The 72089-nt window shown below is 36.2% G+C and overlaps 3 protein-coding genes and 1 pseudogene across 3 annotated transcripts; 2 read left to right on the top strand and 2 right to left on the bottom strand.

The window, feature by feature from the left end:
- The first annotated feature begins 33278 nt into the window (after positions 1-33278).
- On the top strand, positions 33279-33352 carry LOC145618739 (small nucleolar RNA R71; annotated as a pseudogene).
- Positions 33353-52098: 18746 nt separating this feature from the next.
- LOC145618188 (uncharacterized) lies at positions 52099-54413 on the top strand. The gene is made up of 2 exons (XM_081672973.1): positions 52099-52334; positions 53982-54413. The coding sequence occupies exons 1-2, from the start codon at positions 52157-52159 to the stop codon at positions 54104-54106; spliced, it is 303 nt and encodes a 100-aa protein (XP_081529099.1). The 5' UTR covers positions 52099-52156; the 3' UTR covers positions 54107-54413.
- A 368-nt stretch (positions 54414-54781) lies between these two features.
- Positions 54782-56478, bottom strand: LOC145618550 (peroxidase 7-like). The gene is made up of 3 exons (XM_081673321.1): positions 56246-56478; positions 55645-55987; positions 54782-55418 (listed from the first exon to the last, which is right to left on the bottom strand). Exons 1-3 carry the CDS (start codon positions 56459-56461, stop codon positions 55012-55014), a joined length of 966 nt encoding a protein of 321 aa, XP_081529447.1. The 5' UTR covers positions 56462-56478; the 3' UTR covers positions 54782-55011.
- A 4102-nt stretch (positions 56479-60580) lies between these two features.
- LOC145617325 (uncharacterized) lies at positions 60581-65734 on the bottom strand. The gene is made up of 3 exons (XM_081672016.1): positions 65568-65734; positions 65353-65490; positions 60581-60898 (listed from the first exon to the last, which is right to left on the bottom strand). The coding sequence occupies exons 1-3, from the start codon at positions 65656-65658 to the stop codon at positions 60885-60887; spliced, it is 243 nt and encodes an 80-aa protein (XP_081528142.1). The 5' UTR covers positions 65659-65734; the 3' UTR covers positions 60581-60884.
- Positions 65735-72089: the final 6355 nt, after the last annotated feature.

Here is a 72089-nt window from a genome sequence, read left to right as displayed (position 1 = left end):
AACAAATGAAATCAACTAAAATCAAACTTATATTGAATCAAAGATGAGTAAACCTTACAAAACTTGATCAAAGATCAATTGGAATGAAGAAATCTTGAATCATCAACAATACACCATGAATTTCTCTCTCTTCAAACAAGAGTTTCTCTCTCTACAAAATATGATCAAAAGTTCTAATTCCCTCCCTAATTACTTCTCTAATTATCCTCTAATGATTCTCTCTCTAAAAATAGAAAGAAACTACTATATATACAAGGGAAAAGTCGGTTAGATTGTCCAAAAATAGACCCACGGGGATGCGGCCGCAAAAAGGGAAGAAGAGGACGCACGGAGCAGGGTACGGGCACAAACCTAGGGGGTGCGCCCGCACGCGCCACTGGTGCGCCCGCACCTAGGAGGGTCTTCCTCCCCCCCTTCTTTGATCTTGATCGTCCTTGTGTGCACGACTTGGTGATGGTGATGAACATCAAAGTATACAGTCTTAAAATGAGCATTTTGGTGGGTTTGTGGCATAGATGATGCCCCCACAGCATGTGTGCACCAGTCTTTGAGACTTGCCCTTCGAGTTCCTCCAAACTTGAAGCTCAAACTCAAAGGAATAGTGTCCTTCGAACAAGTGTATCATTCTGATAGTGGGTTCAGAATTATTAGAAAGCTAATATATTCAGCAAGGTCAAGTGATCGGAATGCCTGGGTGGAGGCCGCTTCCGATCAGTGATATTAATATAATTAATGTTACAGCTTAATCTTGACTGAACCCTTCTGATCACACCCAAGAAAATATACGAACCGACTCGACGAATTAATTCGGAAAAAATTAATTCGTCGCCTGAGTGTTAAATATTTAGACGTCGGTAATTCGAGCTTGGAGCGTCGAAACCAATCGTCGGAAGTCGAGTAAAAAATAATAAAAAGACGAGACGCGCAAAAATAATAATAAATCGACCATATTACCAAAATACCCCTAGCTTCGGAGTGCCCCGAGCATCCGAATGCTAGGGGCAAAAATATCCTAGCATAGGTGGCTAGCAAACACCAAGCCGAGCCTAGCATGGCTAGCTAGGTGCGTGCTAGCAGCCACGCCCAACAGCAGCTAGCAGCCGCAGCACGTGGTGCGTGCAGCAACTAGCTGCCGCAGCAAGGCGTGCTAGCACAGCAGCACTAGTAGCCGCACTGCAGCAGCAAGCTCGCACCAAGTGCGTGGCTTGCGCGCAAAGCAGCAGCCCGCAAATTGGTGCGGGGCTGGGTGCGGGCTGGTCTCGGGCTGGGCTCGTGGCTTGGGCCATAAGGCCGGTCACTATGGGAAGCATGGGGAATATGGGAGCAAGTGGGTGAGGACATGTGGCACAAGGAAAGTATTGAGTGGGGAGCAAGTATGGTCCCTTACTCTCCATGTGGTCCTCACCAACCCATTTCACATGGTAATGCCAATTGTAGATTTATTATTAGTTTGCAATTTTAATTTAATTTAGCCTTATATTAATTTGTGGAATTTCATGATCCCACATTGATGGGATAGAAATTCCCACTCATACTTTCCTCTATAAATACCAACCTTGGGATTTGGAGTAAAGTGCTTGAGTGGGAGTTAGAAAGAGCATTCCATATATTTGGGAAAACTCTTAAACTCCATTAACACTTGGGTTTTGGTCGGACCTTGCTAACTCCAAGGTAGCGCACCTAAAAAAGTCGTGTTCGTCCTTTGTGGGTGTATACCGTTGGAGGCACGACATTTGCGGTGCTCAAGGCTTTCTAGTAAGAGCCCGTTTTGTGAGGGCGAAGCTCGCTTCAAGGGTATGATTCGTTCTTCCTTTTCTTATGATTATTTATTTATGCTTTATGGTTTTATTAATTACGAGTGGTTTCTTGGGTCGGGGTTGTTTCCGCGGTGAGTCGGACTCGCCAAACCCCAACAGCGGTATCGGAGCCCCGCTCGTTTATTTTTATAATCATGTTTTCAAGGTTTATTTTGGCATATTTTTCTGGTTTAAGTTGCTAATTAGATTAGTAGCTTGGTTTTATTTATTTTAATCCCGTTTTTAATGTCGAATTTGGCCCAGATTCCAAATTTTCGCCCAAGACTAGTGAATTTTGGGTGGAAAAGGTGTTTTGGAAAGGTTTTTACCCCATTGGCCCTGTGATTTTAGCCAAATTCGGACCACAAATGCCTTTTTCGAGGGATTTTTCGTTTTTGACGAAAAATTTTATATCTTTTCTAACCTTGAAATTAATGGCATAACTTGTTGATTATGTGATTGATTATTTGCATTATTTTCTGCAATTTTAAGTCCCCTTAAAGCGCACTTACTTGGTAGTACTTGATGCTTAAAGGTTGATTTATTTTCACATAATTGCAAACTAATTGCTTTTTAGTGTGAAAAATTTATTTTGAGGCTTCCAAAGTGTTAAAGATTCAATCTTTATTTGTGATAAGTGATTGAAACTTTAAAAACCACTAAATTCCATGTTATTTTGTGTTAAACTTTGTTGTTTTAATCATTTTGAGTTGATTGGAAACATAAAGTTTCAATTTTGTGATAGAAATTTGGTTATCTTCATGTTGGAAGATATAATTTTCAAGGATTCACAAAATTTAGATGTTGGAATTTTTCATTTGAACATCAAAGTTCATATTTTTCCAACTTCCCCTTACTTTGTCAAACTCTCAAGTTTAATTTAAATTGATTAAATTGAAAGTGAGAAATTGCCTCAATTTTGTTATTTGCACCAAGCTAAACCAACTTAATTAAGAATGGTTCTTGGAATTATTTTGGTTATTTGCACTTTGAAAATTTTATTAAGTTGGACTTGTTTAAAATTTTTATTTTTGCTCATTAAGTTAGTTCTAAAATTAATTTAGAATTAATTATTTATGTCTCGCGAAAAGGGATCAAATCCTGAGGCCATGGCACGCAAAACGAGGCAAAGAACCACCTTGGCTAGCCATGTGGCTGCCTCGCCTTGCGTGCGGCCATACGCGCGGCAGCAGCACACGGGCCGCAACAGCCACGTGCCGCGGGCCGTGTGTGCGGATTTTTAGGTGTGTGCATATGCTTGGTGCGGTGAGGTGACTAGCCGTAATATGCTTAGTTTGCATGAGCCGCGATTATTCGAGTTTCCTTGGCAAAACGCTTAAAGCGAAAGCCACTTGAAATGCGGTTGGCTTAATGTTGCTTATTTTGCTGTTTTTATTTATTTTAATTAATTTTGTTTATTTTAATTAAAATTTTAGGAGGCTAGGCCTCGGTTTTGAGCGGCATTGGCAAAATATTATTTTGACTAGTTTGGGTGCTACCACTTAATTAATTAGATTAATTAAGGGAAATGCGGAATTTAGTGGGAGCTTCAATTATTAATGACGTCAATTACATAATCGGTTAAACAACTTTGACTAGTTTTAATTAGGCGTGTTAATTGGATTAACCACCTAGATTAGTTACTAGTGCGCGCGTTGTTTAAATGCATTTTACTTGTTTGATTTTGTAAATTGCATGGGCCATTCACAAATAGTGAATGGATGAATGGAATGTATATTCTCTCTCACAGGTTTTATGAAATGGCAACTAGTGGGACCCGACTAGGATAGAAAATACGGACTACGTGCCGTTATGTATTTTTGTAAATCTAAATACGGTCTACGCACCGTTAAGTATTTTTGTATGTACCTTAAAATTTAGATTATTCTTAGTCATAGACACTAGTATTTGCATAGTTTGGTTAAGTGTTGAAGACGGTGTATCTTGGAAGACAAAGCCTTGAATTGCAAATGAAGACCTTTTAAAGATTTGAAGAATTCAAGGGGTCATGCTAGTTGCCAATATGCATCTATAATTTCGCTTTATATTTTATGCTTATTTATATGTGAAGTATTCGTTAGATGCATGTTTAGGTTTTCTTTATGTTGCGATGATTAGTTAAGTTCACTTAAATCAACCAACATAGAAATCCTAGGTCCCTAATAATATTGAGTCAAACTTGCCTTTCCAAAACAACACTTACTAACCGGACGAGGGTGATGGTAGGCTACGCCAAAGCGAGGTGCCATCACTTCTCCAAGGCTCATAAGGCACACCGGGTGTGCACGTTGGTTTTGGTTTAACTCATCGGTATGAGCGAGGAGTCCTCACATATCGTGGCAAAAGAGATACATCGTCAAAGATGCATTAGATGCGACGATTGTCTAACCAAGAGTGGCTTAGAGCCATTAGCAAGGCAATGCTTACCCTAGAAGATTGTGTGTTTAAGACAAGCCAAAGCATGCTTAACCACTCTTTCTTCGGATCTTGGAATCGCCTTATTTTCACAAAATAGGGACAATTTTGTGTGTAAATAAGACGTTAAATAAGTATTGAAAATTTGCATGAATAAAATTCAATCTTATTTAAGTAATTTTGAATGGTTTTTCATTAAAATTCTTTCAATTGTAGAATCATGTCTTTAACCTCAAACAACCAGTTTTCATTACGCTCAATTCTCGAAGGAGAAGTTGAGTGGTACCAATTTCCTTGATTGGAAAAGGAATTTGCGCATCGTTCTTATGCAAGAACATAAAGAGTATGTCCTTGATGACGAAATGCCCGAGGCTCCCAATGAGGAGGTAACTCAAGCAGCCCTTAACCGATGGCAAGTAGCCATCGGGATGTCAAGTGCGTAATGCTAGCCAATATGTCTCCTGAACTTCAGAAAACCTTCTCTGAGAAGGAATCGGCCTATGAGATCATTTCTGAGTTACAGAATATGTTTCAAGAACAGGCTCGAACTGAAAGGTTTGAAATCCATAGGCAGATCCTTGAGATTAAGCTCAAGAAAGGAGAGCCAGTCAGCCCACATGTGCTCAAAATGATCGGATTATTTGAGAACATGGGAAGGCTTGATCCGGGGTATTCAACTGAAATGGCTATTGACATCATTCTCCATTCCCTTCACAAAGGCTATGACCAGTTCAAGATGAACTACAACGATATGCATAGCATGGAGAAAACCCTCACCGAGCTTCATGGGATGTTGAAGCAAGCTGAGCAGACGCTCAAGGATGAGGGAAGGCATGATATGCTCATGATTAAGAAGGGCAAGCCATTCAAAAGGGCGGGCAAAAGGAAGAAGGGCTTCAAGGGGAAAGGAAAGAAGTACTTTCCGCCTAAGCCGAAAGCTACCAAAGACAACAAGGAGAAAAAGGTAGCATCTTCTAAGTCTGATTCCGAATGCTTCTATTGTAAGAAGAAGGGACATTGGAAGAGAGACTGCCTCAAATTGAAGGAAGATAAGAAGAACGGAACCGTTGCTTCTACATCAGGTATTTACGTTATAGACTTTAACTTCACTAGCTCGGCTTCATGGGTATTAGATACCGGATGTGGCTCACACCTTTGTTCCGATTCAAAGGCACTAAGGAACACTAGAAGGCTAGCGAAGGGAGAGATCGAGCTCCAGGTAGGAAATGGAGCAAGGATTGGTGCTATATCCGTAGGATCTCTGAGTTTGTCTTTGCCCACGGGGCTAGTTTTGGAACTTGACAATGTTTATTGTGTTCCTAACATTACCAAAAACATCATTTCAATTTTGGCGTTGGACGCCAAAGGTTTTGAATTTCGAGTTAAAGACCAATCATGTTCATTTTATCTCGATGATGTTTTATATGGTACGGCACATTCAGAAAATGGTCTCTATGTGTTATCACTAGACAGAGAAATTTATAACGTTAATAATCCTGCAAAGAAAGCTAATACTACACCGTCTAGTCAAACTTACTTGTGGCATTGTCATCTTTGCCACATTAACATCAAACGCATCAAGAAACTTCTTCAAGAAGGTATTCTTGACTCATTTGATTTAGAATCCTTTGAGAATTGCGAAGGATGTTTATTAGTGCAGACACCCATTTGTGTCTCCCCAAAACCAAACCCAGTGATGAATACCTTTTGCGTCGAACCATAATCGAATGAGGTGAAAGTTTGAAAAGTCAAGTGTTACGGTTAGTTTTTATTAAAATCCTTCTTTCTGTTTTCGAAAACCCACTCTATTTTATAAAAACGTCCAATCTAGTTTATTTTGGTCCATGATAAGGGTCCAATAATGGCGTAGTTGAATGGGGCTTGAAAAGACCTTTCCAATGATATATTATAAGCCCAATTCCGATGAATAATGAGGAAGTTATGGCCAAAATACTAAACTGGGCCCAAACCGGATTTTACCTACGACCCAATGATCATGAGAAGGGTCCCAAGGTTTAATCCTATTCCTAAACTAATTAGGATTGATTAGAATCTTCTATAAGTTTCCAAAATATCTTAATTATCCTTTTTTGAAAAGATAAGATCATGGAATTTGATTTGAATATAAACTTTCCTTTTTTAAAACTTTCCTAATTCTATTCGGATTTAAAGATGTTCAAAGATAGTCAGATATTATTTTCGTGCCTTATATTTTTTATCCAAATTTTATATGGTTGGATAGATCTTGAAATTATCTTTCCAATGATATATTATAATAATAAATCCGAGCTATAACGAAAAAGATATGAAAGATATACGAAACTCTATCCAAAACTGACACCCTTTCACTATTTCGTCTATATCTTTTTATCTACAAAAGATTTTAATTTGATTCTAATTGCATTAGAAAGTAGATTTCAAGAGCTTTCTAACGACATATTATATGACTTATTTGGACTTCTAGATCAAAAGATATGATAAAAACAAAATCCGCAAAATATTGTCTTGTCGCGAAACGACATGTTTTTCGCCTCGCGACAGGCTCTGTCGCTTGGCGACAAGATAAATCTTTGGCGACAAGGTCGGTTTGATTAGCGAAAGAGTGGAGTTTTATTCCTTATCAAATTCTATGATTTTCCGTACTAAAACCTTATAAATAGGGTCCGAACCTCTGTTTTTATTCATCAATTCTCTCAATCAACTCTCATCAATTCTCATCAATTCTTCCTTGATTCTCTCTTTTCTCTCTTAAGCAATATATGCTTTCTTTCCCCCTCTTTTTCTAAACTAGCTTTTTTCAAACACAATTCCGCACACAAGATCTTGAATCTCTTAGCCAAGTACGAAGTTGCCTTCGCCCTAGACGTGTAAGGTTGATAATTTCTGAGGGTTTGGTCCAAATCTAGTCTAAACTTTGTTTAATTTGATTTCAATTTAATTCTTTAATTATTCTTTATTGATTTTCATTGAAGTTTACTAACTTGTGTATTTTGTTATTAGAAATAGGTACGAGGCTTCAAAGTAAGTAGATTAGGTTACTCCCTATTTCTTTCACAATGTAGATTGCATGCGTATTATTGTTTATAATTTCTGGTATCATGTTATGATGTATTTAATTCCTAGTATCATATTAGGATGTTATTTTATGCTTTATAGTATCATGTTTAGGATGCCTTTACTCTTTTCTAATATCATGTTAGTACCATGTTAGGTTTAAAGCTTTGATCTTTATTGTTTAGTGACATGCTAGGATTGGTTATTAATCTTGTTAGTATCATGCCTAGGATCTTGCTATTATTATTAAGCTTTATTATGCCTTATCATGCTATTATCATCGTTATTATTTAATATTGGTTATTATTATGTTGCTTGATATATTTTATTGTTATTTCTTGATCACGCCTTTTATGCAGGTTTAAAGGGAATTTGTACTTGAAATCACGCTTAATAAGATAATTATTAATTTGATTTAGGCTAATGTGATTTTAACTCAAGTGATCGCCAATAATAGTATTATTTGTGCATTAATATTCAACCAACATAGATAAAAAGGTTAGGGTTAATATAATGTTTGTACGTTATTCGAAAAGCGCACATGAATACGAGCAGAACAAAGTAGAGGCCTATTTTAAAGGGCGGGTCCTTTCTTTTGTAGATTGGATTCGTACCCTCATCCCCGGACCCTGTTTGGTTCAAGACCTTATGGAGTAGTTGACGGTCCTTTAGATTGTCTTTTGGGTTTACAAGTTCCTAAAACTTGTTGGCGACTCTTTTTGCTCTTTGTCTTTCCCTTTGGAACGCCACCGTACTTTAGTGTATGATCACAGTGGGGTTCAAGTTTGGGGTTATCATAATGCTTGAAATATTCCCTACAATTAGGCAAGATGATCAAGAAACCATTCTCCAAGTTAGGAGAAAGGGTCGGTGACTTGTTGGGACTAATACACATAGAAATATATGCGGGCCAATGAGTACACCCGCAAGGAGTGGTTATCAGTATTTCATACCTTCATGGACGACTATAGTAGATATGGTTATGTCTATCTAATGTCGCACAAATCTGAATCGTTTGATAAATTCAAATAATTTCAGAGCAAAGTTGAAAACCAACTCGGCAAGAAAATCAAAGCGCTTCGATCGGATCGAGGTGGCGAATATTTGAGCCAAGAATTCGATGACCATCTGAAAGAACATGGAATACTTTTAGAGTTGACACCTCCGGGAACTCCTCAATGGAATGGAGTATCTAAAAGGAGGAATCGAACCCTGTTAGATATGGTCCGATCGACTATGGGTCTTAGTGAACTTCCAATCTCTTTCTGGGGACATGCACTTTTAACTGCGGCATTTACACTGAATCGTGCTCCGTCAAAGGCAGTGGAATAGACTCCATATGAATTATGGACAAATTAACCGCCAAGGTTGTCTTTTCTCAAGATTTGGGGATGCGAAGCATATGTCAAGAAACTCGTTTCTGACAAACTTCATCCGAAATTTGACAAGGTTTACTTTGTGGGTTATCCAAAAGAAACCAAAGGGTATTACTTCTACAACAAATTCGAGAACGAAGTGTTTGTTGCTCGTGATGGTGTCTTTTTGGAGAAGGAGCATCTCTCCAAAATGCCAAGTGGGAGGAAAATCGAACTCGACGAAGTTTGAGACGAGCAACAAGGACAAGTTGACAATCAAAGTGCTTACAAAGCATCTATTGACATTGGTCAAAGTCAAAATATGCAAAGTCAAACCGACAATGCAAATGCTCAGGCCATTACCCTACGTAGGTCAACTCGGCCAAGATCTCAACCTGACAGATATCTCGGTGTTGTATTAACCGAAGATCAGGACATCCTAGAAGTGGATGGAGATGAGCCGGCAACCTACAAGCAAGCTATGACAGCCCCGACTTTGAAAATGGCAAGAGGCTATGAAATCCGAAATGGACTCCATGTTTGAAAATCAAGTATGGGACTTGGTTGATTTACCCGTAGGTTACACACCTATCGGATGTAAATGGATTTTCAAGATGAAAACCGACAAAGATGGAAATGTATTCATTTACAAAGCAAGGCTGGTAGCAAAAGGTTACAAATTCACGGCGTTGATTATGATGAAACCTTTTCTCCAGTTGCTATGCTTAAGTCCGTTCGAATTCTTCTAGCGATTGCTGCATATTACAATTATGAAATATGGCAGATGGACGTCAAAACCGCCTTCCTCAATGGAATTTTGGGAGAAACTGTGTATACGACACAGCCTGAAGGTTTTGTCGACCAGAATAATCCTAAGAAGGTATGCAAGCTTAAGAAGTCCATTTATGGACTAAAGCAAGCAAGCAGAAGTTGGAATCTGCGATTTGATGAAGCCATCAGTAAGTTTGGTTTTATCAAGAATCCAGATGAGTCTTGTGTCTACAAGAAGGTCAGTGGGAGTGACATCGCCTTCCTAGTCTTATATGTCGATGACATTTTGCTCATTGGAAATATCATTCCATTGTTAGAGTCTGTAAATACTTGGCTCGGGAAATGTTTTTCAATGAAAGACTTGGGAGAGGCTTAGTACATATTAGGCATCAAGATCTATAGGGATAGATCAAAAGGGATGATAGGAATGAGTCAAAGTACTTACATAGATACGATACAAGCTCGATTCCAAATGGAAGGAGCCAAGAGAGGGCACCTACCCATGTCACATGGCATAACCTTAAGCAAGAAGCAGTGTCCAAAGACACCTGATGAGCGAGAAAGGATGAGTCGTATTCCATATGCTTCGCTTATTGGATCAATCATGTATGCCATGATATGTACTAGGCCGGATGTATAGTATGTCTTGAGTGCTACGAGCTGATACCAATCATGTAACACCCTAGAAATTCCTTTCTTTTAAAATACACTTTACTCTTTTTAAAATACAATTTAGGAATATCTAAGACATTACCGCCACCGTGAAAACGGCTAAGGCAATTATCAAAGACACACAGCGGAAGACTTAACTCAAAACCATTCAAAAACGAGTCAACTTAAAAGTCAACCAAACGAAAGTAAAGATTAAAAACCAAAGTCAAACGAAGTCAAATAAAACCAACCTACAACTTGGAACCATTGAAGGCCCTTATCAAAACCAATTAAATTATGAAAACCTTTGCGTTAGTCTCATAAGCACAACATAATATAATATTTGAAAGCAATAAAGCACATCTCAACTAATAGAAACTAGCATGATTCGCTCTTCACTCATGCCCCGTCATGAATATGCTTCAACACCTGAAAAGATTATCTCTACTTGCCCCCACTACTCTCCATTAAAATGGATCATCGTAGGGCCAAGATAAAGACATAGCCAGACACAAACAACACACACAATCAGCAAAGCTGAGTACATAAGCGTATTTAAACACACTAACATGCAACTCCTAGCATCACACATACTTACCTCTTTGCACCTGTTTACAAGCACACACAACAAACAACGTGACTCTTTACTGGACACAGATTAATTTATTTAGTGTTGATTACACATCGAACGGGTTTCCAACCAAACCTGCCTCAATACATTGAGGACCACTAACACGGGAGCTAACCGTGCCAGTATCACCTGTGCCACACATTGGTGGCGGAATTCCAGCGCATAATAATAAAAAGGGAATATACAGCGTCCTGTACTCCATTAGAAGTTATGGTTAAATATAAAACCCCATAACTCCCCCCATATGTTCATACTCAAGGTATATAGGTTCCAAGAGTTTTGGTGCGTAATCTCTTTCACTTTACGTTGTTTACATATTATTAGACTTGGTGATGACTCACAAAGCATAACAATTCAATCATCAATAATAATTCAAACAAACAAACATACCAATTTAATTCTTGAATGATTAGTGACCACATATAATTTAATGTTGAACCCTTTTTAAATCTACCTCAGTGTCAAAGACACCTTAAGCGCACAAAGCGCCAACAATCCTATCCCTCGGTGTTAAAACACCTTAAGTGCACAAAGGCACCGACATACAATTTATTCCTTGTGTACATAGACACTTATATAGCTCCTTCCTCATGCTTAAAGCATCAATAAAAATTATATGAACCATAATAAAATTCCTTTTCAATATTCCAAACATAATTAAACAATTAGTTTAATTAAACATGCTCTCTAACATGCCATAAATAAATATGTAGTCCATATAATCATGCCAAAATATAATTTTCCAATCCATAGATCATCACAAATAATTCATGCTTCACAATTCAATCACCAACACCAATAAAACACAATTCTATATATGAACCTTAGCATGATACTACTCGTATTTGATTGAATTTAAGCCTAGCATGATTCAACATCATCAAAATATGCTAAGTACGCGAACGTACCTTAATTAAGCCCATAAAGTGGCCGAAAATACTACAACAATTCCCGAATCAAGTCTCCTACAATAAGGGACAATAATACTAAATTAATTACTCTTGTATACACAATTTCCAGCAACTTAAACTCACTTTAAACTATTTAGAATAATCTGAAAATTATTTAAAAACCCCTAATTAAACTCCTTTTTAATAGGTTATCACACCCTTTTATTAAAATCACAATTATACTACTTTAAATAAAATTCCAGCATTTTAAACTAATCTAAAACCCCTTTAAAACTTCATCAAAATATATTTTCATACTTAAATTATCCATAGAAAAATTAAATTATATCTTACCCTTTAAACTCAAGGATAAAAATTAAAAAAAAAAACTTCGTTAAAAATCAAAAACTGCCCGAAAATCATACTTAGAGGCTGAATTTGGCCACGAGAGGGTGGTGCTCACTACCAAAGGTAGTGAGTCTTTCTTAAAACGTTGTTTCCACATGGAAAACACTACTTTTTTGTCAAAATCGGATGAGTTTAGAACCTGATCGGGATTAAAACGGGATTAATATTAACGAACGGGAAATCTATAATTAAAGCACGAATTTATGAGTTCAAAATAATCTGGAATTAAGTTAAACTAATTAGTAGTTATAATCACCAAAATTTCAAGACATCATTACTATAAAAGCCCTAAATCAATTGTTCATAAAAACCCTAAAAATCCAGTCTTTAATAATTTTAAAACCCTAACTTATAACTTTATGAAATCTGAAAATAAAACACTTTATTATTTAAAATTTACAATCTTTAATCATCAAAACATAATTATGATACTAATCAAACATACTTTGAATAATTAAAACCAAAACCCATAAATAAAATCATCAAAATATTTAGAATGAAAAGAGGAGAGAAAAAGGGAAGAAAATAAGACTGACCTTTTTGTGTGGGAAATTTTGGGGATCTAGTAGATATATATAGTGTAGGGTAAATAGTGTAGGTTTGGGCTTCATAAAAATAATAAACTTAGATGATAAAAGAGTTGGCCCAAATATAAAAATAGGATGGTTGGGTTTATAATGAAGATGGACTACATTTTGATTAAATACTTATTGGCCTAAATATAAATACTTGCTTTATTAATAATCCAATAATTAAAATAGTTTGACCCAAAATATATTTTATAAATAAATAAATAAGTAATTTATAAAATACATTAAAAATACGGGGTATTAGAGTCTACCCCCCTTAAAAGAAGTTTCGTCCCCGAAACTTGGGTACGAAAACAAGGAAAAGTTTGCTTGAAAACGGGTAATTGCTTGTAAATTCTGAAAATTTCCTTAATATTTTTTTTAGTTGCTGTACTTTTGTGACACTTACTTTCTACCTCATCTATTCAATCACACACAACTAGTGTGTAAGGTAACCAACTTACTAACCAACTTACACAAACTAGTGTATAAGATAACAACTTTACTAACAACTTACACAAAATAACGTGTAAACTATTAGACTATCTAACAAACACACACCACTTCACACTACTATTAGTGTAAGATTCAACTTTGGTAATAAACTTGCACATCCATCTGTGTAAGACAAACAAACTAAATAACAAAATCAGTGTAAAACTGACCGAAAAAGCACTTAAAATGCCAAAATTAAGGGAAAAGTGCGCAATTCTATCGCACTCTACCCCCCCTTAAAGAAAATGAGTTACGCCCCCGTAACTCCACTTAATTCAACTTTAGAGTTATGTTGTTCTTTCTCTTTCCATCTTTGGAAAAAAAGCATAATACTATTCCTTGTTGCAAGTACCAAAAGTCTCATCGATTCCGTACTCATTATGCCAAAAATAATCAATACCCTCTATACTCTCTTTTACCAATCCTCTAGTAAAAGTATGAAGCACGATTGCTATTTAAAACCTTGATTTTGTCAAGCTTTCTCTTGATTAAATTGGTTACCCTCAATAGTTTCCTTTGTAATTCATACCTTTAGTCAATGTTCTTTCACAATGACTCATGAAAAATGTCTTATACCTTATCAAGGTCTAATAATATGCCAAGTTATTTGCCAATTTACCAATTCTATGCAAATTCATATATTTCTATATCCCTTGGCTCATTCTCTTTATTCTTCCATACTTTTAACTTTGTTTTATGGGTTACACTTTCAATAACACTTGTCTTTCTTTCCCTGTTAAATTTTGCATTACTTAAGTCCGTACATAGATACTTTTCTTGCTTCTCCATAACTTTACTCGTATGAAGTCCTAAGACGATCTTCTCACTAATGTTCCCCGACATAGTGAACTTTCATGGTTCTTTCTATACCAATCTCGAAATGTTGCTATGCTAATGCGGGCTTGCATAGTTATCTTTCATTGTTTTCTCTCCAATGCTTCATGCTCTCTAATGACTTCCACTACTAAAATTCGGTCAAATTGCGACCGTTTTTTTACGACCGTCATTAAAACGGTCGCAAAATATAATATTTGCGACCGTTTATAAGGCGGTCGCAGATTTGCGACCGTTTTTAAGGCGGTCGCAGATTTGCGACCGTTTTTAGGCTATTTAACGGTCGCAAATGTATTTAAAAATAAAATACATGTTAAAAATAATTCTAAATAAAAACAAATCAATTGCGACCGCAAAAAACAGTCGCAAATTGCGACGATTACGACCGTTTTAGAAACGGTCGCAATTTGCGACCATTTGCGACCGCCTTTTGCGACCGTTTAAGGCGGTCGCAACAGGGTTAATAATTTTTTCTCTAAAAATCCTATACAAGGAGTACTAAACTTAACCTAGCCCAAACCGCCGCTCCATATCTCCTCACTCCGTTCTCTCTCTTCTTTTTCCTTTCTCCCTCTCATTCTCTTTCCTCTCTTCCCTGATCTACTCCTCCTTTCTCCTTTATCTCTCTTCTTTTTCCTTTCTTCCTTTCCATCATTTTTTCTCTATTCTAGTTCTACTATTTCCTTAGGATTTTTACTCTCTGTTTCTTCTTCATTCTATCTTTTTCAACCTAAAAATTGTGGTGTTGTATTTTCGTCAAAGTTTGGTATTAATGGTCAAATTCGACCATAAAAATTCCAGATCTGGAGTTGTTATGGTCAAATTTGACCATATAAACCTAAAGAGGAAGAAGTTTTGTGAAAGGTATGTGTTTCTTCTCTAAATTTTTATTATATTTTTGTTTATTTTCAATTTTTGTTGTTTGATTTTGTTCTCTAATTTCCATGATTGTTCGATTTTTTTTCCGATTTTTGTTTGTGTTTTTGTTTGAGTTTTGGTTCGATTTTTGTTTGTATTTTTGTTTGAGTTTTCGTTCGAATTTTTGTTGATTTTGTTTGAATAGTAGTACGATTTTTGTCGAAATTGTGTGATTGTTCGAATTTTTGTGGGTTTTTTTGTAGGTTTTATTTTTGTAAGTTGAATTTTTGTTCAAATTTTGCTTAGTGTTTGTGGGTTTGATTTGTGTTCGACTTTTTTTGGTTCATTTTTAATTTAATTTTTGTTCCTTTTTTGGTTTAATTTTTGTGCATTTTATTTGTGGGTTAAATTGTTTTGCTTAATTTATGTTGCTTTTTTTCGATTTTTGGTTTGATTTTTGGTTAAATTTCTGGGTTAATTTTGTTTTGATAAATTTATGTTTTCTTGGGTTAAGGGTGGGTGGGTGGTGGTGGGTATTGGTGGTTGCAGGTGGGCGAAGGTGATGGTGGGTAGCGGGCGACGGCTAGTGGTTGTTTAGGGTGGGCAATGGCGGTGGTTTGGATGGGATCTAGTTTCGGTGGATCTGGGTTAAGGGTGGGTGGGTGATGGGTCTTTTTCTTTTTTTTTTTTGTTTTTTTTAAAACTTTTAGCGACCGCTTATGACGGTCGCTAATTTCAAGATTTGCGACCGTTTCATAAAGCGGTCGCAATTATTAATATTTGCGACCGTTTTCAAAGCGGTCGTTGAAAATAGTAAAAACGGTCGCAAAAAATCTGCGACCGTCAAACGGTCGTAATTTTGTTTTTTTGCGACCACGAGAATAACGACCACCATGTTACGACCGTTGACGGTCGCAATTTTTTTTTGCGACCGTTTTTGCTATTTTTGCGACCGTTTGAGGCGGTCGCAATTTGACCGAATTTTAGTAGTGTTCCAACGTCAAATATTCCTTTTGTTTGTCCATTATTATTGATGGTTGTAGCAATCGTCCTCAGTGTATCACCGCAGTTCTCCTATATACCTCCTAGGATCTTGAAAGAAACTAGGAATCTCAAACTAAAATGACATCTTTGGGGACTCCATGAAATCTCACAACAAATTTGATGTAAGCCTTTGCAAGTTGCTCTCTTCTCCAAGTCTCCTTCATCAATTTTACACATTGTGGACTTAGACAATCTATCCACCACAACTCAAATGAAACAATCACTCTTAATCATTAATACACCTTTACCGAATCCTTTTACAACTTGTCCTTTCCTGGGTGTATTTCACCTTCCTTCCATTATATTTCACTTCAACTTCTTACTCTTAAATGTATATTTAAGCTTATTTCCATGACCAATAAATAGCACATCCTCCTACGAATTCGACCCAAATTCACATTCTCTTCTTGATTTTCCTGCATTTCCTCGAATATCGTTGGTCTCAAACTCTAGTTATCCCAACATTTTCTTTACTTTCTTTTCCAACACTTTTAAGGGGGTTAATTTCCTTCTTTCCTACTTTGTATCAATCCACCACATTACCTTCCCTTTCAATAACATTGAATGTCTCACCCGTATTCCTTTATCAACTCCAATCATTCCTTTGCTACATAATTAAATCCTTGTGTGTGAGAGTCTATCTCAAACTTTAAACTTCATTCAAATAATCATGTTTCCATACAAAATTTATTTCACATTATATTCCCCATAAACTTTCTATTACTCTCCATTAATACATTCACTTGTCTATTAGCCTTGAAAATCCATCATAGACCTTTTTCACCCCTATTATCCAACTTAAAGACCTTAAATGACAACTAATGTATTGTCCATAATTCACCACTTCTATCCCTGTTACACCAACAATTTCCTCTATACTTTATCACAAGGTCAAATGCCAATTTCTAAATGTCCTCTTTCGAATGTTCTTACTTAAATCATATTAACACATTCCAATCAAATTCATAAATCTTGTCATAAACTCTTCTCCTTTATGACATTTTCATATTCATAGTTCAATAAATTCAGTACCTTTAAGTATATTATTTCTTCATGGTTTTAACTTTCTTAACCTCCAAGAATTACTTAAGCCACCTTCCGGCTTCTTTTTATTCCAAAAATATCTTTTTAAAACTCCTTTAGCCATCTTGTTGATCTTTCACCCACCTTCTTTATGGTTTTGATCCCTTATCCTCATCCTTAGTCTCACCCCTTTTTATAAATTTCAGTCAAACTCCTAAAAACATTATATGTTAACATTTATCATTGGAACTCATATAAAGATCACCATCCTTCAACTTGTCTCTTGGGTTTCTAAGCAGTATTACTCCCTTGAAAACTTCGAGATCATAACAACTTGGAGTGCTACTCCAAAGCAAACAATCTTTTCATTTCCACCCAAACTTCACTACTTGTTCCTTCCATGTGCATGAAAACTCGGGAAGACTTATTTTGAGTTTGCTAACTCAAATGTCCCTTAGATAAGATTAGGTGTATTCACAATTTGTTCTTTCCCATTGACATGGTAAAATCAACTCTTTCCAGTACTTATCATACAAACTTTCATTGCCTCTCAAATTCTCAAGACACAATTTGCCTTCAAACAACTTGCATAGCTCTTTAACTCAACCCTCAGAAATTTGGGAATTGATCTCTCTTTGGTGTTTAGATGGTCTTCACTCTTTAACACTATTTAGTACACCTTCATCCACTACAGAATTTTTGGTGGTTATATCATCTTTGGCAATCTTTCAAGTATGCCTTACTACCTTGTTCAAATCATTTCCATTACTGGAATTGCTTCTTGTCAACATACTTTCTGATGGTAGAACTGGATGCTATATAGGTTGAGTTGAAATTCCTAACTTTCTCTTGTTCTAATCAAAACACCAACCAATAAACTCAATCAATTGACAATTATTATTTAATTCGAATTAAGGTTTGAGGAAATGAATTTTTGTCCTCATTTCCAATAATTCAAATGCATAAAATTATGATTGATAAACAACCATAGTTCATATAATTAAACAAGCAATCAAAAATATAAATATCCCCATGACTGCTACCCAAAAAGAGAGAAAGAAATTAGTAGCTCTTGGAAAACAATAGAAATCATAAGGTCGTTGAACAACTCTAAAAGAATAGGTGAATAAGTTCAAGAACTTTCTTCAAAGTGATAGCTTTGCTATTACTCCTTAACGTAAGATAATTATCTTCATATCCTAAGGTTAATAAGTAGATACTCATAACTTTTAGATGATATGTGTCAATATTCTCAAGGTTCGACAAAACAAAAGTCCTCAATATTCCAACAAAATCATGATTTCTCAATACTCCCATCATAAATTTATATATATATATATATATATATATATATATATATATATATATTCAATTCTCCATCCCAAACTATATAACTTTAACCATAAAAATGATAAGTCACTAAGCTTACAATGTCAAACTCCGATTGCTTCGGATTGAGTATCCCTCAACTCATATAATAACTTCCATCATCACTCATCTCTAATCAAATCCTATGCTCACCTTTCTTGGGCTTTTGTTCAATTTCGGTTCATACTCAACCTCGTGTTCAAAGACAAAACATATTCCTCAAATGGGTATAGAATCACAATTTCTCCCAATTACGAGCTCTTTAATCGATAGTATTAATTTCTTAATTCTCATACCTTTGTGTCTTAATACACAAATTCACAAAACTCAAAAACTCATTCTAATAACTAGACAAGGTATCTTAACAACATGCTATCCCAAAACACAATACTCACACCTATGTGATGATGTGTACCCCAAAATATCTTCCAAAATACCTTTCAAATAAGAAAATTGAAGCAAACAATCCTAAAATAAGCAATTGAGCTCTCAAAATCCTTAACATTCCTCAAAATTCTCATCATGATAACTCACAAGGTATGGGTTTAGGGATCCTACAAGAAAACGGGTTTGACCATCAAAAGAAAACCCTTCCCATAACAATATAATACAGTTCTTACAGAAAATTAAGTACGGTGTTCAATCATACAATCTTGATAGCTCACATATAATATTTCACATATTGCATGCTTTCATCAATAAACATTTAATCATACAACATGCTTGAACACCTCATATAAAAATATGCACATAGGGAAGAAATTAAATTCTAGCCTATATGCCCTTTCTTCTCCTACCCAAGCTCACCAACATGCTAATAAAAGCTTTAAACACATAATTCTTACCTCAATCCTTGCTTCCCTACAAAATGAACAAACTAAAAATATTTTTGACTCCTCTTTTTAAAATAAAATTTGAAAATAAGGTTCGAAAAAGGGCCAAAATATTCGGCCATTACAAAAAAAAATTCGGACATACCATAAAATTTCGGATGTCCAAAATAAAAATTTTGGACCTCATAAAAAAAGTAAATAAATATTTTGGTCCTCTTATAATCAAAATAAAGTAAAATCACTCGCTTTTAAAACTACTTTATTAAATAAGCACTTGGCCAAGTTTTAAACAAAACACTTTAAAATACGTTTTTGGCTTTAGTGGTAATAAAAATCTCAACCAAAGCGCCCAGATACCACTTTGTAACACCCTAGAAATTCCTTTCCTTTAAAATACACTTTACTCTTTTTAAAATACGATTTAGGAATATCTAAGACATTACCGCCACCGTGAAAACGGCTAAGGCAATTATCAAAGACACACAGCGGAAGACTTAACTCAAAACCATTCAAAAACGAGTCAACTTAAAAGTCAACCAAACGAAAGTAAAGATTAAAAACCAAAGTCAAACGAAGTCAAATAAAACCAACCTACAACTTGGAACCATTGAAGGCCCTTATCAAAACCAATTAAATTATGAAAACCTTTGCGTTAGTCTCATAAGCACAACATAATATAATATTTGAAAGCAATAAAGCACATCTCAACTAATAGAAACTAGCATGATTCGCTCTTCACTCATGCCCCGTCATGAATATGCTTCAACACCTGAAAAGATTATCTCTACTTGCCCCCACTACTCTCCATTAAAATGGATCATCGTAGGGCCAAGATAAAGACATAGCCAGACACAAACAACACACACAATCAGCAAAGCTGAGTACATAAGCGTATTTAAACACACTAACATGCAACTCCTAGCATCACACATACTTACCTCTTTGCACCTGTTTACAAGCACACACAACAAACAACGTGACTCTTTACTGGACACAGATTAATTTATTTAGTGTTGATTACACATCGAACGGGTTTCCAACCAAACCTGCCTCAATACATTGAGGACCACTAACACGGGAGCTAACCGTGCCAGTATCACCTGTGCCACACATTGGTGGCGGAATTCCAGCGCATAATAATAAAAAGGGAATATACAGCGTCCTGTACTCCATTAGAAGTTATGGTTAAATATAAAACCCCATAACTCCCCCCATATGTTCATACTCAAGGTATATAGGTTCCAAGAGTTTTGGTGCGTAATCTCTTTCACTTTACGTTGTTTACATATTATTAGACTTGGTGATGACTCACAAAGCATAACAATTCAATCATCAATAATAATTCAAACAAACAAACATACCAATTTAATTCTTGAATGATTAGTGACCACATATAATTTAATGTTGAACCCTTTTTAAATCTACCTCAGTGTCAAAGACACCTTAAGCGCACAAAGCGCCAACAATCCTATCCCTCGGTGTTAAAACACCTTAAGTGCACAAAGGCACCGACATACAATTTATTCCTTGTGTACATAGACACTTATATAGCTCCTTCCTCATGCTTAAAGCATCAATAAAAATTATATGAACCATAATAAAATTCCTTTTCAATATTCCAAACATAATTAAACAATTAGTTTAATTAAACATGCTCTCTAACATGCCATAAATAAATATGTAGTCCATATAATCATGCCAAAATATAATTTTCCAATCCATAGATCATCACAAATAATTCATGCTTCACAATTCAATCACCAACACCAATAAAACACAATTCTATATATGAACCTTAGCATGATACTACTCGTATTTGATTGAATTTAAGCCTAGCATGATTCAACATCATCAAAATATGCTAAGTACGCGAACGTACCTTAATTAAGCCCATAAAGTGGCCGAAAATACTACAACAATTCCCGAATCAAGTCTCCTACAATAAGGGACAATAATACTAAATTAATTACTCTTGTATACACAATTTCCAGCAACTTAAACTCACTTTAAACTATTTAGAATAATCTGAAAATTATTTAAAAACCCCTAATTAAACTCCTTTTTAATAGGTTATCACACCCTTTTATTAAAATCACAATTATACTACTTTAAATAAAATTCCAGCATTTTAAACTAATCTAAAACCCCTTTAAAACTTCATCAAAATATATTTTCATACTTAAATTATCCATAGAAAAATTAAATTATATCTTACCCTTTAAACTCAAGGATAAAAATTAAAAAAAAAAACTTCGTTAAAAATCAAAAACTGCCCGAAAATCATACTTAGAGGCTGAATTTGGCCACGAGAGGGTGGTGCTCACTACCAAAGGTAGTGAGTCTTTCTTAAAACGTTGTTTCCACATGGAAAACACTACTTTTTTGTCAAAATCGGATGAGTTTAGAACCTGATCGGGATTAAAACGGGATTAATATTAACGAACGGGAAATCTATAATTAAAGCACGAATTTATGAGTTCAAAATAATCTGGAATTAAGTTAAACTAATTAGTAGTTATAATCACCAAAATTTCAAGACATCATTACTATAAAAGCCCTAAATCAATTGTTCATAAAAACCCTAAAAATCCAGTCTTTAATAATTTTAAAACCCTAACTTATAACTTTATGAAATCTGAAAATAAAACACTTTATTATTTAAAATTTACAATCTTTAATCATCAAAACATAATTATGATACTAATCAAACATACTTTGAATAATTAAAACCAAAACCCATAAATAAAATCATCAAAATATTTAGAATGAAAAGAGGAGAGAAAAAGGGAAGAAAATAAGACTGACCTTTTTGTGTGGGAAATTTTGGGGATCTAGTAGATATATATAGTGTAGGGTAAATAGTGTAGGTTTGGGCTTCATAAAAATAATAAACTTAGATGATAAAAGAGTTGGCCCAAATATAAAAATAGGATGGTTGGGTTTATAATGAAGATGGACTACATTTTGATTAAATACTTATTGGCCTAAATATAAATACTTGCTTTATTAATAATCCAATAATTAAAATAGTTTGACCCAAAATATATTTTATAAATAAATAAATAAGTAATTTATAAAATACATTAAAAATACGGGGTATTACAAATCAGACCGAGGAGAGGCGCATTGGACTACGGCCAAGAATATTCTGAAGTACCTGAAAAGGAACAAAGATAAATTCCTGGTCTATGGTGGTAAAGATGAATTGGTTGTTGAGGGATATATTGACACAAGCTTCCAGACAGACAGAGACGACTTCAAGTCACAATCCGGATACATATTCTGTCTCAATGGAGGAGCATTTAGTTGGAAGAGTACAAAGCAAAGCACAACCGCTGATTCTACAACTAAAGCCGAGTACTTGGCAGCATCTGAGGCAGCCAAGGAGGCAGTTTGGATTCGCAAGTTCATTGATGAACTTGGTGTTGTACCCTCCATTAAGGGTCCAATAGACCTCTATTGTGACAACAATGGAGCTATTGCTCAGGCTAGAGAGCTACGACAACACCAGAAGGTCAAACATGTCAAGAGGGGATTTCACATGATTCGAGAATGGAAGTCAGAGGGTGAAATCAGAATTTGCAAAGTTGCAACGGATGACAATGTAGCCGATCCACTTACTAAACCTTTGTCTCAAGTGAAGCACAACAAACACATTGAGGCAATGGGTATCAAGCATGTCGTGAACTGGCTTTAATTTCCATATTATAGTATTTTAACCAAATTTTGGACAATGTTGATGTAAAGCACTATGATGAACCATTCAGTTTTTGGAGTAATTAAAATTTTTCATGCAATTTAAATCACTCCGTCTCTATTTAATTGTGGCTTAGAATTAAATAATTAGTCCATTCAATTTTGATAAATATTCAAAATAGGGTATCAAGTCAATGGCTTGGATAAAGAAACACTTATTAAGTGAACATTGAATATTTTAATCGAAAATTATCCCTAATCAAGGTCATATTTTGTGGACCATTAATGACCATTAGAGATTAGTGTGTAGTATGATTTATAGCACCGTTTCTTGTGCTATGAGGATATAAATCATTTGCACAGGTATTGGTTTAGAACCATACTGGATCGACCTATGAGAATACTTTAAGAGATTTAAAAATTTTCATAATTATTTTCTCATTATTACTATCGGAACTCTTTTCCTTTGACCATGAGTAGTGGGAGATCTCTTGTTTGAGTACCGGTACGCTTTGGTATCCGCCAAACTTCTGCCGTAACTGGGGATTATAAAGACAGATATCAGGCGGGTGAGTCCTCTTAGTAAGAGAAGCTACATTACAAGACATGAAATGTCCCCCTACTAACAATAGGGAACATGTCTTGTTGTTTACAAGGCCTCTCGAAGAGCGAGACTATGAAAATGCATGGCCGTGCTCAAATGGATTTTAGAAATCATCTGCTTATTAACAATCAAACTTGAATTTCGAGAAACACTTCTGGACGTAACAGAGATGACGAGCAATCTTACTCTGTAGTTCATGAAGAGACATGAAGAGACATAGGAAAGGGGCTATACACTAAATGCACATTTGTTCGGAAGGACAAGTGAGAGATTGAAAGGAATAGTGTCCTTCGAACAAGTGTATTATTCTGATAGCGGGTTCAGAATTATTAGAAAGCTAATATATTCAGCAAGGTCAAGTGATCGGAAAGCCTGGTGGAGGCCGCTTCCGATCAATGATATTAATATAATTAATATTACAGCTTAATCTTGACTGAACCCTTCGGGTCACACCCAAGCAAAATATACGAACCGACTCGACGAATTAATTCGGAAGAAATTAATTCGTCGCCCGAGTGTTAAATATTTAGACGTCGGTAATTCGAGCTTGGACGTCGAAACCGATCGTCGGAAGTTGAGTCAAAAATAATAAAAGGACGAGACGCGCAAAAATAATATTAAATCAACCATATTCCCAAAATACCCCTAGCTTCGGACTGCCCCGAGCATCCGAATGCTAGGGGCAAAAATATCCTAGCATAGTGGCTAGCAAGCACTAAGTCGAGCCTAGCATGGCTGGCTAGGTGCGTGCTACTATACCGTGCTAGCAGCCACGTCTAGCAGCAGCTAGCAGCCGCAGCACGTGGTGCGTGCAGCAGCTAGCTGCCGCAGCTAGGCGTGCTAGCACAGCAGCACTAGCATCCGCACAACAGCAGCCCACAACTTGGTGCGAGCTGGGCTCGGGCTGGGCTCGTAGCTTGGGCCATATGGCCGGTCACTATGGGAAGCATGGGGAATATGGGAGCAAGTGGGTGAGGACATGTGGCACAAGGAGAGTATTGAGTGGGGAGCAAGTATGGTCCCCTACTCTCCATGTGGTCCTCACCAACCCATTTCACATGGTAATGCCACTTGTAGATTTATTATTAGTTTGCAATTTTAATTTAATTTAGCTTTAACTTAATTTGTGGAATTTGATGATCCCACATTGATGGGATAGAAATTCCTACTCATACCTTCCTCTATAAATACCAACCTTGGGATTTGGAGTAAAGTGCTTGGGTGGGAGTTAGAAAGAGCATTCAGTATTTTTGGGAAAACTCTTAAACTCCATTAACACCTGGGTTTTGGTCGGACCTTGCTATCTCCAAGGTAGCGGACCTAAAAAGTCGTGTTCGTCCTTTGTGGGTGGAGACCGTCGGAGGCATGGCATTTGCGGTGCTCAAGGCTTTCAAGTAAGAGCCCGTTTTGTGAGGGCGAAGCTCGCTTCAAGGGTATAATTCGTTCTTCCTTTTCTTATGATTATTTTTTTATGCTTTATGGTTTTATTAATTACAAGTGGTTCCTTGGGTCGGGGTTGTTTCCGCGGTGATTCGGACTCACCAAACACCAACACAAAATGCTAGCACAAGGCATCCAATGTGATGATGAATGTAGAAGGGAAGCTCGAAAATCTTTGGAAGCTCGATCATAACCTTAACACAAATGAAAACAAACAAATAATAGAGAAAAACAACGAATAAACAAGGAAATGCACAAAATAATGAAACTAACTACGAAAAGCACAAAGTAATGAAATAAAGAGCAAAACTAAGAAAAATTAAGGAAAAAAGCTACAAAATGAAATGAAAATCATCCTAAAAGAGATCAAATGAGTGCCATTAATGTCACTCATCAAATTCCCCCAAGCTAAACTTTTTCTTGTCCTCGAGAAAAAAAAAGCAAGTAAGAATAAGGATGAAAAATTTATTAAAAAATGAAAAAGAAAGACTCAAGATAAGAATGTACACTAAGACTCACAGTCGTAGGGATCACAGTTGTTTTTAGCTACAACAAGCTCTTTAAACCCAAAGTCGCCTATGAGGACGAGTGAGGTCTCGTAAGGGTGTCCTAAGAGTTTACCCACAACTCTCCACCAACATCAAAGAGGCAAATCCATAAAAAGAAAAGAAAAAAAAAATGAAAACAAAACCTTTGCGAAATGGACTTACATAGAGACAATAATGCAAATGAATGAAAGTCTTTCTCAAGTAATCAAGGTATGCACTTTTCAAGATATCTAAGGTTGATTGAAACATAGGGTATGCTAGGCATAGGAACTAGACATCACAATCCACGTTCATCCCAAACGATCTTACCGCGTTCTCCCTACTAGTCTCAAATCTCCCCTTGGTGAGCATCCCAATGATTCCTCGAATTAGGAACCAAAAAAAGAGACTTATTTAGGCTATTCGACAATCTTGACTATGCAATGACCCATGATTCCCTTTTCCCGAATAGTGACTCAACTTTTTAGGTCGAAAGGTCTTTCCCCAAGGTTGTCACGTAAGCCGTAAAGGGTGAAGGTAGGCTAAAATTTAAAATTTGGTGGTTTTCCTAAGGAGTGAAGCAAAAGGGTGATCAATCCTCAACAACATGATCAAGAAATTACCAAACAAAAACAACACCCCCAAGCTTATTTGAAGCTATACTCACAATATTTATAAAAAGCGTAAACGCTTCTCCCCCAAGCTAAAATGAAGCATTGTCCTCAATGCTTAGAAGGAGAAAAGAATACAACAAAATATTTTTGAATTTTCACTTTTTCAATTTTTTTTCTTTTCTTTGTTTTTTTATACTTAAACTTGCAATGTCCATGCCTTTTGCTAAATTCGGACGGTTTTTTCTATAATGCAATTTATTTGTCCATGCCTTTTATGATTAAGGACGGCTGTTATTCAAACACTTGCCATTACTCACAAAGAAAACATAACACAATCTTGCACTCATAAAAACCAAATTTCCAACTTCTCCACCACAAACTCCATCAAATATGATCAATTTGCTTCACAAAAACCAAGAAAAGAAAGAAAATGAAACAAAAGGCCAAAGAACTAAAGATGTGGCTTGAAAAGGAGGGAATAAGCTCAAATGGTTGCAAGAAGGCAAATGTAAACCCAAAAATAAATATGATACAAACTATCCTAAAAATGAAAAATACCACCCCGAAAAATGTGCCTTTGTCCTCCCTAGATAGCTTGGTCTCGAGTTTAAGAATCATACATCAAGCTTTATAGATTAGGTTTGCATAGTGAAGGATCCACGCCGCTCATACAAAATAGGTTGAAGGCTTGAAAAACTATGAAACTCACATGGATGTAGCAAAAACTCACTAGAGGTGTCAAATTGACTATAGGGAGCAACTACCAAGCATGCCACAAACAAGTAGAATCCGGCTCCATGATCTCCCTAGTTCAAACCAACTACCCTAGCATACACCTATCCTAGAGTCAACCGAACATAGTCTCAAACCGTGCATACCGTAACTACCTAGGAAGAAAATCATGCAAAAGAAAAAGTCTAATGTACAAAGTCCAACTCATAAAGAAACAAAACTAATTAAAAAATTAAGCCTCAAAATCATACCACAAACAAGAAAGAAAATAAAGGAAAAGAAAAATAAAAGATAAGAAAAGGAAACATAGATAAAGGAAAATAGGAGAAAAGGACTAGAAAGCAAGTTAAACACATATATATCCCAATTGACAAACAAGTGATGAAATGACAACACCGTCATCGATCCCAAACACATTACGTGTTAACAAGCATTCATCCTCGAACCATTCAACTTCCCCTAAACTAATCCTAGTCTATGCAATCCAAAGAAAAATAAAGAGAAAAATTAGAAAGGTCTCACCGGGCTATCTATGCTTAGCAAAATAAACGAGGGCAATATAGAAACCACCTTTGTTGCGTTCTTAGACCAAAAGCATCTTCAAAAAGCCAAGTGATAAGAGGAAAAATAAAAGAAGCTATAAACAAAGAAAAAGGTTAGTAACTTCAAAACAAAGAAAAGAAAATACCAAATAAAGGAAAACTAAGCTAATCAAAAACTATAAACAACAAAGCAAAACAAGAACTAAACTATCAAATAATAAAAGAAATAAAAGAAAGAAAAGCAAAGAAAACAAGAAAAACAACTATCTAACTAGAAAACTAAACTAAACTACAAGATTTGGATTCAAGGGTTTTGGATCAAAGGGTTTTGGATAAAGGGGATTTGGATACATGGGAGCAAAAACACAAAAACAGCATCATAGTCAAATCATCATAACAACAACATTAAACCAAGCACACCGGGCAAACAATCATGCATCAAGAGGACAAAAGATCAAGAAAGTAAAGCTAACCAAACAAGAAGAGCATAAAGATCAAACAAGCAAACAAAGTATGTATACAACAAGTATTGGCTACCGAGTCATGAAATTGGTTCCCCTAAGCTAAACAATGATACATCTCAACATCCCAACAATACAAAGCAAGCATAAAAACATAAGGGATGGATGCAAAAAACGCAAAAAGAAAGGGAACTAATGACTACTACCACTCGGCCCGGCCCCATTAGGGTCATTGTTGCCCATGTGGTCATCGAAGGTTGGGGGTGGATAAGACCCCCAACCTCCGGTGAAGCCATCGGGCCACTCATAATGCCCCTTGAAGTTATCGTGTTGCCAAGGGGCAAGAGGAGTGAAGTTCTCGGGCAAAGCAAGCTCGAGTGGGTGGTTAGGGTGTACATAGGGGTAGTTAGGATCATCCCCATAGTCACACCCTCCGGGAGCCTTGTAATCGTAATTACCTTGCTCATCCGGGTAGAAACGACGCTCAGTACCGGGCTCGAAAGGTCTCGGCCAATATGGGAGCCCATATGAAGGTATAGGACCTTGCTGGGGCGTAAAGTAAGGATAGTTAACCGGGGGAACAATCTTCCCGCGGTTAACTTCCGCTTCATATAATTGTTGTTGTTGTGTGAACATACCTTGTTGCATCTCGAAAATACCTCTCATTTGGTTGTAGATTGCTTCACAGTCTTGGTCATACATCCCCTCTAAGCGAATCTGCAAGCCACTCATTTGATCACTAAGTGCCTTTAAGTCAGCACTAGCAAAAGAATGTTGCCCTTGTTGTTGTTGTGGAACTTGTTGTTGTTGTTGACGTTGTTGATGTTGTTGTTGTTGATTTTGTTCTTCTTCTTCTTCTTCTTCTTCTTCTTCTTCTTCTTCTTCTTCTTCTTCTTCTTCCTCATCCTCCTCTTCTTCATCATCGGAGTCAAAGTTGGGGCGCCGGTAGGACTTAGGAACGTGCCACACGTTCTCGGTGTCGATCCGGTGCAAAGAAGTCAATGCGGGGTTAGGCAAGAAGCACCAATGCTTGTTGTCCCTCAACCATTCATACTTCCCTTCCTCATAGTGCTTGGAGATGAATTGCACTTGCCCTAATTGTTTCAAGTCAAGAAAAATAGTACTGCAATCTCCAATTTCCTTGTAATAAGGCAAGTAATGATCAAGGTGGAGGTAAGTCAAGAGCCTCGTCACCATACCCCCACACGGAATCTCACCGGTGCACGGGTTCCTCAATGAAATGCAATATGTGGCAAACACGTACCCCAAGTTTAAGCGGCCACGATACTCTGCACGGGTGGCCAGCCACAAGATCTTGAGCTTTAACTTGCTCATCTTCCCCAACTCTTGCTTGGGGAACACCACATAACCCAAAAGTTGGTGTATCACCCAAAGATAAGGTTGGTACACAATGGAAATCTTGGCATCCTTGGTGATGAACTCACCAACCCCCGAGATATCTTCCCACCAAGAGTTTTGATCATACTCTAGAATGATGTACGGCTCAAGATCCAAGATATCTCCATGTGGATTAAAATCCAAAGCCGTGTTGAATTCCTCTAAGGAGCGGTCAAAGAATTCATTGAAGAGTTGAAATTGCACCCGGTATTGCCCCTCCACGGGCACAAGCTCAAGAGTAGCAAAAAATTCCAAAGTTGGCTTCTTGTAGGTACGGTAGGAATGAGCAATAAAGGAACCCATTCTCAAGTGCAGAAGCAACTCCCTAACATCCTCATCTATCCCCAAACTAGTCATGTCACGTTGGAGATAGTGGCGAGTGGGTTTGAGGGTTCTTTCATCCTTGAGCTTTTGGTAGCGGGATTTTTGTTTAGGGTCAAGGATTTGGCGTCTTGGTAGTGGAGTTGGGGGTCTTTTTTGTGGAGTGGAGGTGCCGCTAGGAGTGGGTTCATCAATGGAGACATTGGTTTTTCGCTTTTTGGTAAACTTTTTGAGAAGGTTAGACATTTTTTAAGCTAGTTTGGTTCACCAAAAACAATCAACACAATATCAACACCAAAACTCCAAGAAACACCAATTCAAGAAACAACACTTCCTCCAATATTCAAGCTCAATCCAATCAACCAAATATCACCAATCAACCAAGAAAATCCTTCACCACAATCCAATACACAAGCAATCAACCAATATCAAAATGAGCACCTTACTACCATTTCTACCAAAATTCAACTTCAACAAATTCCAACCAAAATGTTCACAATTGCTACAAAATCAACAAACAACAAAATTTTATGCAAAATCAATCAACAAACAACTCAAATTATCATCCAAAATCAATAACAATCATCAAAATCCACAAAACCCATACTACTACTATTCATGCTCATAGAAAAATTCAAAACATGCATATATATGACATAATTAAGCAAATTGAAGTTATAGAAGATGATTATACCATATATGGAGCAAGATTGAACAACTTTGAGCCGCCAATTTCGATCACACACAAAACCCCCAAATTATACCTAACCTTGGAGGAGAGAGATTAGGGGTTTATTTTGATGAATTTGTATGATTTTTGATGAGTAGAATGGAAATGAAGTTGATTTTAATGATTTTGGAGTGAAAATTTGAAGAGATTTGATGAAAATTGATGGAGAATGGAGGGTATGGAGGTGCAGTCTTGGGGTTGAAGGTGATGGGGTTTCGGTAGAGTGATAAAGAAGATAGGAGAAAATGAGGGAAAAAGAAAAGAAAGAAGAAAGGAATAGGGGGAGCCCCGGGCTCAGGTGCGCCCGCACCCATGTGTGGTGCGCCCGCACCTGGCTGGTGCGTGGCCGCATCTACCCCGTGCGCCCGCACCAGCCATGCCTCCCTTCCTTCTTTCTTTTTTTTTCTTTGATGCTCGATGATCTCTTGGGTGCGTACATGAATCATGATGGTGATAAACACCAACATAGGCAGTAGCAAAATACAATTTAAGTAAGCTCTAAGCTTGAGATACATGAACCCACCATAAGAACTCACTAAGCATCAACTTCCTTCAACTTTCAAAGCATGAACTTTCTAACTTACCTCACTAAAATTCTTACCCCTTTACCTCAAATTTCGATTAGAATCGAACATAATCATGACAAATACCGCAAAACACCTTCCATTCGTCATGCTCGCTTGGTGAAATTCAATCCCGAAAAGTTCATCCTACAAATCCAAACAAGTAGAAAAGTGAAAGAAAAGAAAAGGAATAAAAGAGGGAAAAATAAGAAAATTTCAAAAATCAAAAGGAAAGGTTAGAAACTCCAGGTTGCCTCCCGGGAAGAGCTTGCTTAAGGTCCTAAGCTTGACCCTTCCTTCAAATCATGGAGGGTCAAAGAACACCACCTTTTTCAAGGTAGTAGATAGAGTGAAAACCTCTTCATTCTTTAGCAACCTTCCTTCGTTGCTTGATGAAATTTCCATGAAACGCTTCTCAAATTCACATTTTTCTCAACTTCTTGGAACCACTAGCCTTCTTCTTTGGCTTGTTGTTCAATGTAGATGGAACTTCAACATCCACAATCATAGAGACCTCCTCTTCATCTTGAGGAATAAGCTCAAACCAACTAGGAATCTCAACTTCCTCATCGTCTACGAGCTTGGGAATCATCATTTTCTCTTCACTAACTTTCATGCTATCAAAACTTGAAAGAACATCATCAAAATTCTCAAGAGCATCGTTAGTAGAAGAGTCAATCATACATACATTGTCAATAGAACGAGAGGAACTTGCACACATCATTTCTTGCACAAGAGACAAAGACTCATGCATTGGTTTCAACTTAAAACTTTCCTCCTTCTTACCACATCTCAAAGTAATGCGGCCCCCTTTCACATCTATCAAAGCTCCCGAGGTGGCCAAGAAAGGTCTCCCTAAGATGATAGGAATGTGTTCTTCTTCATTAATTTCTAACACCACAAAATCAACGGGAAAAACAAACTCTCCTATCTTAAGTGGGACATCCTCAACTCTTCCCTTAGGAATCTTGATAGATCGATCGGCCAATTGAAGGGTTATATTGGATGGTAGAAGCTCACCTAGATTGAGTCTTTTGAAAACCGAGTAAGGCATGATACTCACACTAGCATCTAAGTCACAAAGAGCATTCTCAAACATCAACTTCTTGATTTCGCAAGGGATAGAAAAATTCCATGGATCTTCCAACTTCTCCGATAACTCCCTATGGATTAGAGCACTAAAACACTTTCCCACTTCCACCGAATTAACTTCATTGCAATCTCTCTTCCATCTAGAATTTCTTTGAGGAATTTGGAATATCTAGGAATTTGTGGGATAGCTTCGGTGAAAGGGATAGAAACATGGATCTCCTTAAGCATCTCAAGAAATTTGCTAAATTGCTCATCCATCTTGTGCCTCAAAAACTTTTGAGGATAGGATAGATTGGGAATTCTTAACTCCTCACACTTCTTCTCATCATCCTTCTTTTTCTCTTGCTTTTCCTCACAACTAACACCTTTGGACACAACCCTCTCATCTTCCTCCCTCAAAACACTCCTCTCCTCATCTTCCTCCATGGACCTAGAAACTCCCCCATTAAGAATTCTTCCACTCCTAGTGGTGACGGAATACACGGGTTTCTTCGGTTCCACTCCTTGAGAAGGCAAAGAGGAAGGACTAGCATAATACTTAAGAGTGTTTGCAAGTTGGGTTAATGTGTCTCAAGCATTTTGTTATGAGTCATCATGTTATTAAACTTCTTATCACTAACCGCCATATAGGTGTTAATGATCTTGGTTTGATTATCAATCAACTCTTCCAAATTTGACTTAAATGATGATGGTTGGGAATAAGAATTTTCACCATTGGCCTGGGGGTTTGTTGCAAAACCGGGAGGGGGTCCCCTTTGATTGTTGTTTTGAAAATTTCCCCTATTTTGGTTATTGTTCCAATTCCCTCAGCCTTGACTATTGCCACCATAATGGTAATGGTTACCAAAACCTTGAGATTTACCTTGATTACCATACCCATGGCTTGAGTTTTGATTATTATAACCTTGGTTGTTATAGTTACCTCGGAAGCCTTAGTTTCCTTGGTTCCTATATCCTCCATTGTTATAATTATCGAAACCACCTCCTTGAGGGTGATAATTCCTATTACCAAAGTTCTTAGGTCCTTCAAACCTTTGACCACCATTAGCATTAGACACAAAGTTCACATGTTCACATTCATTATTTTCAACATCATCACATCCATCAATAAAAGCTTGTGAACACATGGAAGAATCATGATCATAAGAACCACATAAATCACAAAATAGAGAACCACTTGGCATGTTATTAGAAGTAGAAGGAGAAGAGTTAGAGATTGTACCTCTCCCTTTGGTTTAGGAGGGAAGACTCAAAGAATTCGTGGACACACTCTCAAGATTCGCTTTGATTGATGTCATCTCTTTCCCTAGATTTGAAATTTGGGATGACAAGTTGTTGATTGCGTTGAGATAATCCATGGAATAGACCGTTGAGCCACTCTTTCTAGTAGACTCTCTCTCTCCTTCTTGCAAATCTCTATAGTATTTCACAACATCCTAAATTATGTCAACCACTTCTTCTTCCGTCCTATTCATTATAGGACCACCGGCTCCTCCATCTAGGCATGACTTGCCTTGAGCACTCAAACCTCCATAGAAAATTTGGATCACTTGATAACTAGGAATCCCATGATGTGGACATTCTCTTTGGTACTCCTTGTACCTCTCCCATGCTTCATAGAGATTCTCATTGGGCCTTTTCTTGAATCCTTGGATTCATGCACTAGCCTCCGCCGTCTTCTTTTGTGGGTAAAAGCAAGACAAGAAAGCTCTATTAACATCATCCCCATGTTCTAAGCGAATTAGGCTTAACCTCTTTATCCAACCACTCTAAGGCACGACCAATGAGAGAAAGGGAAACAACTTTAGCCGAATGAACTCTTGAGAAATGCCGTTCACCTTAATGGTATTTGTAGGGAATATTTCAAGCACTATAATCCCAAGCTTGAACCCCACTGTGATCATACACTTAAGTATGGTGGCGTTCCAAAGGGAAGAAAGCTAGAGCAAAAGAGTCGCCAACAAGTTTTAGGAACTTGTAAACCCAAAACGATCCAGGAGATCGTCAACTCCATAAGGTCAGGAACCAAATAGGGTTCAGGGATGAGGGTACGAATCCAATCTACAAAAGAAAGGACCCACCCTATAAAATAGGCCTCTACTTTGTTCTGCTCGTATTCATGTGAGCTTTTTGACTAACATGCAAACATTAGGTTAACCCTAAACCTGTTTATCTATGTTGGTTGAATATTAATGCACAAATAAAGCTATTATTGGCGATCACTTGAATTAAAATCATATTAGCCTAAACCAAATTATTAATTATCTTATTAAGCGTGATTTCACGTACAAATTCCCTTTAACATGTATAAAAGGCGTGATCAAGCAATAACAATAAATAAATAAATATCAAGCAACATAAATAATAAGCATAAGCATAATAATGATAAGGCATAATAAAGCTTAATGATAATAGCAAGATCCTAGGCATGATACTAATAAGATTAATAACAAATCCTAGCATGTCACTAAACATTAAGATCAAAACTTTAAACCTAACATGGTACTAACATGCTATTAGAAATAATAAAAAGCACCCTAAACATGATACTAGAAAGCAATAAATACATCCTAACATGATACTAGGAATTGAACATTAATAATCATGCTTTCTACATTGAAAGAGAATAATAAGATTACATACTTTGAAGCCTCGTACCTCTTTCTAATAACAAAATACACAAGTTAGTAAAGTGCAATGAAAATAATAAAGATTAAAGAATTAAATTAGAATCAAAGTAAATAAAGTTTAAACTAGATTTGGTCCAAACCCTCAAAAAATATTAAACCTTGCACGTCTAGGGCGAAGGCAACTTCGAACTTGGCTAGATGATTCTAAATCTTGTGTATGCGGAATTGTGTTTAATAAAAGGCTGGTTTAGAAAGAGAGAGAGAAAAAAAAGCATATATTACTCAAGAAAGAGAATAGAGAGAATCCAGTAATTCCTGATGAGAGTTGATGAATAAAAACGGAGGTCGAGGACCCTATTTATAAGGAAAATAGTCTTGAAATTGATAGAATTTGATAAGGAATAAAACTACACGTTGTCGCCAGAAATTCACTTTGTCGCCAGGCGACAGCCTGGCTTGCACTCGCTTTCCACGCGGAATCCGATCTTTAACCAAATTTGATCTACGGAATCCGTACAGAAGATAAAACGTGTATTTAAAAATAATAATATAATAATAATATTCTATTCTAATGAAAATCCATCTTAAAAACAATTACTAATCCTAATAATATTAGAATTTAAAAGAACCTTCTAGAAACTTCTAGAACGTTATAATTAATCCTAATAATAATTGACATTGGGCCCTCCTCTAGATCATTGGGCCGTATGTAAATAATGAACCAGGCCCAGTTTAGTATTTTGGCCATAACTTCCTCAATACTCATCGGAATTGGGCTTATAATATATCGTTTGAAAGGTCTTTTCGAGCCCCATCCAATTACACTATTATTGGAACCTTATCATGGACCAAACTAAACTGGATTGTGTATTTTAAATAAAATAGAGTTGTTTTCAAAAACAGAGAGAAGAGAATTTTTAATAAAAACTAAACCGCAACACTTGACTTTTTCGATTATGGTTCGACGTGAAAGGCATTCATCACTGGCTTTGTTTTTGGGGAGACACAAATGGGTGTCTACAGTATTGCAATACTTCTCAAATTCCTTTAGGTGATTCAATGGACTCTCACTCTTGGCTCCACTAAATTGCCTCCGTTCTATCAAAGTAATCATGGCCGGTCTTATCTCGAAATCGTTCACCGGTGTAGTAGGTGGAGCAATGCCACTCTCAAACCTATAAGCACCGGGAATGCCTAACTCCTTCAAAGCTACCCATGGATTGGCTCCTATTCCTCCTACTTTCATCTCTTCCTCAAACTCCTCTTCACTTGAAGAACTACACTCCAAAGATCGATTTGCTATTCTTCTCCTTGAGAGTGTCCTCTCGTTTTCCAGGTCAAAAGGCACAATAGATCGATCACGAGCGCTATGCATGCAAAATCTCAAAAGAAATTGTTAGAAACACGGCTACAAGTGTAGCCGAAAAGAAAGAAATAAAATCTTTTTGTGTTTTTCAATAAGATGGAATAGACTCAACAACAATACACAATCACGACACCATTCCCCGACAACGGCACCATTTTGATCGATGGTGAAATGGTAGGTCGTTGGACTACCCTCCTCAACCGGTCAAACAAAATTTATAACACTCAACCAACCCCTATACAAGTATAATAGCAAGTCAAGGGTCGATCCCAAAGGAATAGTGAGTGATGGTCTATTGTCTTTCGCTAAGCTATCCCAAAATCGAAGGTGGGGTTGTAATGCTAAAACTAGAGCTAATCACAACAATTAGACTTGTAGAAATCAAAGATGATAAACACTAGGGCTAGGATCCACATGCATTTATAATGGAGATGGCTAATTGGGAGGTCAAATTGGCTAAGTCAAACAATGTGAGGGAAAATCAATCAACCAAAAGAGCATATCAAGCTATTTTCCTAGAGGTCTAACTAGCGTCAACTACGATAAACTCTAGCTAGGAAACATCACAAGACACCTCAATCGTGTAAATGCAAGCCACAAATCAATGGTCCGTATCAATGTGAACTTACAATGCAATTTAGTGCAACAATCAAAGTTGGCCAATCTTCAATTAATCAAACACATGCACGTGATTCATCAACCAAGTTTAATCACATCATCAACTCCATCAATTATCCCCAATTAACACTAATCCATTACTCATACATGCTTCACCATTACCCTAGCAAGTGAACTACTCACTACTCATGGTAATTAAGATCAAAACACAACTAATTAACAATTTCATCATGATCATATTATGAAATCTAAAATCAATACAAAAATCAATTAAATTTCAATCAAACTTCAATCAATCAACAATCATATGGAAAACAAATGAAATCAACTAAAATCAAACTTATATTGAATCAAAGATGAGTAAACCTTACAAAACTTGATCAAAGATCAATTGGAATGAAGAAATCTTGAATCATCAACAATACACCATGAATTTCTCTCTCTTCAAACAAGAGTTTCTCTCTCTACAAAATATGATCAAAAGTTCTAATTCCCTCCCTAATTACTTCTCTAATTATCCTCTAATGATTCTCTCTCTAAAAATAGAAAGAAACTACTATATATACAAGGGAAAAGTCGGTTAGATTGTCCAAAAATAGACCCACGGGGATGCGGCCGCAAAAAGGGAAGAAGAGGACGCACGGAGCAGGGTACGGGCACAAACCTAGGGGGTGCGCCCGCACGCGCCACTGGTGCGCCCGCACTTGACCTGGGTGCGCCCGCACCTAGGAGGGTCTTCTTCCTCCCCTTCTTCGATCTTGATCAACCTTGTGCGCACGACTTGGTGATGGTGATGAACATCAAAGTATGCAGTCTTGAAATGAGCATTTTGGTGGGTTTGTGGCATAGATGATGCCCCCACCACATGCGTGCACCGGTCTTTGAGACTTGCCCTTCAAGTTCCTCCAAGCTTGAAGCTCAAAATGCTAGCACAAGGCATCCAATGTGATGATGAATGTAGAAGGGAAGCTCGGAAATATTTGGAAGCTCAATCATAACCTAAAAACAAATGAAAACAAACAAATAAATGAGAAAAACAACGAATAAACAAGGAAATGCACAAAATAAAGAAACTAACTACGAAAAGTACAAAGTAATGAAATAAAGAGCAAAACTAAGAAAAACTAAGGAAAAGAGCTACAAAATGAAATGAAAATCATCCTAAAAGAGATCAAATGAGTGCCATAAATGTCACTCATCACTTACACCACCCAATGTAGAGCCGGAAGTACAAGTCGAGGTTGATGTTGATACTGAGCCAGATATGGAAGTTTACACCGAAAGATCCCAGTTATAATAGTCCGAGGGGAAGAAATTGTTGGAGTAAAGAGAGGAAAGGTAGCTTACCGTTGCACTCTAACTGGTTAGGCGAAGCTCACCTAATCGAGCGCGAGTACAAGTTTATTTTGATACATTTGTCTGCCCGATCAGGCAAATGCTTTCCCGGTTAGGCGCGCATGCAAGTTGAGATTATGTATCACTTTCGCACAGATGCGCGTCAACAGACCAACAACTCTTTATCTTCCTCTTCCTTTGTAACTCCCTTATAACATCCATAGTTAATTAGATATTTAGGGGGGTGTTATCTCTTCTTACTTTCTTATTTTTGGGGCTACTTAGATTCTTCACCTTTTGAGATCCCCATGTTTCATTACATATTCTTAGTTATAAAATTCAGAAATTATATTCTTTAATAATCATATATACACATATATACAAAAGAGCTAAACACATTCTTTTTTCTTTTGGGCATAAGTTTATATGACTCCAACCTCTCACCCCAAAGTGCCTTTGTGTGAGAATGGTGTGTGAGCCTTAGGGAACGTGACAACGAATATAGGTGAGCACCATGGTTGTGCTGAAATTTCGTTTTCAAGTAAATGATTTGCATCACGACACAAAATGTTCTTTTTGATAAATCTTTGTTCAGTTCATCTTTATAGTCTTGAAATGCTCCTTATTTTACAACAGACATGTGAGGTCTAAGTATTTAAGAGAGAGAGTTCCCACCGAACCAATACGACGTAAGTACAAGATGGGAAATCTTAGCCTAATGCTCTTGCAAATGAGTAGGCTACATCAACTATCGTCACCATAGACAAGCTGATAATGCTCTTGCAAATGAGTAGGCGACATCAACCATCGTCACCCTAGACAAGCTGATGGCCGGAAGTGCTGAGCAAGTTCCAGGCGATAATTAAGGGAATACTAGGTTCAATGCATGAAGCTCGAAATAATGCGAGTGAAGGAGTTATGTCTTCGTCGTGTGCAATTACTAGATATATAATTGGATCAAATTATGGAGATAATTAAATCCAGACATTTGGGTCGTCGTTTTTCCATAGCTAGAGGTACTTACGATCTTTGGACTAGTAAAATAGGCCAAAGCCCAATTGGACGGATCCTATAAGGTCACACAAAGGGGCTAGATCGAGCATTAAAGGATGAGGCCCATCTTGGGCCTCATCACTCTAGGTGGCCAGCTGTAGGGAATATTTCAAGCATCATGATCCCAAACTTGAACCCCACTGTGATCATACACTTAAGTATGGTGGCGTTCCAAAGGGAAAGAAAAGAGAGCAAAAGAGTCGCCAACAAGTTTTAGGAACTTGTAAACCCAATAGACAATCCAAAAGGACCATCAACTCCATAAGGTCTTCAACCAAATAGGGTTCGGGGATGAGGGTACGAATCCAATCTACAAAAGAAAGGACCCGCCCTATAAAATAGGCCTCTACTTTGTTCTGCTCGTATTCATGTGCGCTTTTCGAATAACATACAAACATTATATTAACCCTAACCTTTTTATCTATGTTAGTTGAATATTAATGCACAAATAAAACTATTATTGGCGTTCACTTGAGTTAAAATCACATTAGCCTAAACCAAATTATTAATTATCTTATTAAGCGTGATTTCAAGTACAAATTTCCTTTAACAAGCATAAAAGGTGTGATCAAGCAATAACAATAAAATATAATAAGCAACATAATAATAACAATAATGATAATAAAATAATAATCATCATGATAATAATAATTATAACAACCATGTTAATAATAAAGCATAATAATAATATCATAATCATAATAAGGCATAATAAAGCTTAATAATAGTAAGATCCTAGGCATGATACTAACAAGATTAATAACAAATACTAGCATGTCACTAAGCAATAAAAATCAAAGATTTAAACCTAACATGGTACTAACATGATATTGCACCCTAAACATGATACTAGAAAGCAATAAAAACATCCTAACATGATACTAAGAATTAAATATTAATAAACATGCTTTCTACATTGTGAAAGAAATAGAGAGTAAGCTAATCTACTTACTTTGAAGCCTCGTACCTCTTTCTAATAACAAAATACACAAGTTAGTAAACTTCAATAAAAATAATAAAGAACAATTAAAGAATTAAGTTGAAATGAAATTAAATAAAGTTTTGACTAGATTTGGGACCAAATCCTCAGAAAAGTATAAACCTTGCACGTCTAGGGCGAAGACAACTTCGAACTTGGCTAGATGATTCTAAATCTTGTGTATGCAGAATTGTGTTTGTAAAAAGCTAGTTTAGAAAGATAGAGAAAGAAAGCATATATTGCTCAAGAGAGAAAATAGAGAGAATTGGTGATTGTGAATGAGAGTTGATCGTTGATGAGAGTTGATGAATAATAACGGAGGTCGAGGACCCTATTTATAAGAAAACAATCCGGAAAATCATAGAATTTGATAAAGAATAAAACTCCACTCTGTCGCTAACAAACCAACCTCGTCGCCAGAAATTTTTCTTGTCGCCAGGCGACAGGGTCTGTCGCGAGGCGACAAACTTGTCGTTTAGCGACAGTGACAGTTTTTGCGGATTTTGATTTTATCATATCTTTTGATCTAGAATTCCAAATAAGTCATATAATATGTATTTGGAAAGCTCTTGAAATCTACTTTCTAATGCAATTAGAATCAGACTAAAATATTTTGTAGATAAAAAGATATGGCCGAAATAGTAGGACGATATCAGTTTTGGATAGAGTTTCGTATTCCTTACATATCTTTTTTGTTATAGCTTGGATTTAATATTATAATATATCATTGGAAAGATAATTTCAAGATCTATCCAACCATATAAAATTTGGATAAAAAATATGAGGTACGAAAATAATATCTGACTGTCTTTGAACATCATTAAATCCGAATAGAATTAGGAAAGTTTTAAAAAAGGAAAGTTTATATTCAAATCAAATTCCATGATCTTATCTTTTCAAAAATGGATAATTAAGATATTTTAGAAACTTATAGAAGATTCTAATCAATGCTAATTAGTTTAGGAATAGAATTAAACCTTTGGACCCTCCTCATGATCATTGGGTCGTAGGTAAAATCTGGTTTGGGCCCAGTTTAGTATTTTGGCCATAACTTCCTCATTATTCATCGGAATTGGACTTATAATATATCGTTGGAAAGGTCTTTTAAAGTCCCATCCAACTACACCATTATTGGACCCTTATCATGGACCAAACGAAACTGGATTGGACGTTTTCATAAAATAGAGTGGGTTTTCGAAAACAGAAAGAAGGATTTTAATAAAAACTAACCGCAACACTTGACTTTTCCACACTTTCACCTCATTCGATTATGGTTCGACGCAAAAGGTATTCATCACTGGGTTTGGTTTTGGGGAGACACAAATGGGTGTCTACACCGGCCATATGCAGATTAGAAGAGGTTTTGGGCTTCGTGCCCTAGTCTAATTATAATGAGATTATAAATAGACTAGATGCCTTGGTTTGCTAGTAAGTAGTTTACTGATCATTTGATCAAACCCGAATTAGCAAACACGAAACCTAACCCCTCTCATATTCCTCTCTCACGGTTCTCTCCTCCTCCCCGGCGCACGGTGGTGTCTCGTGGTGGTGGTGGTTCGTGCGGTGATCGGTTGTCCGAAGAGGTGGTGATCACGGTTTTCCTCAATTACTCGACCAATCTAGTATTGGTGGACGGCTCGTTCGAATCTCGTGGACTAAGTAGAGGAGCAACACTTGGGGCTCTATTCTCTCCCTGATTTGCCTGTCGAATAGCTACGTGGAATTCACGCTTCAAAGGTATGATTATGTGTCTTTTGTGTTATTCATGCGATTCTTGGATTAGGTACTTTATTGAATATGATTCATATTATTTCCGCTGCGTAGTACCTATAAACTCCTACAGTGGTATCAGTTAGCCTCTTGCATGAACGCGCTAGATCATAATAATACGATTATTTGATGTCCACGTTAATTTTATAATCAATGAAGATGGAGAAATTAATTTAATTATGGTTCAATTATTATATTTAATGTGATTAAACTTTTGGAATAGATTAAATGCGATTTAATTATGCTCAGATAGCCATGAAGAGGACCGAATTATGCCCTGGAATGTTCGAACCCCCTAACCCTAATTTCCGAATTTTTCCGAAATTTATAGCCCTAAAATATGATTTTTGTGCTTGATTTTGATTTAATTCGAATTGTTTTATGTTTCATAATTTTAATTAGGATTAATTTTATGATGAACCCTAATTTTAAAGTTGAATATGATTTAATTTTAATCTTATGGACTAATTTAATTTAATTAGGATAAATGTTATTTTAATTAAATTGAAAACACAAAAAAAAAATTATTTTGGTCGGCAACCGCGGCTGGGTGGCGCAGCCACGGCGGCTGCCGACCAGGTGGTCAATCCAGAGGGAGGGAGGGGTGGGTGGCGGTCCAAGGTGGCTGTGGGCAGCAACGTGCAACCGTTGCACGGCTGCTACCGCAGCTGCCAGCGCCGGGGTGCTGCTACCTTGCGCGGCAGTGGCTGCTGTAAGGCAACTTTGCGGCTGTGGCTGCTGTCACGGCAGCCAGCCACCGTGGCTAGCTTCGGCTAGCCCGTTGGTGGTTGCGGCAATTTCAAAAAAAAAAAAAATTCTGGTTTGAAAATTATTTCAGGATAATTACGAATTATTTTGGGATAAAATCAGTTTTATTTTGGATAAGTTAAAATATTTTGAAAATGTGATCTTTTATTTTAAAAGATAAAATTGGTTTTATTTGGATAAGATCTTTTATTTTAGGATAAAATCAAATATTCAAAAGTTGTTATGTTTGATATTATCCATATTTAGTTTATTATTTTGGTAATTATCCTAAATTAAAGTGGTTAATTTTGGATTAGATAGATTGGGATATTCTGAGCATACTCCAAAAGGATAATAATTGATTTAGATAATGTGATTATCCCATAATTAGATTAGGATGTAATTAATTTTAAAATTATTTGATTGGCTAGTAATTAGGATAGAATCTCCTAAATTAGTTAGGATAATCATGGAAGATTAAATATGATTTATCTTTCGATATTAAAATATGATTTGATTCTATCTCATGAATGAATAATATATGATATTATCTAATTATGATTAAAATATATGATATTTTAGGAAATACGTTGACTTTATTATGAACATTCGATGTTGTAGTTTAGACAAGCATGTTGAGTGATTTATTATATGACACTTTTCTAATATATGATATTATATTGCTATATATAGACTAGTATGGCCCATAGATTCTTAAATACGATCTGCGCATCGTGATGTATTTTTGTAATCTAAATACGGTCTGCGTACCGTTAAGTATTTTTATAAATTTTATTTAATGTAAATTGAATAGTTATTTAAATGGTGTTGCCCAAAAGAAGCCCATGAAGTGAAGGCCCAAAAGAGCAAGGTGGATGAAGATCCATGATGATTCAAGTGGGAGCATTTTTCATTTCTAGTTATCTTAGGACTAAGGGGCCATACTACGCCATGTTTATTTTATTGCATTAGTTGATTATGCATGTTTAGGTTTATTTATGTTGTTTGATGATGCGCTAGAGTTCACTAAATAATCACAACATAATAAATCTAGATCCCAGTAATATTGATGCAGCTTTTCCAATTAAAAACCCGACGAAACCTTCGATCTTTTATGATGGGTCGGCCCTCAGCAGAGCATCGTAATATATCTTGGGGAAGTGGGGGTAGGACCTCATTCTACACTTTTAATTGGTAGTATTCAACAAGGTTACCTAAAGCGTTTAGAACCTTGAAGCTAAGGGCAATAATTAAACATGTGATGGTTAATTATTCAACCAAGAGTTACAAGAGTTGTAATCAGTAAAGAGTTTACTCACCTTGAAAATGTAATGGTTAATGGCAGGGCCTCACTCTGGTCAATTATTGCACAAATAAAGGATCTTGGAATCACTTAAAATTCAATTGGGATCATTTAATCATTGAATAAAGTGTTTTAAAGTTACTAAATGAATGCGTTTTATGGTACTTTAATTTTATTAAACATAATTATTAAACTTTGCCTTATTTTGACTTAGATGGGTAGCCGTAATAACAATGACAACAACGTTTACAATTTGCGACCATTCCTTGAGAAGGATAGGTTGACAGGGGAAAACTTTTCCAACTGGGAAAGAATGCTAAGGCTTGTTCTGAAATCTGAAGGTAAGGAGGATGTCATTGATACCCCATTGCCAGGACCTCTGCCAGAAAATCCTACTGCGGCAGAGATCAAGAAGCACAAGGAAGCTCATGATAGAGCTATGCCTATCACTTGCTTAATGATTGCTACCATGGAACCTAGTCTTCAAAAGTGTTTTGAGGACCAGGATGCCTACTTAATCATGGAAGAACTCAAAGCTTTGTTTAAGAAACAAGCTAGAGTTGAAAGGTATGAGCTTCATCGTGAGATTCTAGATTGTAGAATGGAGAAGGGTGCCACAGTTCATGATCATGTTTTCAAAATGATCGGCCTAATTCAAAGTATGGAGAAACTAGGGTACCCATATACTGATGATTTGGCAACAGACATCATTCTCCACTCACTTCCAGAAAGTTTCAACCAGTTTATCATGAATTTTAACATGACTGCCAATGCAAAGACTATGAATCAATTGCATGCAATGCTGGTTAGTGCTGAGAAACAAATCCCTAAGGAACCTAAAAAGGAAGTTCTTATGATTCAAAAGGGAAAGGGGTTCAAGAAGAAGGGGCAAAAGGCTAGTGCCAAGAGCAAGGGCAAGCAAGTTGCCAAGGCTCTTGAAAAGCCTAAGGCGTATCCAAAACCCAAGGCTGCAAGTGAGAGTGAATGCTTTTACTGCAAGAAGAAGGGGCATTGGAAACGCAATTGCCAGAAATACCTTGATTCCCTCAAGAAGAAGAATGGAGCATCAACCTCATGTATATTGCTATAAACATTTTAACTTTCACTAAGGTATGTAATACCAAGTTGCAGTGCTTAATATTGTGATGTTGCGCAGGAACTGCAAACAAGTGAAGCTAGCATGAAGATGAAGCTTGAAGGTGCACTAGGAGTATTTAAGTGGCCAGAGATAGCTTCATAGTTTTATTTTCTGATTAGTTTATCATGACATTTAGAACAATTTCCAGTTTTTTTTTTTTTTTTTTTTTATGAGACAATATTTCGGCTTTCTTGTTTTGAATACTGATTTGGTTTACTTGGCTTGGACAAATGTTGATCCATGACCAAGGTAGTAAATTGTTTTCATTTTGCTAGATATGAGTTAATTTTGGTTTTATGACATTGATATAAGTAGATCACAAAAGTAAATTTAGATGACACAAAGTAAATTTACTTATAAATAAAGTAAGGTTAGGTCACATAAACCATTTGCACATCCAAAGTTATGGATGGACTTTTACTCTTATATAATTATAAATAACTTGAGAATTAGAAGTCATGCTTGATAAGGTAAAATGACCAAGTTACCTTTTAGTTGAAAGGGTAAAATAGCTAAAATGAGATTTTGGAACACAAACATATGATGTGAGTGTAACATAAATTCAAAATTAGCAAGAGATTTAACTATTTCATTACTCTTATTAACGATTTAAGTAAAAATGTTGATAATTACTTAATGAAATAAAAGCTGGAATAATTGAAATGTTCAAAATTCCAAAATGAAATGTTAAATCAAGTTTGAGATAAACAATTTAGCACTACAATATGATTGTTGTGATAAATATTTTACTCAAAACAAATCATCATCTAAAGGAATTGTTGAATTAGTTCACAATCCAGGAACATTACAATTAAAATGTATGTAAAAAGCAGGAATCAAACTTTGCTTGCCATGGTTCGATCCAAGATTTAATGATTTACAAATATCGTTTTGAGGATATGCATTAGAACAACAACAATTGCGAATATACTAAACAAAAACTTAACCAAAGCAGTAGAAAGATGTAATAAGAGTTATGGAGTGGAAATGTTCCAAAGTTATCCTTTTTAAACAGGATTGAGGGAGTATGAAATCTATGTAAAATGCTTATAAAGATGACAAAATAAACCCTAAATCAGAGGTATTATTCCTACAATCGCGTAGAAACAAAATATTTGTTGCTCGCGATAGTGTCTTTATAGAAAGAAATGTCTTCCTAAAAAGCCAAGTGGGAGTAAAGTTAGATCTCGATGAGATTTGAGATGAGCAACAAAAGGATGTGGATAACACTACATTAGAGACGAATGCGCATGAAATCAGCTAATTTGATAAAACATGTATCGAAGCAAGCTAATTCAACTAGCGAGACTTCTATCGTCCTACTAGAATGAAAGGCTTCAAATAGTTGAAGAGAATAATTCTATTGTCGCTCATACCTATTGTAGGTTACTTAGGATCGAAACAAACAGTTTGTTGGAATTCTATTATAAGGTGGATTCTAAAATTTTCCTATTGGAATGGTTGGAAATACAAACCTACAAGCAAGCTTTGGACAAGTGCCAACTCAGGAAGTGGCTTAAAGCCAAGAAATCCAGAATGGACTCCATATCTGTAGCGATGTGCTAGTCCATGATAGTCTTAGAAATAGGGTCAAACCTATTAGTGATGTAAGCCTATTCGGATTATTTCTAGTTATGGAAATCAAAATCACCTTCATCAAATGTTCTTGATGGATGGCAATGTATATGATACAACCTAAGATTTTTGAAATCCAGAAATTCCTAGAAAGTTTTGCAAACTTCATAAATTCATTTATGGATTGAAGTAAGCATTAGGGAGTTGGAATATTCATTAGGAAATCAAACAGTTTGATTACCTTGGAAGAATGAAAAGGAATCTTGTAGAGACAAGAAGTTTAGTGGGAGCAATTGGTCTTCTTAGTCTAATATGTAGTTGACATATGGTTCATATGAAATGATATATCAATGCTTGAATAAGTCAAGCAATGGTTAGAAAGATTGTTTCTATATGGGAGACTTAAGAGATGTTGAGTACATATTGGGAATCAAAATCCACAAAGTGAATCTTGAAGGATGACTGGACCTAATCAAGAGACTTATGTTGATAAGGTTCTTGACAAGTTCAAGATCCAAGACTCTAAGAGAGGATGTCTTCCCATGTCTCATGGTTATAAACTCAGTAAAACTCAGTGCTTTAAAAGCTAGTAGAGTTGAGTTGTAAAGGTAATGTACCTTATGCTTTTGCAAAAGGGTCCATTACATATGCCATGAAATATACAAAGAAAGTTGTTGCATATGACTTGTGCATGTGTAGCAAGTTTCAAGCGAATACATAATAAGCATACGGAAAGTTACCAAGAACAAATCCTTGAGTACTTAAGAAGCACTAAAGGAATTTCTCTATTTTATGGTGTTAAAGGTAAACAAGTTGTCAAAAGGTTTTACGGATGCATGTTTTTCCAAACAGGCAAGATGATTCTAGAAGTTGATCTAGATGCATATTTTGTCAGTATGGAAAAGTACTTTGAGCTTGAAAAGTTCAAAGCAGAGCACTATTGCATGCTCAATGTCAGAATATGTGTATTAAGCTATAGTCGGATAGTTTTAGAGGAAGTTCGGATTAAAATGTCATGTGACTAAAGGGTCACCTTTGCCCAAGAACAAAGGAGTCAGGGTCACATCACAAATCCAAACAAATGGATATGAGATATCGCCTCAGTTATGAGATCATTGACCAGCGGGAGGTCACGTTCTGCAAAGTTTTATTATGAGTGAGAAATCACTAAACCCCTTCCTTAGACTAAGGTATGAAAGTCATATTAAAGTCTTGGATTGAAGCAAATTATATAATTTAAGTTGTGTATGTTTGAGAAAACATATTACATGAGAAATACATCAATTTGCAGAGTTATGTTTAATACATAAATTATTATTTCTCTTATTTAATTATGGTTTTGGAAATTAAATAGAATGTCCAAAATAATTATGAATTGATGGGCTCACTAGGTTGATGACCTTTTGAATGAAACCCCACAAGTGAACAAAATTCATATATTATTTAAGTTCCTAGTTCGAAATCATTAAAGTGGGCATAAATGATTTCAATAAATGGACTAGCATGTAAGATTGATTGGATAGCGCAGTTTCATGGGCTATAGGGCCATGGTGATGCTCGGTCAGTCACTTGGATATGCATGAATGATGCATGATCGAACTATTATTGACCTACTTTGAAGTTCAAGTATAGAGCTTCCATATATATCAGTGGATTCCTTTGACATGAGTGGAACATGATTTCATTCAATGGATGTTATGACTATGGTACACTCAAACGTTTGCCCGTAACTGGAGATTATAAAGCGTGTTTCCCGGTCATTTCAGAAGTTGAGTGGGAGGCTTGTTGTCACAAGATTGGATAAAGTCTACCTGCTATTAAATTAGGAAATGAGTCATGGCCGCTTGAAGAAGGAGAATTCAGAAAATACGTGGCCGCGTTCAAATGCATTACTCAGTAATGATTTGATTTTGTAATTCTAACTCAGATTTCAAGTAACGATTTATAGATTAATATGATCTCGACATGTGATGCAATCATATTATCAAATCGACACATATTGACTTAAGGAATTTGAATATTGCACCCTTGTCTCAGACAACTGGGAGATTGAAGGAGTTATGTCTTCGTCGTGTTCAATTACTAGATATATAATTGGATCAAATTATGGAGATAATTAAGTCCGGACATTTGGGTCGTCGTTTTGCCATAGCTAGAGGTACTTACGATCTTTGGACTAGTAAAATAGGCCAAAGCCCAATTGGATGGATCCTATAAGGTCACACAAAGGGGCTAGATCGAGCATTAGAGGACGAGGCCCATCTTGGGCCTCATCACTCTAGGTGGCCGGCCATATGGGGATTAGAAGAGGTTTTGGGCTTCGTGCCCTAGTCTAATTATAACGAGATTATAAATAGACTAGGTGCCTAGGTTTTCTAGTGAGCAGTTTACTAATCATTTGATCAAACCCGAATTAGCAAACACAAAACCTAACCCCTCTCATATTCCTCTCTCACGGCTCTCTCCTCCTCCCCAGCGCACGGTGGTGTCTCGTGGTGGTGGTGGTTCGTGCGGTGGTCGGTTGTCCGAAAAGGTGGTGATCGCGGTTTTCCTCAATCACTCGACCAATCTAGTATTGGTGGACGGCTCGTTCGAATCTCATGGACTAAGTAGAGGAGCAACACTTTGGGGCTCTATTCTCTCTCTGATTTGCCTGTCGAATAGCTACGTGGAATTCACGCTTCAAAGGTATGATTATGTGTCTTGTGTGTTATGCATGCGATTCTTGGATTAGGTACTTTATTGAATATGATTCATATTATTTCCACTGCGTAGTACCTATAAACTCCTATAGCGAGAACTAAGAAGCTGCCTCATACCAAGAAAAAGTGAATAGAACAAACAACTCAGCTTGTCCCTGACAGAGGGACAAGCTAGTCAAGTAGCGGTAATACACACTGCACCCAAAACAAAGCTCATGGACCTTGGCACAGTTGTTCGGGGTGAGAAAGAAGGGCCTCGTTTGTATGTTAAAAGGTTTAACTTAAAACGGATCTAAATTCTTAGGTTGTCCTAGCTAGCATACCGCCTAATTAGCCGACCCCAACCTTAGGTTCCAAGACACGCCCGACTGGTGACCTTTCCCTTAGCTAGACCTACTAGCCATCGCAAATCTATAGTGTTGCGATGCAGGGCATTGTTGGCTAGCGGGCTGGCAGGCAACCTAGCAACGCTCAAGCGCGTGCTAGCAGCTTTGCTGCTAGCCAAAAACCCCTACTAGCGCACCATCAGCCTGCCCACAAGGTCAACAACGTGTTAGGCCTTGCGATGGGCGTGGACGGTAACTAGTGTATAGTAATCGGAGGTTAAAACCGGTTATTGTCCACGGTAATCAGTTTTCAGCTCAGATTATGCACAATAAACGGAGGACAAAACCAATTACCATAACAGTTAACTGGTTTTTAGCTCCGGTTGAACGTCGTTAGCTGTCGTTGCTCCAACCAAATTTTCAAATTTAAACCATTGGAAAAGTGTCGTACCTGCTGATGAAAAGCCAACCACCTCCTTCACGATCCATTTCTCGTTGACTTTCGCCGCTTAGTGGTTGTTCAGTGTAGAAGGTGGTGGTGGACACGGTGGTTGTGGGTTGAGGTGGTCGACGTGGTGGCGTAGGTTGTATCAGTGTCATGATTGGTGGTGGTTGACTTGGTTGTGGTTGATGGATTAATGTTAGAGAAAGAAAATGGAAAAAAAAAAATAGTAAGGGCATCAAAGTCTCTTTGCTAGAAATGACGGTGGCCTTTTGCTTGAAATAAAGGTGGGCACGGGCCGTGCCGGCACGCGGGCGGCACGGGCCCGGCACGGCCCGGCACGGGCATGGCCACCGGCACGGCACGGTGGCACGCCTGTGGGCCGTGGGCCGTGCCGTGAACAAAAGTTCCAGCTCTGGCACGGGCACGGCGGGCGGCACGGTGGCCGGCACGACGGCCGGCACGCTGCACGACCCGCCGGCACGGCACGTGGCACGTCCAGGCACGGCCCGGCACGAAGCCAGGCACGGCCCGGCACGGCACGGCACGGCCCGTGCCTAGCCGTTGGAAATATGACCGTTTATGGCCGTTTTCCAACAGTTATAAACGGCCATATTTTCCTCCAATTTCCACCCAATTTCCCACCCAAATCCCCTATAAATACCTCATATTTTCCTCCAAAATTTTCACAATTCATCAACTCATCTCTTCTCTCTTATTCTCTAATTTTCTTACTCCCAAATTCTCAATTCTCAAATTCCTACAAATCATACAATCTTCCTCTCTTTTGTGAAAAGAAAAAAAAAATTCCTACTTTCTTATAAATTTTACATTTTTAATATTATTAGTCTACTACCAAAAAAAAAAAAAAAATTGTTATATTTACATTCGGGAAATTATAATTTCGGGAAATTATAAATTCGAGAAATTATAAATTTGGGAAAGCATTGTAGCGTCATTGTAAGATCTAACTCAACTTTATTTTAATTTGTTATTGTTATTGTTATTGTTATTGTTATTGTTATTATTATTGTTATTATTATTATTATTATTATTATTATTATTATTATTATTATTATTATTATTATTGTTGTTGTTGTTGTTGTTGTTGTATACTTGGAACTACTTAATTATATAAAAACTACTTTCTATTTTAATTGTGGGTTATTTGGATTGTTGAAATCAAGTAAATATGGAACCGTGTCTCGATTTGCCCCTTCTCAAACATCCAAAAATGTAAGTAAACGGGCCAAAGGTTTATTTGCACAAGCTGCTAACTTGATGTCTAAGTATTCAGGTACAGAATCATCATCATCTAGGAGAACTCAAAGCGATGTTTCGGAGTTGCAAATGTACTTAAGTTACGACTTCATGAAAGGCATGGACGATGAAGAGAAGTTTGGCCTCGACATCCTCGATTGGTGGAAATCACAAGCCGTGAAACATCCAATTTTATCGGCAATGGCTCGTGATATTTTTGCTATCCAAGTCTCCTCCGTTGCTTCCGAAAGAGCTTTTAGTGCGTCGGGAAGAGTTCTAGACGATAGAAGAACAAGACTAAAACCCGAAACACTTGAAATGTGTGTTTGCTTCAAGGATTGGTTGGATGCCGAAACTCGTTCTCAAGATCGTACTTATGCACAAAACGACGACGATGAAGGAACGTCGACTTCTTTTAGTTCTCAATCCACTCAATTGGCGGATGAACTTGAACCTCTAGGAAACGAAGACGAAGATGAAGACGAAGGCGAAGGCGAAGACGACCAATAATAATTACATGATTACATATTTACATTATACACTATTGTATTCTTTTTGTATTTGTATTATCGAACTTCGTATTCCGTATAATAAATGAAGTTATTCAATATTCATACACTATTGTAGCATTTTTAATTATCATTACTTATTTTGTAATTTTGTATTATTCAATTATCGTACATTCGTATCGGCTACCGTCATATAATAAAATAAGTTATTCTTCAATTTTTTGCGTTTTCGGATTATCGCACTCATATTTTTTTTTTAAATTATTTGCATTTTTTTTAATTCGTTTTTTTTAACATTTATTTTTTTTTAAAAAAAAAAAAAAAAAACCGAGGCACGGTTTGGCCCGCGGCCCGGCACGGCACGGCCCGCTAGGCACGTGGGCCGTGCCGTGCCGTGGGCTGGGGTGTGCCAATTCCAGGCACGGCACGGCACGGCACGCCGCGGACCCGGCACGGCACGGGCACCACCTTTAGCTTGAAATGATGTCGGCTTGATCAATTTTGATGACGGTATTTAGCATTTCACCGATAAAAGCGCTTAAATCTCGTGATATTTTGGCGACGACATAGTGAATGCAAAAGTGGGGTACATATAAATAATAAACCCTAGCCTCTCTGAAGTTGAAAAATAGTTGCCCACTGCCGAAAACTCAACCCAAAAACCTCAAACTGTTAAAAGAACAAAAAAATGGCGAAATCACTGAGGTCGAAGAAAGAGAAAAGGCTTCGAGCAATTCGAAGAGAGATTGTTGAACCCTTTTACGAGAAGAAAGATGTTGCCAAACAAGCTGCTCAAGAAGCCGCTTTTTCTGCCCCTAAACTTGCCGTTCGCAACACCAATAACACCTCCTCTAATCTTACCATGGGTATGTTTATTTTAGCTATTTGGGTGTTTTTGTTCTTTAAAGTTTGATTTAGTAATTAATTTATTATAATTATTTAATTTACCTAGTATTTATACGTGTTAAATTTTTAATTGTTTGATTTGGAATACTTGTGAGTAGGAAGGAATGAAATTGATTGGTTATTGTATATGTTTGGTGATAACTTACTGATGAAAAATTTGTTTCTCTGAAAAATTCAGTGTAATATTGCTGATAATTTAATGGATTAGATTCTTGACACATAAATTTGATGGGTTGATTGAATTTGGGATGTGGAAAATTCATAATAGTTTGATAGCCAATGTGAATTTAAGTTTTGGAAAATCCATAGAAATCTGAAGAACAGGAGTTACGAAACTCAATTATAATAAAGAAGTATGATTTTTGTAGACACCTAATTGTGGACTGGCGCCTACAATAGCCAGGTTTTTACCTCTTATGAGTAGTACCCTATTCAATTGCAAGGTTTAACAACCATTTTTTTTTAATGAAAAGGGGCTAAGGAGAACTCGTTCTCGTCTGAGTGCAATCTACAAAGTGGTAAGATTAATAGGGAGAATTTTTAGGATTAAGTATATCTGTATATGTTTGGACAATAGAGCTGAAATTTTACTTCTAGGTTAGTCGAGATAACTGAGGACCTGAGGTCACCAAAGTGGTAAGGATCGAATTAGTACTCGTGTTCAGGACAAGGAGATGTATCATTTTAAGGTGCCAGGTCTCCTTTTCCTTATGGTAATGTAGTTTTTATTTGGGTGACGAGTCATTTGATTCAAGGTCAGGTTGGGTGGGTTAAATTTGGGTCAGGTTTTTCTGTAATTTTTTCGTAGTAAATCTAAATAATTGACTTAGAATTCGGTTTTCTATAATTCAACTTATTTTTTCTGAATTATACGAACTTGTATGAAATTCTCTAAATTTAAGTTGTAATTATGAAATGTAATATGTTGAAATACATACCGAGACACTTCTAACAAGATCCTGCTTTGGTATATTTTATCTTGCTGGTGATAATTCATGGTTAAGTTTTGACATTTAAAAAATAAATGGTGCAACTATTTAGTAACAACTGCATTATTGGGTATGGTTTGGTGTGGGTGAAGATCATATGGTTGTCTGGTTGGTAATAAAAAAAGGACTGAACACTACAACATTGCTGCCAAATTTGATGCCAATGGTTCACTGACAACAATTTGTTTTCATTTCTATTGATTTATTTTCATGTACTTGAAATAAGATTAATACGTGTTCAGGTTGTAGGCACAATATTAACTTCTTAATTAATTAGGCTAATCTTGGTAAAGACCTTACTTGAAGTTGTCTTCGGTTGATGATTGAAGGTTTAGTTGCAAATTTGCAATTACTCGTAGTTTAGAAATTCTGAGTTTGGTTTTTTTTTTGTTTTTGTTTTTTTGGGCTTACTTGCATCTCTTTCTACTGCAATATCACCCATTAGTTTGATTGATGCAAATGCATTTGCTGTAAAATTTCATTGGTTATAGTATATCATTGTATTTGTGCTGTTTCATGGCCTTTGAACTCTGACATTCTTCTATATGAGTGATCCTGCTGTTTTATTTCATCGGTAGTTAGTTGGATGATCAACCTATTGGTATTTGGTTGTTTCAGATATTGATATGACTAGTCAAGTAACGGGCAACCTAAAACCTGTTGGTAAGAAGATGAAAAAGAAATTGAAGATTGGTAAAGGGAAGAAACGTGGCAAGGGCAAGATCAGAAAGACGCACATTTAAAAAGTATGTCAATTTTAATGGTTTAATTTTGTAATCAAACCTACAGTCGCTGACCCTTATTCAAATTACAGTATTGCTTGCTGAAAAAAAAGCCATGTTCTTATTTTGTTATGTAGCTAGTTTCATTGATTTTGTTCTTAGTATGGCCCTCTATCTGTTATGAAAGACTTGAGAACAATTAGGTACAGCTAGTAAGAATGATAATAGTAGTTTGATGCTATGTGACTATTGTTTCAAGCGATCCTGCAATTGAAAATGTCAAGGCTTTAGTACCAGATAGCTATGTTAAATCTGATTTCAAGACCAATGTAATTTTTTAATTTTGTTTTCTCAACCCATTTCATTTTCGAAGATGAATGAAGAGAGCTGAAGATCAATGGTTTTATAACCTGCCAGAATGGCGCATATGTACTCTTGTAGCTTGTGTGAAATATTATTGGTCGTTTCTAACTTAGTTAAAGTAGAAACATCATATTTCTGTTACATGTGAAATGAGAGTTTATCTGCTGCCTTAAATTAATTAAATTATTAATTTCGTCTCCCTAGTTTCTCCAATACAAGTATACAAGTAGTATTGAAATTAATTAGAGTACTGTGTTGCCCTATATTCATTTTTGGCAATACTTAATAATCATTTTAAAGCTATTAAGGAAAATCAGTTTTTGGCTATTAATATTCAGCATGAAATTGTATAATGAGGAGCTGATGAGTAGCCAACATGCAATTACTAGCATACAACAAAACAATTTAAGTGTTAACACGATATTATATATGTGAAATTGTTTAGCCCTCTTCTCCAAAATTCAAAATGGGAAGAGCTCATAAAGCGAACAAAAGAAAATTGATAAAAAGTTATGATCAAGATGCTATGATAATACATGTTGAATAGTATGTAGTAATAACTATTAATAACCAGAGTTGACGCGGCTACAATGAAGTCGAACTTCTCCATCATCTTGTGCTTCGCCTAAGATACTCCCGAGCTTTACCATGGATGATGAAAACAAGTAAGGAAAGCTTCTATCGTCGTCCTTGGCTAAAGTACCAATATATTCAGAAGTCCTATGATCAGTGTATAATACTTGATCTGTGTATAATAGACCCATGTTGCTCTCAATATTTTTATAGTACTGATTATCGAATGTGCTTGGTGTTTTGGCATCAAGGTTCACATACTCGGTTCCGTTCTTACATTTCCTTCTCAAGTAGTTCAAGTATCTAGGAGCCATAATAGGGTGCTTTCCATCTTTGTTACAGTTGGCTAGCCGATGTTGAATGGCAGCACATGAACTCCTTCCAATGGTGTGTGCTCCTAAGGATCAATGAAGAAAAGTGAGTCCATGCATTAAAAAAGAACATATAAATAAAAGCCACGTTACTTTATTATTTATGGTCCTCTTATATTCTGCTTGCTTTTAAAAGCTCTTCGTGTTTTTGTTTTTGTTTTTTTGTTTTTTTTTTTTTTTTTGTAAAACGATCAACTTGTATAGACAAGTTTGATCTCATTGGGAATATATTATATAAATTGAGGAAATTACCTGAAAGTACAACCAAATCAAGCAAGCTCAATCCTTTAGATTGATAAAACTCAATAAGGGAGGTAACATCTTCTCGGCCTTTTGGGAGTTGTTCTGCTTCTTGGGCTATAGAAATTCGCCCATCTTTCCTTCCATATTCATTAGACCAAAATGGGCCTTTAACTAAAAGGGTGGCATCTCTAGCGGCCGCAGTAAGAATATCTGCACAAGACACTACTTTGGGGCATTTCTTCTCAAGTGTTGCTTTGATGTCATCAATTACTTCGAAACCTCTCAATGTCTTGCTTGCATTGGCCCTTCTCTCACTTCCCGGATAATCAAGCAAGATTGATGCATCACATCCCTGTATTAGATTTAAATTTCAATCGTTAATATTTAGTTGATGAGATTACAAGTTTTAATTCCCTCCTCTCAGATACCACTTGTTCAGAACAAAGGGTAATTAAAAACGTATTAAACTCTCGACACCCTTACTCTCATATCGTAATTTCTAAAGGTATAACCTATAATGATATCCCACTTATTAGCTTTTTAAACATTTTTTATATAAATTTTTAATTTCGCCTCAAAATCAAATGAAACAAACAAGAAGAAATCATACCCGAACAGAGCAATCGTGGAAATGCAACCTTATAAGGCTAGCAGCAATGGTTTCATCTTTCTTATACCACTCCCAAACTTTCTTAGCAATAATTTCTTCAAAATCATTGCAACTATAGTCATAATAGTCACGATTCAAGTCTTGACAACAAACTGATGAGATCAAACCAAGTGAAATTAAAAGAAAGAAAGCAGAGAAAAATGAGTGAGAATTCATTTTGGAATTTGATTTAATTTTGAATGTTTTATGCTTTTGTCACAAAAGTTACATTATATATTGAGAAAAATGATTCAAAATTATGCAAAATACGTGAGGCGCACATCTCTACCGGCGTACAAACATGGAGACATGTAAGGTAGACGATTCTAGCTCTTATTTCATGAATCTAATATGATAGATTATAATATTATGTTGTTGACCTTTTATGATAAGGAAATTTCGAAATAGGTTGACAATTGAAATAATTGTTGGTAACATCAACTCAATTATTTTCTGTTAGGAAAATTCCTTTTATCTAATTCAAAAGTAATACAGTAGTTGGGTTCTTGAGTATACTAATTTGTAACAATTTTTATTTAGGTACAATGGACTTACATACCGAGGGTTTTTAAATCAATAGCCGTGATATATGAACACAAATCATGAGAAAAAATGTCAATTATGCATGGTTGCATGGCTCCTTCAATCTTCATTTACAAGTAGACATACCTTTGAGGCTTTGACCATGTATAACTTTAATTACATATTAATTTAATATTATAAAACTATAAATTGAGAGTACGAAATTAACAATTTTTCATGAGATTATGTTTCTCGAATATATTAATGAGAATTTCTTGTAGATGTTTTAGAGTTTACCGGGAAAAAATGGACACCATAAATACTAGTATATGATACTTAGCATAATAACACAATGCATAGTATGGGCCATGATAGAGTATAAAACATATTTCTGGGCCTCAACCATCAGTTTAAGTTTTTGGTTGAGATGGTCCACTAACATGATATCAAGAGCCAGCGTGATGCAAAGGTCACGGGTGTATATAATACAAAACTTAGTCAAAATAATGGTTGGTCTACATTTGCTTATGAGTGGATTTGCAGAAATCCACCCTCCATGCTTCCTTAACAGCAGATTTGTAAAATCTGAATAGGTGTTGTACATCTTCCTTGTGTAATCGACACAAATCACATATGGTGTCTCAATCAGTTGGAGTGTTCGAATCAGGCAATATCCATATACCTTGCCTTCTCATGTTACTTTTTCGTGACAATCCCCTTTGTTAGAATTCTCCACATAAACATTTTCCATTTAGGTAGAATTTTCAAAGAACAAAAAACCTTAACCTTCTTTAAATTTTTTTGCAACTTTGGAATATTTTATACCTCACAAATAATACCCCATAATTGCACAAAACACTTAAACTCTCCTCTAATTGTCAGAAAAGCATTGCCTGATTTAACCATAAAACTACCCAATTTGTGATATACATAAAATATGTTTCATTATCCGGCAATTCCAAACTCGCCGATTAAAACCACATCTTTCCTTTCAAAGTAGGAAAGCAGTCTAGCATGAATCCAACCTCTACCTAAGGGTGCCATGAAATCACATGCCTTTCCATTACTTTGCCTGAGATAAAGTAACATTAGACTTGAATTCTAGCACCTTACCAACCATCGATCCGTCTTATCCTACCACTATAAACTTCCCATTTCCTAACTTTATACTACATCCCTTGACAAAACCCCGCATCCCCGCGAGTAATTTTTGTGTTGTAGAGAGATCAAACTCCCTTTGGGAAGTGGACACTAAAACTGTACTGTACACGCTTTTGACAATAATTTTGGACTATGAAAATTCTCTACACTTGCTTCATTAGAAGTGCCTTGTTGAATGACCCTAAACTAGGAATTCCAAGGCCCTCCATGCCCTTCAGAAGAAGTATAATCTGAAACGTAGTATCCTTGTTTACCCAATGCATTTCCTTGTGTTCCCTAAATTTAGTCGTACGCTAACTTTGAAATGTGATTTCCCTAAGTTTAGTCGTACGCTGACCCATAACAATGCAAAACCTGTTTAAAATGTGACCTACCACTCTGAACTGTAGATTTAGAAAATAAAAGAGCATCATCTGCAAAAAGCAGGAGAGAAATATGAGCTCCTCTTATACCAAGTCTGATTTTATTAAACAGGTGCATGTCGCATCCTAGTCCAACATTCTCAATAATACGTCCATATATAAACAACAGAATTAGGTACGAGATAAAGGATCTCCCTTCCTCAAACCGCAAGGATTTCACTTTTGGCTAGTAACGTCATTGATCGCTAATTTATACGAGACTGTAGAAACGTATTGATGCTAGATCCACTAGGAAGGAAACCTCTTGAAGGAAATTCCAGTTAACCCTATCATTGGCCTTGCTCATATTAATTTTTACGGCGGCCAAAAATTCCACGTCTTGCTTCATTTTATTGATCTTGTCCAATACATTGCTTAGATTAAGATTATCTGTCATCTTTCTCCCATTTATAAATGCATGTTGAGCCTTTAAGATCAAGTTTTCTATTAATAGCACTAGAACATTCCTTTGATAAAGCTTAATATATATCAATCATATAATGGATATTGTTATTGTTTCGATGCCCTAGGTTGTCGCTTCAAACTCAATTAAAGGACGCAAAAGATAGCCCATTGTTCTTTCTGAGGTTGAGTTTCATATAAACGTTAGGGTAAGATTGAAAACCATTATAAGAAGTTAAGGTTTAAAGTTAGAAAATTGACTCCTAAAGTTTTACACTCTTTATTCCAAATTAGTTAACATAGTTTTGGCTTTTCACACTATTCATAAACTGTTCTTTGACTAACATTTATGAATGGATATGAATAGATATTTAGATTTAATTTATGCATTGGCAAATGTGATAAACACGTCAACTTATTTGAAACCAAGGAATTATATAAGACTTAGAATGTTCTTGTATCGATGAATAGAAAGTATCCTTTGCCAAAGAAGATAATCTATGAATAAAAGCTAGGTAATTCTACATTACTAGAGGTGAAAAAAAACCCTAAATTTTTCTCATTTCTCTCTTCAAACCTAGCCAACATATTAAAACTTAGGGGATGCCATCGATTTTTATCGATGGTGAGCCCCAAATTCTTCTATAATTTAATGTTTTTGGCCAATAAAGATCACCATCAGTATGGTGATTATAGTCAGTCTCTCCATGTAGGGTTTTGTCAGTCCCTCAATGTAGGGTTTGGTATTATTTGTTTGTTTGGTTTTAGTGTGTGTAGGGATACAAATTTAGAAGATTCGTCTTGTAAATTTGAGGAATTGCGCGTCTGTTGGTATTGGGGTGCAGATTTAGAAGATTCGTCTGGCAAATTTGCAGATCTTGATGATCTATCAAGTTATATCTCTTTTGCGACTATACATCAATGGAGCTCCGTCAAGAACGATGCAAAGACATCTAAAATTATCTAGGAGCAGTTCAGAAGCGATGTCATTAGTTTGGTAAAATTGGTAAAAACCACCTTTTATGTCCAACTTTTTTGAAAAAACCACCTTTTATGTTTTTTTTTTTTTTTTAATTAAACCACCTTTTAAGTACCTAAAATTTTAATTGCACCACCCCTATTTCAAATTATGACGAAGAAATTAACTAAGACGTCAAAGGTGCCCACAACTTGTGACTTTCGCTCCTAAATCATGTATTATGTTCACCTCCAAAAACATTTGACCCTCCCCTTTATATATATGCATGACTAAATTGAGTAAAGATCTAAAAAACCACACTTAATTTTGCTACAAAAATTAAATTGTAGTATTTGTTTATTCTCAAAACCTAAATTGAGGTAATTGAAGTGGATGGTTGATGTGGAAGGGAAAGATTTGCTATGGTTGATGATTTGGAAGTGGATGGTTGAGATGCAATATGTTAGATTTGAAATAGGGGTTGTGCAATAAAAAATTTAGGTACTTAAAAGGTGGTTTAGTTAAAAAAAAAAAAAAACTTAAAAGGTGATTTTTTCAAAAAAGTCAGACAAAAAAGGTAATTGATACCAATTTTACCCATTAGTTTAGGGGTATTTAATTCTTGTACTGAGAATTTAGATCTTTTAAGGGATGATTGTAATTTAGATCTTTTAAAGGATAATTGCAAGTGTCGAATGACTATTATTATTTAATGAAATCACCCCTCCCTATTCCATTCAAAAAAAAAAAAAAAAAAAAAAAAAAAAAATTCTATGATAATAATCGAGGAATTTAAGGATATACATTTATCCGGGAAGATGATGTATTTTTTAACTGTGTAAAGAGTATAAATTTTCAGAATCTGGGAATTGAGCATTGACATTCTTATTTTTACACCAACAAATTTGAATTTCCGCTACTTTCCAAAATTGGAAGCAGCTAAAACCAAAGATGCCTTGATTATTTGCAAAAGCCACACAGCATACGCAATTGGAAATCTTCCAATAGATACAAACATTAGAATATGATTCAAAAACGATGAGATTCTAAACAAACTCATAATTCAAACCAAAAATTGTACTTGATTCAAACTGACTATGTCGCAACCAGTTAAGCTTCCAACCAGCTCAACATCGATTGTATCCACATAGAGCAGCTATTCATCTTCATCTGCAAGGGAAGAAAATAAAACAGGTGAAATGACTTGCCTACACATTCATATAATTTCTCCATTCAGACCAAAATATGGGAGGGAAACCAGATTTCCCTTGATACTTACACTAGAGAATATTTCCATTTACAGAAATACTTTCCAGAGGATATCCTTCTTATTTTTCATAACACAAATACTGAATCTCACACCAGGGTAAGCAGTTCGTGACGCACTACAGAAGTTCAAACTATCATATGCAGCAGTGTTTTATTTTTTAAGGAAAGACAAGACATAAAACGGGAATCTATTAATTTATTGCTTAGAGACCCATTTGACTGGTTAACAGGAAAAGACATTACCTCCTCACCAGTCAGCTAAAAAGGGGGAGGGGGGGTTACTATCACAAAGCAGAAAAAGACTACCTAACATGGAAGGCTTAATCACATCTCTATGCAGGCAAAGACGTACCTTACTGCTGCTCCATGAACTATATTAGGAAACACCACAACCCTTGATCATCATGACATCTTTCAAAATTGTCTCAACTTTCCCAGTTTCACCCTTTTGCTATTAAAGAAGTTAGTCCAAAAAGCTTTTCAACATTTCATGATTTTCATCTAAGCTGTTTGACTTAGTCTAAATCACCGCGCCCACCCCCACCCCCAAATAAAAAAAAAAAAAAAGTAAAAAAAAAATAAAATCTAAAGGTGTGTTCTATTCACTTGATTTTCACTTTTCTGAACACATCGTATTATCTTATCCAAACTTATTAGACCTCATTAAAACTTATTTTAGTAATAATATAAAATTGGGTAACCGTTACAACCCTTAACAAAACCTTTTTTTTTTTTTTTTTTTTTTTTTTGAGCTTATCTTATCACCTATAAACTAAGTGAATATAAAGTGAACACTACTGAATAACAGGGCCCAAGCGAAATATAAATGTGTAAAAGGTAACCCTGCCAATGCAGTGTAAGTTCATAAAGCTATTAACTAATAATTATCTTAGTAGATGATTTTTTTTATTCTTAATGTTAATACTTTCACTACTGTAAAGCCTCACTCAAACTCTCAAAATATCTACTTGATTTTGCATCTTAAAGACCCCAAGTTATTGCTTTCCTACCAGCATCCAGAATAGTTAAAACATTTCCACTACCACATATGATATGTTACCTATTTACTTCCTCCAATCATATTAAATGCCATGTTTGACTAACAAGTAAATACCACAACCTAGTTTAGGTAGATACATTCAGATAAATAAACACAATAACAAGGGTGAAATAAATAAAATGAACTTCCTTCAACCTGTTTCTACCATGTTAATGTTTGACTAACACATAGGTACCAAACCTAGTCTAGGTAGATATTAGGCTTCATGTTTAGAAATTAGCTCAAATTCCACAAAACACAAAGACAAGGGTAAAAAAAAAAAAAAGTCCACAACTTCCTTCAAGCTGTAGCAGATGCAAAAATGGTTTTCAAGCATCAAAGGTCAAATGATTTAAGGTTAAATGTAAAATGAAAAGCAGAGAAAAATTGCTTTGAAACGAAAAAAAATAATGAAGGATACATTAAAGTTAAAGTAGATGACTAAATTGCAAATTACTGATCCAGAACAACAAAAGTTACACGAAGTATAGCAAAGTGGCAAATACCACAATGGGCAGTGCAGGACGCAGTCTTTCAAATTATAATTTATTAGCTAAAAGTAAGAAAGATTTTAAGCATAGAAGCTCTTTATTGAAAAAAGAAACATTTGAAGATCACATCAGGAAAGACATTGAGGTTATGGGTACAATTTAAATCCATCCAAGTTTGACAAAAGAACATCTGCCTGCAGAACAGTCATTGATAAACACCCCCCCAAGCCATCCAATATTCTATAATTCTCAACGGCTAGTGTGAACCTGTAGTTTTCAATCTAAACAAAATGCTGGCAGTCTGGCACTGACCTATTGGCATATTAGAAAAGCAAGAGTAGCAGAAATGCAAAAGTCAACACTTAATATTTTGAGTCTACTAATACACATGATAAAATCATAGTTCCCATGATAAAGTACTCGATGAGAAGATTGAGGACATACTCATCTATGTGAAAGAAGAGGTTTGTATCCATATACAGCAGAAAAATTGTAAAAGTTTTGGAAAGGAGATAAAAGCAACCCCAATACCAAAGACACACAGCTGCAGTTACCACAGCTAAAGTTACCAGTAACCACCCCACTTTCCATATAGTAGTAAATTTAGGATCAAAACATAGCACTAATTTATATTTTGCATCTGATTTAATCCCTATTTTCTTTCAGAACCAAAGGATGGACATTCTATCTTCCAAAAAGCTGGTAAATTCTCCTGTACGGTTTAGAAAAGATGCTAGTGGTTGTAACCTATCATGGGCCTCATGCCTTCTATGATTCTACATTCCTTCCCCTCAACCCATCTGGCCCTGGATGGGGCTAGATCTATTCAGCCCTTTTGTGAGCAGCAATGGAACATACAGCCACCAATAAGGCAAATTAAAAAACCAAAGTCATCAAAAAGGTTCAGCAGTAATTATTTCTTCCGCACTTGATAGAAACAAGTACTCAGAGAATTGTGGAAAACTGTAACATCTTTTATAGGAAACCAAAACATTGTATACAAAAAAATTAGATAACAAACAACATTTATCTTTAAATAATTTTCAAATCCAAGCAAGCACAAGTAGACCTTAGCCTAGCTCACCTTATTGTCATAAAATCATAAAAAATAATTCAAGGACTAATAAGGGTTACCCATCTACATTATACAACTAAAATAAGTTTTGATAAGGTTTAATAGGTTTTGATAAGTTCAAATAAATAAGATAAAGATAATTTAGATAAGGAAAATTAGGTGAATAAAACACACCTTTAATCAATGAAAGAGTTAGCGTAATATCCAAGAAAAGGAAAACATTTAATGAAAGAGCAAGCTTTGTATCCAAATAGTCAAAGAGTATATGTCGAAAAGATTACTCTTCCCATTGGAAATTATTTAACGAGGACACATACTCCCCAAGATCATGAACAAAGAGAAAGATATCTTACAGACACTATCAGGCAGCAAAAGGAAACCTAGAATAGCAGGCAGAAAGAAGCAATCTAGATGATGAAGTAGACCCAGCCAAAGTTGTTGAGTAAAACCTTAAAGCAACATCAATCTACCTTTTAGTTAACCTCCTAAAAGATAGCAACATAACTATTCTGAATTTAACCATATGCTGTCTAAATCAAGACTTGGAAGTGGACATCAACACAGAGGGTCATCAATAATTTGCAGCACTCTTGGGAAAAAGGCAAATTTGAGCCTAAGGAGACATGCACAATAGCATAATGAAGTACTCCCTCTGTCAACTATGCATACCAATTCACATTTTTTATCAATCAATATCTTTTAGTATCAATTAGTAAAAATTATAAAAAGCTAATATTTTGACAATATATGATAAACCGACATCTTACATGGTAACATTTGTTTGCATATATTAACAAAAAACTAAGAGTCATAAATAGAGTGTGTAAATTAGTGCAAAAAGTCAAAATAATATGGGTAATTTGGGGGAGGGATTGACTGATGGGTGCACTAGACTTGGTTGAAGTAGATACTACAAATATGCCAGGCGTCATGGTGATCCCCATGGTGGTTTCTTGGGCTTTAGTGGAGGGTTTTTGGGTTATCAGCCCACTGGATTTTCCATCAATAGCCAGGGGATTTTCCTCATTTGTGAATCTGTAGTTTTGGCGAATGATTCGACCCATACAAGGATCCATTACCCCATTCACAACAGACGTTAGGGAATTTTTGGCCTTTTCTTTCATTTTTTAACAGGTTTATCTTACTATGTAATTGTAACCCAAGGGCTATTATCAGTAGTTACTTAGGGACGTTAAGGTAAACTAAGAAATTTAAGCCACCTTATAAAACAGGGAGATATATCTCTCCTATCTGGATTATTGTGAGCTATATCTTTTAAATTATTCAATTTCAACTCAAACTTAGCTGTTGGACAATCAACCACACCCACCCGAAAAAGTCAAATTGAAAACAATCACACAATTAAATCAACCGTGGTTTTGTCATTAACACTTCACAGACATTTGAAACACTAAAAGAAAGCAAAATAACTACAAATTTAAAACTAAAGACAGGCAAAACTATAATCAATAATCAACAAATTTCTTGTTATAAATCATTAACACAAGCAAAAACAACAAAAAGCCTTATTTATTGAGCAGTTAAACACTATAAACCAAAAAACAATCTAACACAACAACTACTCAGGATCATAATAACCCAAAATTTGTCCAGAAGATATTAACTCCAAAAATTTAATTGTGGTGTTTAATTACTGCTTCAAACCCATGACAAAAATTAGGTTATACATCATCTTACAAATAAGAAATCGATCAAACATTGAAAAAAATTAAAAATTAAAAAAACTGACCAACATAGCGTCGCTCATTGGCGGCTTTGGATTTTTCAAGCATCTTATCAAGGTCCACTTGAAGCTTAGCATCCCATTTGACAAGCTGATTTACAAAGACAGCTCCTAATCCCATTCCCAAAACATGTTCCCAAGGATCTAAAACACCCAAATTGGTGAAATTAGGGTTTTGAAATTATGAAATTGAATAGATATGAAATTGGAGAGAGACTTACGACGCATGTAAGGGAGTTTGCGAAGAGCATTAGAGTACATTTGAGTGCCTAATCCAAGAAGAGCTCCGATCGCAGTCGCACTCCACGCCATTTTTGCTTGCTCTCTCTTTCTGCTCTGTATCTTCTTCGTCGAATTTGAGGTTAGCTCTAGTTCTTTATTTTAGATGAGATCCTGAGTACAAACTCTTAATTTGGGAAATTGGGCCGGAACCATTTAAAGGTAGACTTGGCAAATGGGACATTCGGGTCGGGTTTGGGTCGGGTCATTTCGGGTCAGCTAACATTCGGATTCAGGTTTTAGATTAACTTTGGGTCAGGTATCGGGTCGAGTCTAGGTCGGGTCAATTATTGGGTCGCGTATGTTCGGGTCGGGTTAATTTCGAGTCAAGTATATTTGGGTTAAATTTGGTCGAGTCATGTTTGGGTTATTTCATTCGTGTATCAAGCTCAAATCAATAATTTATAGAGAGTATATTTCAGTTTATGAGCTTATGAGCTTAGCTACGGCTGAAAATGAACAATTTTAGTTATTTTTGGCACAAGACATTTTTTGTTCAATTATAAGGTAATTTAGTTCGGGGCATTTCTGGTATTGGGTTTGTTCGGGTCAATATCGAATTTGTTCGGGTCAATTTTGGGTATTGGGTCAAATACTTTAGGTCAATTTCGGATCGGGTCAACTTCGGGTCGGATCAGTTCGGGTGTCGGGTCAGGATCGGGTCAACTCCATTTTCGGGTCGGGTGTGGGTCAATTTTGGGTTTCGGGTCATTTTCGGGTCAATGTTTTTGGGTCAATTTCGGGTTATGCGTCGGGTCAATGGGTCTGGGTCAGGATTGCCAAGTCTATTACAGGTCAAACCGGTCAAGATTAGCGGGCTAGGCAATTTTGACCTGTGATAGGAACTAGGAAATTAAAGGAATTTTTCTCCCAAATTGTCATAAGTGGAGACTAGACCTTCAATTGGGTTAAAAATTAATCTTTTTTTCATTAGACTAAACTTCACTTGGTTTTTGTCAGAAAAAAAAAAAAGAACATCACTTGGTGAATAATTGTTTTTTTATTAGTGTTTATATAAATATATAATAAGTACAAACTTCACTTAGGCCCCGTTTTTTAGAGCTGCTCTAATCTGCTGAAATCTGCTCTACTCTGGTCTGCTCTGGGATTTCTGCGAGAAAGGAGGTTATTAACGTTGGGTTAACGGGAGGAAATGACGGGGCTCTTCGACCAGTAGATGTGTTGCTTTATTCCTGGGACAGAGGCCTGGATGTATGTGTTGACTTGACGGGGTCTTCTCCATTGACACAATCAGGATTGTCTAACTTCGTTCCTAGTCGTGTTGTGTCGGTTACTACTCAGCAGATCGGGACAAGTATGGCACGTGTTGTAGGGCTATTGGCTATGGGTTTCTTCCTTTCTCCTTTTCTTCTTTGCGGGAATTAAAGAAGAATGTTGTTGCGTTGCAGAAGAGGATTCAGGCGTTCGCAAAGACTCAGGATATTAGTGCTCGTGAAGCTGCTCACATCTTCAACAAGATTGGATTCGCTATAACTAGAGGAGTAGGGGCCTAGATTGTATCTCGGCTCCCAACTAATTTATTGTAATTTAATTGATTTTGTAGGTTTTGTTTTTAATAATAATAATAATAATAATAATAATAATAATGTAATAATAATAATAATAATATAATAATAATAATAATAATAAGGAAAAATTGCCCGGAATAATCCTACCTTTGGATTATTATTTAATAATCCGACCTTTAATGCCAGTCTTCTTTAAATGGTCCCAGGTGACTTGTAACCGGTTGAATAGGTTTTTTTTTGTTATTTTTTTTTTAAAAAAAATTTAATTTACACTTGTTGTCTCTTTGATTACAAAATCAAGCAAAGTTCAATATTAGGTTAATTGCAAAAACGTCCTAAAAGCAACTTAAATAGTTCGTACAAGCTGGCTAAAAACGGGAAAAGGTTCGGCCGAACACTGGTTAGCTTAGGTTTGGTCGGGCTGCTGGGTAGGTTCGGCCGAACCAAGGTTAGGTTCGGTCGAACTTTACTGCTCCTAGTTCGATCGAACTTTTGGAGTTCGACCACTCTTGGAAAGATGCTGAAAACAGGTTTGAAATTGCATGGGAGGTTCGGTTAAACATGCTTTGGTTCGGTCGCACCACCACCTAAGTTCGACCAAAATCGCTCCTCACGACTACTTGGTGTCCTTCGAACAAGTGTATTATTCTGATAGCGGGTTCAGAATTATTAAAAACCTAATATATTTAGTAAGGTCAAGTGATCGCATTGCCTGGGTGGAGGACGCTTCCGATCAGTAACATTAATGCATAATTAATATTACAGCTTAATCTTGAATGAACCCTTCGGGTCAATCCCAAGCAAATAAACGAACCAACTCGACGAATTAATTCGAAAGAAATTAATTCGTCGCCCGAATATTAAATATTAAGACGTCGGAAATTCGAGTTTAGAGCGTCGAATCGAATATTGGAGAATCTCAAATGTCGAGCCAAAATTTAGGATTTGGCGAGACGAGAAAATACTTCAAGTAACAAGTAAAATCCTAGCCACGCAAAAGGCTAGGAAAGCGCGCCAAATAGGAGTGTGCCACGTGGCAGCACACATGGAAAAACACCACGTGTCAGCCACGTTGGCAGCGCACCACGGTGGCGGCACGTGTGGCAAGGGCCGTGGACCCAGGGTGATGGGTCATGGACACAGGCCAAAAGAAAATGGCCCAACCAAACCTAACTTGGGGCTGAAGGTTGGGTGACACATGGTTAGTTCACAATGCATGCAAAATTCCTTGGGGGCCAAGTGAGAAGTGGTCCACTCCTAACCATGTGACACTTGTTCCTTGTTCCTTGGTTTATTTAACTAAGGGTTGAATTCATCAATCTTTCCATTTAGGATCTTTTTGTGAAAAAGTCCCACACTGAAAGATCTATGGAATTCACAAGCTATTATTCATTATAAATAGCCAAAGCATGGCTTGAGAATTCTTTGCTTGAGTAGGAATTTAATAGAGCACTGCATTAGCAAAAACTCTTTAACTCATATAATACTCGGGTTTTGGTCGAACCTCGCTAACTCCGAGTTAGCGGACCTAAAAGTCATAGTTCGTCCTTGCGGGTGGATTTCCGTTGGAGGCTCGGTATTTTCGGAGCTAAAGCTTGCAAATACGAGCCCGTTTGTGAGGGCGAAGCACGCTTCAAAGGTATATTCCGGTTTTACCCTTCTCGTGTTTAATTGTTATGCTTTATTGTTTTTATTAGTTACGAGTGGATCGTTGGCTCGGGGTTGTTTCCGCGGTGAGTTGCACTCACCAAACCCCAACAACGATATTGGAGTCCCGCTCATTTATTTTTATTATCATGCTTTTCAAGGTTAATTTATGGCTTTTTTCTGGTTTAAGTTGTTAATTAGATTAGTGGCTCGGATTTATTAATTTTAATTCTGTTTTTAATGCAAATTTTGGCCCAGAACCAAGATTTTCGCCCAAAGATATTGAATTTTGGGTGGAAAAGGCGTTCTGCAAATGGTTTCTCCCCTACGAGACTGTGATTTTAGCCAAATTCCGACCAGAAATGCCTTTTTTCGAGGGATTTTTCGTTTTTGACGAAAAATTTTAAGTCTTTTCTTACCTTGAATTTGATGACATAACTTGGTGATTATGTACTTGATTTATTTGCATTATTTTTCCGCAATGTTAATCTCTTTAAAGCATATTTACTTGGTAGTATTTAGTGCTTAAAAAATTGATTTATTTTCACCCTACCTAATTGCAAGCTAATTGCTTTGTAGTGTGAAAATTTTGTTTTAGGGGCTTCCAAAGTGCTAAAGATTCAATCTTTAATTATGTTAAGTGATTTAAATTTTAAAAGTCACTAAATTCCATGAATTTTGTGTTGATCTTTGTTGCTTTAATCATTTTGGTTGATTGGAAACATAAAGTTTCAAACTTTGTGATATAAATTTGGTTATCTTCATGTTGGAAGATATAATTTTCAAGGATTCATAAATCTTAGTAGTTGGATTTTTCATTTGAACATTAAAGTTCATATTTTTCCAACTCCCTCTTACTTTGTCAAAATCTCAAGATTAATTTAAATTGATTAAATTAATGGTGAGAAATTGTCTTATTTATTTTGTTGCACCAAGTTAGACCAATTTAATTAAAGAATGGTTCTTGGGAATTATTTTGGTTGTATGCACTTTGATAAATTTGTTTAAGTTAGACTTGTTTAAATTATTACAATTTTTGCTCATGAATTAGTTCTAAAATTAATTTAGGATTAATAAATTGTCACGCGAAATTTCGGAATAAAATCCCGAGGCTATGGCACGCAAATCGAGGCAAAGCCTCCCTTGGCTAGCCGGGCTGCATAGCAGCCCACATGTGGCTGCCTAAGGGGCTGCTCGAGGGTTGCGTGCGGCCATGTGCGTGAGGTGTTCGAGCATATTTGAGTGCATGGCTTTATCGGCAAGCGTGTGAGCTATAATGTTTGGTGTTGCGAGGAGAGCGTGTGGGTGTGCTACGTGCTTGGAGCACGATGTGCACAACCCCACACTTGGCACTTTAGCCCTGGGTTTTAAGGCAATGCTATTTTGCAAATTTTTGCCGTTTTATTTTAATTAATTTTGTTTATTTTAACATTTAACATCTATCTTATTATTGGCTTTAAGGTAACAATATTCTCAACATATATTTTAGTAGACTCCTCGATGATGCCTTGCTTGGGTTTTACTCCAAGTGACTCACAACGATTTGGGATACCCTAATCACTTGTGATCATGGAAATTTTCCTTAGATTCCCGCACATCATATATGGATGCACATCCATGTTACCATTCTCAAGCCACAACGCTTCTTGCCTCGTGCTTATAAATGGTTTCCTTGCTAAGGATTTAATCCTTGTTAAGGTCTGTGCTTGCAACATCAAAACTCAAATTGTATTTGTTTCCATGCGTCAAGAACTCATCCAACTACTTATCTAAGTTCTTTGGATGTTCTTGACTATACTTAGATTAATGTCGATTGGTATTATATATGACTTCACATGCTATAAGCATGTAAGTCATCTGACGATTCCATATCATAGCTTTACATGATGGATTTAATTCTAGAATTATTCTCAATTTTATTCCATCCATGTGACATTTAGCTCATACAGTCACACTGAGTCTTGCCAAATTGTTCGATGTATGATATGGTTGAAAGTCTCTTACTAGAGTCTTTCTTGTTTGACTTAGTACTTAGCCTAGCTTATACTTAGTTCAAACATTTACTTAGCTTCATATGGGTCGAAAACCTTTCAAAGTCCTTCATGTTTAACATGGTAATTTCCTTTACTCATTTAAACATTTTAATTAAGTCTATACCATAGAACTTAATTCCCAACATGTACTAAGTATCATCTTTAGCTCGGTCCATTGTCAAAAATACTTTCAAATCTAAGCATTTAGCATTTGATAGTTGTTTCACAACAGAGTTCGTAAACATCTTGTTGGACCATTACTTTTACTCCCACTAAACTTCTTGTTCATCAGAATTTCTATGTTTAATTTCTCCATAAGTCAATCCTCTTATTAACTTTATGAGAAAACACGTTCCAATTCCTTCATGCAATGCTTCCTTTAATCCCATGACGGATTCCATGTGCTTGCTTTCAAATCTAGCATTATTTAGATTTTTAAAATCCTTAGACTATTCCATAGTCACTTCCAAAATTCTATTTTGGGAAGGCGGTTTTGGTATCTATTTTGCCATATTTCATATGCGCAATTTTGCCAGATCAATCACGAAAAGACTTGAGCATTCCGATTGGTGAATGGGATTTTATTAAAATCAACTCCTTGAAACTAATTATATCCTTTACAACCAATCTAGCTATGTATGCATATACATTTCCACATTTGTTAGTTTTCTCCTTGAAAACTTATTTGCAATCGATGGGTCTTTCACCTTTCATGCAAATTAATCAAGTTTCAAACATGATTTTCAAACATGGAGTCTATTTTGGATTTTCATGGCTTTTAACCATTATTCGGAATTTGGATTTGTCGTAGCTATCTTACAAGACATTATTCCTTTACTATCTAATAGTAAATAATATGCTTGTAAGTCTTAGGTTTGTTTCTAACTTAATAGAAAATTTATAGGATTCAATCCAAGCCTTTGGTGAATTCTATACCTATACGGGGCAATTGCATCACTGTAGACACTCATTTGTGTCTCCCCACAACCAAACCCAGTGATGAATACCTTTTGCGTCGAACCATAATCGAATGAGGTAAAAGTGTGAAAAGTCAAGTGTTGCGGTTAGTTTTTATTAGAATCCTTCTTTCTGTTTTCGAAAACCATTTCTATTTTATGAAAACGTCCAATTCAGTTTATTTTGGTCCATGATAAGGGTCCAATAATGGTGTAGTTGGATGGGGCTCGAAAAGACCTTTCCAAAGATATATTATAAGCCCAATTCCCATGAATAATGAGGAAGTTATGGCCAAAAT

Source organism: Chenopodium album, chromosome 26 (assembly GCF_948465745.1).
Source record: "Chenopodium album chromosome 26, dcCheAlbu1.1, whole genome shotgun sequence".
NCBI lineage: Eukaryota > Viridiplantae > Streptophyta > Magnoliopsida > Caryophyllales > Amaranthaceae > Chenopodium > Chenopodium album.
This window is presented reverse-complemented; position numbering and strand designations above follow the sequence as displayed.

What these genes read in the sequence shown, in the direction of transcription:
- LOC145618550 (XM_081673321.1), bottom strand. Translation starts at nt 56,461, where the DNA reads ATGAATTCTCACTCATTTTTCTCTGCTTTCTTTCTTTTAATTTCACTT. An exon ending in TCCACGATTGCTCTGTTCGG is followed by an intron (nt 55,988 to 56,245) that starts GTATGATTTCTT and finishes AATCTAATACAG; the next exon opens with GGATGTGATGCATCAATCTT. An exon ending in TGATTTGGTTGTACTTTCAG is followed by an intron (nt 55,419 to 55,644) that starts GTAATTTCCTCA and finishes ATTGATCCTTAG; the next exon opens with GAGCACACACCATTGGAAGG.
- LOC145618188 (XM_081672973.1), top strand. Translation starts at nt 52,157, where the DNA reads ATGGCGAAATCACTGAGGTCGAAGAAAGAGAAAAGGCTTCGAGCAATT. An exon ending in CTCCTCTAATCTTACCATGG is followed by an intron (nt 52,335 to 53,981) that starts GTATGTTTATTT and finishes TGGTTGTTTCAG; the next exon opens with ATATTGATATGACTAGTCAA.
- LOC145617325 (XM_081672016.1), bottom strand. Translation starts at nt 65,658, where the DNA reads ATGGCGTGGAGTGCGACTGCGATCGGAGCTCTTCTTGGATTAGGCACT. An exon ending in CAAACTCCCTTACATGCGTC is followed by an intron (nt 65,491 to 65,567) that starts GTAAGTCTCTCT and finishes TGGGTGTTTTAG; the next exon opens with ATCCTTGGGAACATGTTTTG.